Source organism: Amblyomma maculatum, chromosome 7 (genome assembly GCF_055883805.1).
Source record: "Amblyomma maculatum isolate TAMU_Amacu chromosome 7, ASM5588380v1, whole genome shotgun sequence".
Classification (NCBI taxonomy): domain Eukaryota; kingdom Metazoa; phylum Arthropoda; class Arachnida; order Ixodida; family Ixodidae; genus Amblyomma; species Amblyomma maculatum.
In genome coordinates, this window is record NC_139350.1 from 117,522,326 (window position 1) to 117,594,414 (window position 72,089).

A 72,089-nucleotide genomic window follows, 5' to 3' on the forward strand; every position below is an offset into this window, starting at 1 on the left:
GTCGCCGTTGTAAGTACCCGAATGCTCAAAGCTAGCCTTCAAATCTATCATCCATTAAAATGGCGTGTGGCGTCTTCTGCCAGGTAACGTAGAATGATGAATAGGTTGACGAAATATTTTACTGAGCCCGATAGCAAGGACTAAGTTGTAAGCCTCATTTCTGACGCCCATTGGAATGAGGCGTGGGAAATTTCTTGGTGAAGCCAATGGTATTGCAGGTGCTCGTGCGAATGCTGTTCCTTCGCGATGCAACGCAGACTATAATGAAACAAATTAAATTTAAATGCATTAAAGGCACAAGTTGCACATAAAAAGTCTTTTAAAATTCACTACAATGCATAGCAAAATGCCCTAAATCGTTATTTCTACAAATATGTTTGATTAGGTAAGGCAGTCGGGCGAACGATAAGACACGAATGGTGTGATGCGAGAGTAGAGACATGTTAATGAGAATCCATGACTCTGCCATTACTCATGACCCAGTAAGGCTGCAACATTTTTTTTTCATTCATCTCATTGCGTATCTCTTACTCAGGCAAATTTCAAGACACTAGGCCCATCCTGTAGAGTTCCCTCGCTGCAGTTCTCTGGCTGCAACTCCGCGACATCTTCAATTGCACGATTTCCTTCCTCAACTTATTTGCCGGCCAATGCAAAACTGAAGCGCCACGCTCGCGTGCGTCAAAGCAAATGCTGGTTGTAACAAGGATAAAGCTAAAATCGGTTATTCCTCTCTTCGTGTCTGTTCAAGAGGTCCACTACCAAGCTCATGTGAATCTTTCACAAGCTACCTTACATATAGAGCAGAGGCTACGGGATCTCCTGCCTCATATATAGAGTGGAACTTACAGGTATCTCCCCAGTCCTCCTAGCATGCTTCGACATGAATCTCTGGGGCAGCGACCGGGAAACGCGCGTACTTGACGATTGGCCGCAGCGAAACTAGCAGAGAGTATAAAATAGCAGACCACAGCACGCCCGCGGGCGTGCGCTCTGGGAAGATTCAGTCTTCCGGACCTCTGTCGCGGCCGCTCAATCTGGAAAGTGTCTTTTTTTTTCATAGAGCGCGCGATCAACTCATTGTTTCTCCTCATCTTGTACGGCCGCCGCTACCTTTCAACTCTACGACTTTGAAGCCCCATTGCACAAGAAAACCGCGATAATTTCTTTTTGCCACAGAATGTCGGTTAAATCAATATTGTTTACGCCTTTGTTTAAACTTTGATCTGGCTTAGTATTTTGCTCTGTGTTGTCTACATAACTCGCTCCCCTACCTACTATATCTGAACTACTTACATTGTTATCTTTATAGTCTTATTTCATCACAGTGTTGCGTTCGTTGTCGGCTTTCGCTCTTCTTATTTGCCGAGTTATTTTTTATCACTATCGTGTCATGGCGTTTTTTTTTTTTGTTCTAATATTATGCAGTGTAATCTGGACTACTAGCTGTAAATATACATTGTAAACAAAAAGTGACTTTCTTGAACCTATTCCTCAATCCGACATCTACAGCCGTACTTCACGGGTTGACCGGCCTAACTTTTAACTGTATTCTCAAACCTCATAGAGGGACGACGGGTAACCGTGGAGGGGATATCGTACCTCTGTTGACCATAATGCGGAGGTTTCTGACATAATTGGCGTCCCCGAACAGGACTGGTCAACCAAGTGTCGCTGAGAGAGAGAGGAGTAGGTGAACTTGTTTTTTAATATAGTGTCCTAGGACTGCATAGTGCTTCCCACCTATGATGGTAAAATAGGAGTTAGAACGACATAAAATTGGTAGGCCAGGAGCGAGCTCGTCGCAGAGAAGAACGCAATGAGGAAGGCGTGCGACAGAAAGAGGAGACAGAACTAGAGTCTAAACACTGGATGGCTTGAGATGGAGAAAGATAATGGACTAGAGACATAGAAGGCCCAACTCAGGATGGCGGAGATCGAGGGAGAAAATGAGTTACGGATGATGGAGCTGGAGGAAAGAAAATGAGTTACTGGTACTCCGACGAAACCTACTGAATAGTCCTGCAACTGACGCTGATAGCACCGGAGAGTCAAGGTCAGAAACGGGGGAGGGTTAAGTTGCTCGGCTAGAACGCATAAGCCCACACAAGCTGATGCCGGCTTTTACCGAGGGCAGGGATGACCTTGACGCTTACATTATGCGTTTCGAGCTCGTCGCTGAGAGTCAGTGTTGGCATCGCGACCAGAGGACGACAGCCCTTAGTCTGTGTTTAGGCGGTGAAGCGCTCAACATTTTAATCGCATGTCTGCGTTCGAGTGCTAGTGCTTGGACTACAAAAAGCTCTGGCAGGCACTCATCATTCGCTTCCATATGACAGAGAAAGAGTTCAGAGAAAAATTCTAAACAAGGAAACATGTTAGCAGGTCGTGATGCGCCTACAGAACTTCATAATACATGGATAGACCTGTCGGACACGAAGAAAGAGTACGCAGACCTCTTTCACCTGATTCTAAGGGAACAGTTTCTCTCTAACTGCGCCACTCCGCTAGAAATGTTTTCGAAAGAAAAGAAGATCCTTCGAAAACTGTAGCAAGGGCATAAAAATGTGAGGAGGCCCATGACTGGTCGAACTTCAAAAGCGAAGTATACCGAAAGACAAGGCAGAAAACGCAATTCTCCAAGACTACCGAGAGAAAGAGAACGCTGCTTCAATCATCAGACGCGAAAAGCAGCGATGAAAGAAATGTTTTATTTATTCTCGCACGGGACATTGCCCCGAAAATTACCAGGGAGCCACCTCCGACGGATCGTGACCACACAAGAAATGCCACAAATGCGGCAAGCCGGTTATCCAAGCTGGAAATGCTGGGAAAATGGGGCCTCAAAACAGAGAGCAAAATCGGGAGTCCGTTGCAGTATACATTGAGAACGGATACCTAGAACGTAAGGACGAAAGGAAGATTCCCGTCATCAACGCCGGTTTCACTAATAAGGAATATGAAGCCAGGGAATGCTTACCTGTCGTGGCCGGCATTTTTGAGGGCCGGACAGGTCAAGCCCTGAAAGACACAGGCTGCAACATGGCGGTGGTGGTAAAGAAGGACTTGGTGCAGGAGGAACATGTCACCGATACGAAGTCTCCAGTTTTTGTACTTGACCGCTAGGTCGTAATGCTCCCAGACCCTTGGGTCGACGTCGACATCCCGTACTTTAAGAGACGAGTTCGTGCAAAGTGCATGTAGAATCCCATATATGATGTGGTGCTGGGAAATATGGAAGGCGCTAGGCCAGCAGACGACCCCGATACAAACTGACACAAGACAAAAGAAAGCGAGACTACGAAGTCCACAGAAGTAAACGTTGGAGAGTACGCGCCTGCCACCGAGAGACCGCAACCATTCCGGATGCCACTGAAGCTTGCCCAGTAGTGACTAGAGCGCAGGCATGCAAAGATAATTAGCTAAAGAAGCTTAAAGTCCTGCAAGTCCTCCACAGTGTATGCCGCGAAGAGTTGGTTCAAGAGCCAGAGAATGACGCGAGCCTACGCTCGTGTTTCGATCGCGTGGGCGCGCCGCTAGCGAACAAGGAATAGGGTAGTCACCAGTATTTTATTGCTAACAGCGTCCTTCAGAGGAACTACTTCGCCGCGTCTGGAGGGAAGCACACTTAAGTTGCTGTGCCTCAAAAGTACAGATCAGCTATTCTCAAGCTGGCACACATGGGTTGATGCGAGGCCATCAAGGCGCGAAGCAAACTCTGCTGAATCTGCAGACAAAATTCTTTTGGCCGGTAATTCAGGCTGACGGTTTGTTGCCTCTTGAAATATATCCAAGTAAAAAAACTACAGAACGATGTCCTGTAGTTCTGTCGTAAATGTCAGATTTTCTTGTAGTTCGGTAGTAGTTTTATAGTGCTGTTGTTTATCTGTAGTAGTTTTGTGTTTGTAGTTCTGTGGTACTTTTCTGTTGTAACTACAGAAAGCTCTGATGTTACTACAGAAAATTCTATTGTTTCAACAGTTTTTCTGTCAAAAGCTGTGCGGAAATTGTTTTGTAACAAGAAAACTTTTTCTGTAGTTTTTTCCGACTAGGATATTCCAACGCACAAATCCGAAGGGTCACATCACACGAACGCCTTTCGTCCGCGTTCCCGTCATTGAGACCTTGTTTCAGATGGTGGTGATCGACATTGATGGCCCACTCAACCCGAAGGCCACTCAAGGCAGTCGGTACATCCTAACCATGGTGGAAAATCTCACTCAGCACCCTGATGCAATCGCGCTTCAAAGCATCGAGACCGAAAGGGTAGCCGAAGCTCTTGTCGAAATGTTTTCTCCTGTAGGAGTGCCCAGAGAGGTCCTCAGTGACAGAACACTAATTTTACGTCCGAGGTAATGTGAAGAGCTTAGCCGTTTGCTGTCAGTAAAACAGCTGCACACCTCTCCCTACCACCTGATTCCGAACGGCCTAGTCGAACAGTTTCACGGCACGCTTAAACAAATGCTTAAGCGGATGTGCCAGGAGTGGCCGACCGGTTGCGATCGCTAGCTAGCTCCACTCCTGTTCGCATAGAGGGAAGTACCCCAAGAAAGCCTCGGCATTTCCCCATTCCAACTCTTATATGGCCGAAATGTGCTTGGACCTCTGGCTGTAGGTAGACAGCTTTGGAGTAATGCATCATCCCTGACGAATTCTGAACTACGAACGAGTATGTTAGTTCTCAACGGGACAGACTAGAGAATAGTTGCAAACTTGTCCACGAAGAGCTGGAACTCGCAGGAGAGCGTTACATCTGCTACTACGGCACCACGAGCTGCAAACACGCACTCAAACCGGGACAGCAGGTTCTTATTCTTCTTCTCTCAGAACACAGTAAGCTGCTGTCACCCGTTAGTAATTACAATGATCATTAACGATGCGCCCTTAACGATGCGCACACTCCCAAACACCCTGAGAGTGAGTGGGGGTAGCTGTTCTGGTCGCAAAGGAGATGTCCTCGACTTGCGTGACAAGATCAGCCGGAATTCAACTATCTTGTAGTGACAGAAAGGGGTGGCCGTTTGATGCCCAGCTTTCGCCGGTTCAAGCCAGAGTAAGGGTCGAAGTCAGGAGTAACCAACAAAACACACTTTATACACAGCAAGAGATGATACAGAGGAACACAGAAACACTAAATGCACAGACGAGAGGTTCACAGAAAACTAACACTAAGCATGCAACTAAAAGTATTCAATAACACAGAGGCTTACAATACAAAACAATACACGAGAGAGTCACACAAACACCAAATTGTTCACCGGGCACTGTTGCAGTCCGACGCCTCGAGAGTCACGATGTGGCCGCCATACAAGACGAGCGCCGCTTCCTCGCAGGTCTGTGGGCTTGCCAGCAGCGGGTGATCCCTGTGAGTCCAGCGGTCGCACTTGCGAACGCGCCGCAACCACTGACTGACTGACTGACTACACAAGCGGTGCGGCCTCCATAAATAGGGCGCGCCGCGTCTTTCTGTTAAGGCGCGCTAAGGCTAGCGCGCACACACACTAAGCTTCGCTGGTTAGAGCGCTCCCTTTTCCTCCCGTCGAGCCGCGCGTCGTCATTGGCTAGGTCCCGTAGAATTTTCTGGAGACGTCTGGCATTTTCCGGACTGATGAATCACCGTCATCACTGGGTGAAGAGAAAGAGGATGACGGCGACGCATACAAAGTTACGCGCTCTCTCGCGTAGGGAAGGAGGCTTTTCTCGAACATTGTAGATCCTTCAATGCGCTGCCGCGCGGGCCTTGCGCCGCGCCGGCTTGATAGAAATGTGCGCCGATTTCGTGACTGCGGCTAATGCAATGGAAGGATCCTTGGCCAGTTATCAGACGCAGGGTCGATGTCGACTCTGATGTTGATTTGGGCAATGTCACAACAATATTCCATATCAACATGTGTCACGAAATCGGCGCACATTTTTATCAAGTCTGTGCGGCGCGAGGCCCGTGCAGCGTCGCATGGTTTCTCCCACAAAGTTCGAGAAAAAGCCTCCTCCCCCACGCGAGAGAGCGCGTAGCTTTGTACGCGTCGCCGTCGTCCTCTTTCTCATCACCCGGCGATGAAGCTGACTCATCAGTCTGGATTATGCCAGAAAACCCCAGAACATTCTATGGGAGCTAGCCAATGACGACTCGCGGCTCGACAGAAGGAGAAAGTAGCGCTCTAACCAGCGAAGCTAAGTGTGTGTGCGCGCTAGCCTTAGCGCGCCCTAACAGACTGACGCGGCGCGCCCTATGTATTGAGGCCGCGCCGCTTGGGTAGTCAGTCAGTTAGTCAGTCAGTGGTTGCGGCGTGTTCGCCAGTGCTTCGGCTGGACTTCCGGGGATCACCCGCTGCTGGCAAGCCCACGGACCTGCAAGGGAGCGGCGCTCGTCTTGTATGGCGGCCACATCGTGACTCTTGAGGCGTCGGACTGCAACAGCGCCCGGTGAACAATTTGGTGGTTGTTTATGTAACTCTCTCGTGTTTCATCTGAGTTGTAAAGCCTCTATGCTATTGAATCCCTCTGTAGTTGCATGCTTAGCGTTTGTATTCTGTGACCTTCTCGTCTGTGCATTTCAAGTGTTCTTGTATATTCCTTTGTATCGTCTCTTGCTGTGCATCAATTGTGTTTTGTTTGTTACTTATGACTCTGAACCTTACTCTGGCTTGAACCGGCGACAGCTGGGCACCAAACGGCCACCCCCTTGTGTCACTACAAGGTAGTTGAATTCCGGCTGAGCTTGCCACGCAGGTAGAGGGCATCTCCTTTGCGACCGAAACAGCTACCCCCACTCACTTTAAGGGTGTCTGGGAGTGTGCGCACCATTAAGGGCGCATCGTTAATAATACCTCCTAATTATTAACGGGTGACAACATGCTAAATAAATACCAGCAAAGGAAAGACGACACTTTCGTGGCAGCCATCGGTGCAGTAATTTTGGCAGAAGACACAGACGCTGGAGGAATAGTGCAATTCCTAAGCCCTCCCGGACACAGTCTATCGAGGATGTGCAGATATCCTAGAGTCTGGCCAGCGTGGAGCAGATTGTATGAGCCAGTTAGAATAGTTATTTAGCTTGCACTACTGCATTGTTTTTTGATTTTTGTAATGAAATCGTACATGATATGCCTGTATATTTGTGCTTGTTTCATTTTTACCTCATGAGCTCAGGACCTGACTGCAGAACTAGTGTTGTGGTGCTGTGAGAGCTCTGCTCAGAGGCGTATATGATGCGCGTCATGAATCGTAGTGAGTGGCTAACGATCTTCAGTGCATCGGACGAACCTAATCCACTGCACCCCTCTGCGGGGCGCAATATCGTCGTTTGCCAGATTCGGCGCTCACGGATGTGCAGGATATTCCGAGACAATATTCTTCAGTGAGCGGCAGTGTCCCAATATGCCTCACATATAGAGCAGAAGTTACGGGGTCTCTTGCCTCACATATAGAGCGGATCTTACAGGATCTCCCCGCTTCATCGTTCATGCTTTGACCTAAATCTCCGGGGCAGCGACGCACAAGCGCTACAAACGATGGGCCGCAGCGCAACTAGCCGATAGTATAAAAAGGCAGACCGCAGCACGCCCGCGGCAGTGCGCTCTGGGAAGATTCAGTCTTCTGGGCCTCTATCGCAGCCGCTCGCTCTGGAAAGCGTCTTTTGTTTTTCACAGAGCTCGCGATCAGCTCATCGTTTCTCCTTTTTCTTCTACGGCTGCCGCTATCGTTCAACTCAGCGACTTCGACGCTTCATCGAACGAGAAAGCCGGGAGAATTCCTTTTTGCCACAGACTGTCGGTGATATGAGTATTGTTTTTGCCTTTGTTTAAACCTTGATCCTGCTTAATATTTTACTCTGTGTTTTCTACGTAACTCTTTCCCCTACCTACTATATCTGGACTACTTACATTGTTATTTTTGTAGTTTCCTTTTATCGCAGTGTTTAGTTCATCGCCGGCTTTCCCTCTTGTAATTTACCGATTCGTTTTTTATCACTATCGTGTGAATACATTTTTTTTGTGTTTTATAATTATGCAGTGTAATTTGGACTACTAGCTAAATATCCCATTGTTTGTAAAAAAAAGTGACTTTCTTGAACTTACACCTCAATCACACACCGACACACGTACTTCACTGGCTGATCGGCCTAACTTTTTACGGTTTTCTCAAACCTCATAGAGGGATGACGGGTAACCGTAAAGGGGATACTGCGCCTTTGTTGACCTTTAAAGGAAGAGGTTTGTGACAGAATCGTTTAGCTGCCCCTGTAGCAGTATTCGAAATGCCGAAGATCTGAAGTCACATGGAGATCAAAACACACCGTGAAACGCGTCCAGGATTTTATTGGTTAAAGCTGCACCTAGGATGGTCCTCTGAGAAGGCACTCTCTTGAGAAGCTTATTGACGCTGTAAGATGGTGCTACTACAAGCCTTTTATTATAAAAAAGTTGTGGCTTGCAGTTGGCAAGCTTGAAGGTCAGGTGGCAGCGTAGATGAAACGCGCCTGAAACGTAAACAAGGCGGCTCGATTGAACGCCTCCACTGAACACGTTTCCTGGCTCAAGGATGTAGAGAGAATGTGACCTTTAAAAATGAATTCTTTTCGGTGCCCGCTTGTACCGGAAGCAACGCTGATTGCGTTCTGCTATTTCTGCGACTCTCCATAAGTACGAAATGAAGCATCGAGTTGCCGCACGGCTGCAAATGTGTGGTGTGCTTCGCCCCATGACAAACTTCGCTCCTAATTAATGAAACAACGCAAGGGACGTTGGCGCAGAAAAAAAGATGACACGTAGGTCTGTGTGCGCTGTTTCGAATGAAAACTGACATTGGCCATGCACTGTGATATTTTATATCACGGGACGACCGCTCACGACTTTTACCGGGGTTTACCCTGATATGTACTTTGCGGGCACCAGCGCGACCTTTCCCTGGCGACACGGCAAAGATAATCAAGAGCTCCTGAAAATATAGCATACTGATGTCCCCAATGGGCGTACCAATAATATTGTTCATAAGTTTATACATCCATCCATAGGAGATCACGATGCAGCTTGAGCTCTGAGACCTCTTTCTGTATTATTTATCTAATACCGGTTTTTATGAATAAACAAACTTTCTTCTTGTTCTTCTTCAAAGGAGTCGACTTTAATATATTATGAAGGCAGTTCATTTTAAAATGGAAATCATACACTGCACAGCAGTGTTACACCCTTCGTACACTGGTGATGGGCTGTCGAACGCCTTTGAATGGGAATGAATCTGCTTCGCAAGAGAGATTAAATTTTTTCCTTCTACAGAAGGAGTGACAATGACTACTAAATTTTTGCTTTCTCTATTTTATGCGAAGGTTGTACAGCTCGTTTGGCTCAAAGAGTGCTTCGAACGCCGCCATCTAGAACTGAGGAAACCGTACCGGAACAAACGCACAAGTTATTTTGCATAACGTTGTGACGCAGCCGTTCTTTTTGCAGCATTGAAGGTGACGAATATCAATTTGCTGCCCATTTTGAATCCATTTGATAGTCAAGTTGAAGGCTAGGTTTGAATATGGATTGGAATCCAAGTACCTCTAATTGTACGTCGTTCTTTTCAAGTGCAGGTGCTCACCGAGATGACCCCGCAGGGGGCACCTGTTAAAGCAGGTGTTTGTGTGTTTTGTGCGACACCACGGACCCCGAGCACCCACGCTTAGCCGTGCGTGGCATCGTCGTGTCTGGGGAAAAGGGGATCCTGGTGGTTGAGCTGATACCGAGTGTTTGGACCTTTAAGGCCCCTCGGCGGAGGCAACACACCACTTTGGCCCACGCTTCCCATAGACGGCACCTCCAGGCTTACCCACCTGGGGGAAATCGGCAGTCGCCCTTTCCTATCCTCCCCCCATCTTTCGCTTTCCTATCGTCTGTCCTAAAGCTCTCCTGTCCTCTACTCTCTTCTTAGTTTTTCCTTACTTCCCGGTGGCGAGGGTTAACCTTGTGTGGAGTAACCACCCTGTGTTGCACCATATTAGGTTATAGTTAAGATGTACAGCTGGCGTGGGCAGGGTGCTTGCTCAAGCTCCTGTCTCGTCCCCTTGTTGGACTCCATGGTGGGTGGCTGGCATCATAACCGAACAAAAATTGAATTACATGGCCTCTTTTATTTCTAAAACTGATCGCCCTCCCAGTAAGAGAGGGCGCACCGATGTGACAAACAAGTTCTTTACGAAACATGTCAACAGCTTTCCCCACTTCCATGTCGTGCACTCGGAACACCCAGAAAAAACTGCCCGTCAGATCTCGCCATTCCTAGTGACAAAGACGCTCACAGGTACCATAGGTCAGGGCTACAAAATTAAGAAACTACCAAATGGTGACCTCCTCCTAGAAGTGCTGTATAACCATCAGAGTGAAAAGCTAACAACCGTTACGTCGTTCGGGGACATCCCTGTCTCAATCAGCCCCCACAGGTCACTCAATACAGTTCGTGGAGTCATTCCAGATAATGATCTCAAATACGTGACTGAGGAGGAACTACTAGAAGGACTAAGAGACCAAAATGTAACCAATGTCTATCGAATCAAAATTAGGAGAGACAATAACGAGATTCAAACTAAACACATTGTGCTAACATTTGCACTGAGCACCCTTCCTGACTCAGTTGAAGTAGGCTACCAAAAACTCAAGCTCAGACCGTACATTCCCAACCCACGCCGCTGCTACAATTGCCAAAGATATGGCCACAGCTCCCAGAGCTGCCGAGGCCGCCTCACCTGCGCAAAATGTGCCTCCAACGAACATAGCACTGACAACTGTCACACCGAAGCAAACGTTTGCGTAAACTGTGAAGGCAATCATCCAGCCTACTCACGATCTTGCCCTACATGGAAAAAGGAAAAAGAGATTGTAACCTTGAAAGTCACGGAGAATATTACTTTCGGAGAGGCAAGAAAGCGGCTTTCGTTGGTGCAGAATCCAACTTACTCTGTGATGACGCAACAGGGCGCAGCGTCATCGCAGACCTCGGCATCTGCCCAGGTCACGTCTAGTGACCGTGGTGCAGGGCCATCCGCGCCCCCTGTGGAGGTAGCTAGTGCTACTCCACTATCCCCAAAACAGGTCACGCCGACCCCCAGGTCAGCAGGCCTAAAGGCCTTGCCCCAAGGGGCGAGGTCAAAAACAAGTGTATCCGTTCCTTCTGCACGAAGGTCCAGCATATCTGAAGATGTGATGGACACATCGCCCCCCTCGCCTCCGCAGCAGCGGCGGCAAAGCTCTCTCGAGCGTAAAAGAAGGGAAAAAGTCCCAATAATGGGTCCAAAAAACCCAACAACATAGATTTTCAACCCTATCCCCAACTAACCCGCCACCATGGCATTTCTAGTTCACTGGAACTGTCGCGGGCTCTTACACAACTACACTGATATAATTGACATTTTAAATTCATTTTCTCCAGTTGCGTTGTGTCTCCAGGAGACCAATCTCGGACCACAGAACAAAAACTTTCTTAAAAAATATCAAGTCTTCCGTTGTGACCGACAGAATTCAAGCAGGCTCTCCGGAGGCACTGCTATTGTGGTCCAAGGTGGCGTTGCGACACGAGGAATCAACCTTAAAACCTCAATTGAAGCTGTTGCAGTCACCGTGGTGCATTTTAAAACAATAACAATATGTTCTTTATACATCGAACCTCATTTCACTATCACACTTAATGATTTACAAGCAATTTTAATGCAACTACCGGAGCCATATATTTTAGTAGGGGATTTTAATGCTCACTCATCCTTTTGGGGAAGCGAAAAAACGGACGCCAGAGGTCGGATTTTAGAAGATTTTATTCTCAACAACAATGTTTGCCTCCTGAACACGGGCAAACACACTTACTGTTCTTCAAGCACTGGAAAAATGAGTTGCATTGATTTGTCCTTTTGTTCACCAAGTCTTTTCACTGATTTTAGATGGAATGTAATTGACAACCCTTATGGAAGCGATCATCTTCCCATCATTATCAGTCTAACATCGTCACCATTAATCACCTTTACTAAACCACGGCGTTGGAAACTGTATCTAGCCGACTGGGCACTCTTCCAAAAACATGCCGCTTTAGAAAAACTCTTTTCGGACTGCCTCGATGTCAACGAGCAAAATGAAGAGTTCACGGAATGTATCATTGCCGCTGCTCATTTAGCCATCCCCCAGACTTCGGGAATAGTACGAAGGAATGGAAAGATATGGTATACAAAGGAATGTAGAGAGACCAAAAAGAAGCAGAACAAAGCCTGGGGAATTTTTCGTCGATACCCAACACAGGAAAATCTAATTAAATATAAAAAGGCAAGGGCTAAGGCTCGAAATATTCGACGTGATGCTGAAAAAAGATCTTGGCAAGGTTATGTGTCTTCAATAAAAAGTTCCGTCACAGCAAAGAAAATGTGGGAGCAAGTCCGCAAATTCGATGGCAAATTCTCTCCTTTTGCAGTTCCTTTCCTTACACCCCCTGATGCACAAACAAGTATACTCGAGCAGGCTGACCTATTGGGAGAACACTTCTCTCATGTTTCTAGTTCCCTACATTACACAGACTCCTTCTTAAAGTATAAAAACACAGCAGAAAAACAGAGACTTCCTACAAATGGTTATACCAACGAGCCCTACAATAACTTAATTACAGTTCAGGAACTCCATAGAGTATTAACTAATGGCAAGAAAACTGCACCAGGCCCCGATGAGATACACTATGAAATACTAGCCCATCTGTCCGAACCTGCAGTAGAAGCACTCCTGAAATTTTTTAACAAAATCTGGGTGTCAGGCAAAATGCCTGATGCTTGGAAGAAGGCTGTCATTGTACCATTCCTGAAGCCTGGAAAACTGCCAAACTCTCCTACTAGTTACAGGCCAATAGCCCTAAGTAGCTGCCTTGCCAAATCATTCGAAAGCATAGTCAATACCAGGTTAATGTTCATTCTTGAAGCTCGTGAACTCCTTGACACCCACCAGTGCGGCTTCAGAAGAGCTTGTTCAACACTGGATCATCTAGTTCGGCTTGAAAACACAGTCCGAGAAGCCTTCATACATAAACAGCACTGTCTCGCAGTTTTCTTTGATATGGAAAAAGCGTACGACACCACCTGGCGATTTGGGATACTTCGCGATCTGGCAGATCTTGGAATCCGCGGCAGAATGTTGAACTTCTTAAAAGATTTTTTGTCCGACCGCTCGTTCCAAGTACGCCTCGGTTCTACACTCTCGAGGAACTTTACACAAGAGAACGGAGTACCGCAAGGATGCATATTAAGTACTACACTTTTCATTGTAAAAACGAATTCCATAGCCAAAGTAATCCCACAGTCTGTTATGTACTCACTTTATGTTGATGACCTCCAAATCGCATGCACATCATTCAGCCTATCGACGTGTGAACGACAGATACAACTAGCATTAAAGAAACTGAGTAATTGGGCAGATAAATATGGATTTAGGTTCTCGCCTCAGAAAACAGTTGCCGTTCTTTTCTCTCTGAGGAGAGGCCTGCAGCTCAATCCCACCCTGCACCTAAATGAAACCATACTCCCGATAAAGCAAGAACGCAAATTTTTAGGACTAACGTTTGACAAGAAGCTCACATTCCTCCCACACATAAGCAGCCTGAAAGTCAAAGCCTCTCGAGCTCTCAACATCCTTAAAGTACTCTCGAGGAGACACTGGGGCTCTGATAGGACATGTCTTCTCCATATCTATCGCTCAGTGGTACGCTCCTGTTTAGATTACGGGTGCGTGGTCTATGGGTCAGCGAGACTATCATACCTTAAACGGCTGGACCCAGTACATAACCTGGGTCTGCGTCTTTCAACTGGTGCATACAGGACATCGCCGGTGACAAGTCTGTATGTAGAAGCAAACGAACCGCCACTAAAATACAGGAGGACCATGCTTACACTTTCATATGTTCTGAAAATTCGCTCGTTACCGAAACATATTTGTTACTCCATACTTACAAACTGCCCCTCAAGAACACTGTACATCAATAAACCTCGATCCATCAGACCTCTCATACTCCGTTTTGAAGAGCAGTGCCGGGAACTCAACTTGCTGGATGCACTTCCTGATATTGCACGGAGACCTGACCCACTGCCACCTTGGTACAACTTCACTGCTGTGTGTGACTTCACATTAACTCAATTTCGCAAATCACAAACACCGCACGAACACATAATACAAGAGTTCTTGGCATTAAATCAGAATTACAGTGATCACAAGGCATTTTATACAGATGGTTCAAAGACAATATTTCATGTAGGCAGTGCAGTAATAGAAGACAAACAGGAAACAACAGTAAGGTTACCACAGTGTGCCTCAATATTTACTGCCGAATGCTACGCCTTATCCCTAGCAATAGATAAAATAGTCAACAAAAACATCAAAAACAGTATCATCTATACAGACTCTCTGAGCGTACTCGCATCACTACATCAAAAAAATGCTATAGAACCTTTAGTAGGGGACATAGTCCATTATGTAGTGATAGCAAAAACACAAGGACTTAATATCAAATTTTGCTGGGTGCCAAGCCACGTTGGAATCAGCGGTAATGAGAGGGCTGATGCATGTGCCGCGGCCGCCTCCAATGCTCAAGTACAGAAGGTGAAAATTCCACATAATGACGCCATAAAATTCATACAAAGAACACTGAGACAAAAATGGCAGGCTGCCTGGGATAACGAAGTTAATAACAAGCTACACCTAGTAAAGCCAGTTATAAAGAATGGAAAACATGCAGCCATCAAGAACGTTTTATTGAAGTAATCTTATGCCGCCTTCGTATCGGACACACCCACCTGACTCATAACTTCATCCTAGCAAAGAAAGACAAACCCATTTGCGAACACTGCGGAGAGGTGGTCACCATAAACCACATCCTAATATCCTGTATAAAACTCGATCAACTTAGAAAAAAGCATTTCCGACAGTTCTATGACAACTACATTCCCTTACATCCTAGCTTACTCTTAGGAGAAAATTCACTGATTAAAACGTCTTCTCTCATTGATTTCTTAAAAGATGCCAACATCCTAAACCTACTCTAGTGTATTAAAATAATCGCTCGCTTCCTTTCACCAAACAGATACGCAAACCCCGAGCTTGGCGCATGATGGCCTTAGCTGCCTATGTGCCACAAAACACAACACACAACATCACCGAGATGAGACAGATATTGCGCCCTCTTTTAATCAAAAACCAAACCATCTAATGACTTTCAGAACTTTTGCAAGCTGTATGCAAGACTCTCAATGGCAAAATTCGTGGGATTAAAAGGCGGCGCTGAAGGCGCTGTCGCATCTGCATTTAATGCTATCCTTAGGGAGTGCTCCTAACGTTTTCATAGTTATGTTTGCAATTTCATTAATTCAATCTTTCCAGCCTATGAATTTGTGTCATTGGTGCCAAGCTAGATAGCAGAGAACTAAGTTTCACTTTCACTGCGTGCTTCTTTTAAACATAAACACAGCTGTACTGTCACGAGGAAACCAGATTAGAACATTATCACGTCAATGGAGCGGCGAAAATCGCATTGCGCAGCTAGCGCAACGCCATTACGGCGCCGTTCTTGCAAACGTACTTGGTGCTTTTGTTATCGTCTTGTTCTTAACCACCGCGCGAGATTTATTTTCTACAGTTCAGGAAACATGCCCCGAGTGCTACCCTTTTTTACTCCCGACTGTGCCTTTCTGTTATGTGAGCCGATCTTCATCCGTTGTTGCTTACTCTCTTTTTCCCACGAATTCATCATTTATCGGCATTCTGTTTTTAAGCGTAGGCGCAGTAAGCCGGGAATAGTGCACTGCCTTCTGCCAAATAAAATGATACATTTTGGTTGCAATAACTAAATGGAGTGGCCTTAGTTAGGGGAACCAGTCGATGAAGCAATAGTTCGATTCCAAGTCATAAGAAGACAAGTTGAAAACACGACCGGAGTAATCTCTAAGTAGGGTGTAAATGTTGCCTCACACTGGTCTTATAAGGGCTCTTCATGTACCATAGGCAGCAAGGTCTTTCTTAATGCAGGGCAGGCCGAATGAAAGAAGTATAATTGAAGCAATAGCGTCTGTGCGGCGTCATATTCGGTAACCAAGGCGTCCCTCTTTGGATCAAAGAAGCTGTGTCGTTTTAGATAAAATAGGTCTTGTTTGCAAGGAAGGTGGCAGTGCGGGAATTTCGGCAATTTCCGTCCATTTGGAATCGCCGGCGGCGATTGTGGGCAGTGTGGCGCTAGCTATTTGTGAAAAGGTTAGCAGTGTAATTAACACGAGCACAAAACCTAAAAAAACCTTCGTCACCCGAATATAGACTTTGGAGGCTTCAGCGAGAAGACCCTGTGGAGTGTATCATGAAGGCGGTAGTGACTCGTGTTTCTAAAGTGGTTGAATCGACAGTTTTTGATGGATTGTTACTCTGGTCACATGGAGCTTCGGGTGGCACGCCTGGAATGCCCTCTTCAGCAGTGTTCAGCGAAACAGTGGAAACTAGTAGACGCTTTTTTGCTTCTTTATGACCTGAGTGATTCCTTCTGTCAGCATCAGTGTAGCCCAGAATCCAAACGACATGACTGTGCTGGCGAGGCTCTTCGAACCTGGATATTGCGATTGAGCTTGATCGCGATTATGGTGGTAGAAGTCGATTTATTTCCAGTCTGGCGGCAAGGTTGAGCATTTCTTAATGCACCTTAGAGTGCCTGAAGCTCACCGTTGGTCGGAATAACGATGCAGGGTGTAGTGAGTGTGAGAACCATTGAAAGAAGGGTACTCTGAGCGCGCTCAAGCTGTCGTTAGCACGCTGTTTTAGACATTCGTGTACATGAATGTCTATTCCGCCATCAGCTTTCGCTAAGTCTATTCGTTGCACTTTAAGGCGGCGTTGTATCGGGCGGTCGCGTGCCTGGCAACTAGATAAACCCGTATAGGGGTATTGCCATGAGATAGGGGACTGTGGGTCATGTTTCCGGCGAGCACATGGTCGTGCTCTTTTTCAAATTGGGAAGCGTTACCTGGTAGCCAGGCGGTTCTAATGAAGGAAAGTGTTTACGCGCGAAACACTTCGAGGACGCGTCGTTCTTGTTCTGATAAAAGGCCAGAGGCTTACGCCCGACATACCGCTTGTGCGTTCGTTATGACAGCGTGGATTCAACATCCATATTCTTCAGGTCGACTGAGATTCAGCTCATGGCAAGCACAATAGTTGCCTTTTGTGCTGTCCTGCTCGACACTTGTACATTCAACCTAACACTTGTTTCTTCCCGGAACGTCTCATGGTCTCTATGGTTATGGGTTCTAAGTTGTATGCGTAGCTTACGGCCTCCGTGTAAAAGGCAGGGATTTTCCCCGAATTACCCCTTGAGCTCAACTCAGCCTTGCTTCCGTCTCGCGTTAAACTCGGAGTGTACGTTTTAAGAGAGTACTTGTTGCTCGATACCCTAGTTAAGAAGCAAGGCTCCGCTGGCCCAGTGTTCAACACTGTACAGACGTGAGCACGGATTACTTTGAGTGCTTGGGTGATCCTCTTCGAAGCAAAATCAATGAAATTTTACTGCAGATATTTGGTTTCATTGCGAGTATTCACGCTGAAGTGAAGTTGCATAGAGATGAAAACGAGGAAGAATGCTACCCATACCTGAGCAACGAAATTTGCTATTTTTCACTCCTGCAGCAAGCAAGTAGATCTTAACTCTGTGTGAATCGGTATTGACAACTTCATACTAGAATACACACACTGTTTTAAATACCTTGGCGTAATGTTTGATAGACACGTACACTGGAAAGATCATTTATTAGCAGTGGGGGGAAGATAGCATCTGGGTGCTACAGACTTCTTCAGGCACCTGATTTTTTTTATATAAATACATTCCGTATTTTATATTTCTCCTTTATCCACAGCCATCTGTCATACTGCCTAGAGTCATGGGGATGGACATACGACCCTTATCTTGTGCCCATCCAAAAAATTACTGGAGCGATTATTAAAAATCATAACGCATTCCAAGTAGAACCATCAAAGTAAGCCATTATTCGACGACCTACGTATGTTAGCTTTTGATTCATTGCGTCTGCAAAAAACAGCAAATTGCGTGAGCATTACTGTAAGGTACAACCACCCCTTTCATATATCCGTCTTTCACACATCAACCCAAACCACCCTAAATACAACACTAGGAAACTTTACTACTCTCAACGTATATGGAGAATGACGGCTTTCTTTTATAAGCGCAAAAATATGGAATACTCTTCCACCCCAAGTGAAATATACTGAAAATTTTGCTTATACATCCAAACAATACTTTCAGCACTTTCACAATGTATGCTGATTTTTTTTTACCTGTTGTGTGTATTCGTTTCTGATAATGTAATTTAACATGCCTGTACGATACTGTGATTGTTGCTACTTATGCATGTTGACACATTTATTTCATGTATAGAAGTTTATATATCGCTCTCACCGCTGTTCTGAGTTTCTATTGCGTATGCGAAATGCCTGCACCTTTGTATTTTATTTTTTGGACCCATGACTAGCCTGTGGATAAGGGTCCAAACAGTGTAGGACATATTTTATTTCTCTTTTTGAATGATAAATAAACCATTTAAATTTCGGTTCCCTGCTATGACTTTATACGGATCACATCGCTGCAGAGTTCGAAATAAGTTCGTCAGGTATATACAATAAACATGTCGGTTGCTCGGCTAAAGTGTTGGCGACAAGAACAATTTTATGGAGTGAACTTGCCGAATTTGTGGGCGATTCCTTTGCCCGAGGGAGACACAAGAAACACGCACACATAGCGGCCCGTGAAACAAACATCTTTATCGCACAGATTAGGCAGGTCCGGCGATAAGGGGGTCGTGGTCGGGGAGCCAGCCGCAGGAGCACCCGCGCTCAAGACGATCCGGCAAGGAAGAGAGAGAGGCGACGTCTGGCGCTCCCCTTTATAGCCCCCGCACCGGGACCGGTTATGCCCATGAGCGGGGAGAGGAAAATGTTAAAGGGGCGGTGCATCGGTAGCCGCAGGAAAAGCGCTCTCTGCAAATGTGTGTGGCGCTGTCCCCTGATCCCCCCCCCCCCCCTTCATTTTACTCCCCGGGGTCCAGCAACATCCGGGGCATATCGTCGTCCACAGCAGCCAAAACCACCACAAGCATCTGAGGCAAACACTGCAGGAAAAGCTCACGTAAGCGCGGGCTCTCTGCGTGCGTCTTGAGTACGGCCTCCCAGGAGCTGTCGCATGCGGTGTAGAAGTTGTGACGTTCGACGATCGCCAAGTTCCTCTGCGTTGGGGAGTTGCTGCAGGCGGCTTTGCTCAGACACTGCTCTGCTCGTCAGCACCGTGGTCTTGAAATGGTCGTAGGGTGTTGTCGGGGGCGGAGCTCTCATCACGTCGTCGAATTCATCAGCTACCTCCGGTGAAAGTGCTGAGACGACGTGAAGGTACTTCACGCATTGCGTTGTTAGGTGTCGCAGATTAAAGAGGGCTTCGACTTGCGTAAACCACACGGCGGGGCTTCTTTGGCCAAAATGGCGGCAGACGTAGTTGAAAGTTTGGATGACACCGTCGGATGACACCGTCGAAGGAGTCTGAAATACCGGGGCGTCGTTGCTGGTCGTTGCAGCGTTGGCGTCGTTCTCCATCACGTTCGTACTACGTACAACGTCCGGGCCCCCAGGCTATAGGGGCGCGATATGCGTCTGCTATAGACAACGCGCTTGAAAAAAAGGAACGATACATGAGTGCGACCGCCGATCAGACGGGCAGCCTTTTAGACTGGTTTTTATTTTACGTGGCGGCGCTGCGCGTGCGCGCCGAGGAGGAGGGCGCTGCTTACATCCGCTGGCTGCGGAGAGGCACACAGCGGCGCGGAGAGGAGCCTTTACAGCACGGTTAGTCAAGGCGCAGTGGTGGCGTCTAGTCAGTTGAGCGCCGCTCAATTTCGCCGCTTGTGGTGGAGCGCGCACTGCAGTCGCGCAGGCAAACTTGAGGTAGGGTTCATTACATCTGGAAAAGTGCTAACTGCGGAAGTGAAAATATTTTGTCAGGATTACATATTCCTAAGAGAGATAAATTTATTTCAAATATAAATAAAAGAGATGATTTTGTTATGTCTGTTTTAGAGAATTATTACTTTGGAGTTTGGCAAACATGTGATATGTGTATGGATTCCACCTCATTCCGTTTGCGTGTTAACAAATGGGTGCGGGTGCATTTCATGCACAGACATCCAGCGGAACAGCAGCCTGAATATTTCATTTGTTGATAAATCTTCGATCGGAGGTGTTATGCAGCTGAAATGATTATAGCGTGGGGGTGTTCCTTGAAGAACTAAAAAAAAAGCGAATACAGAGGTCTTAGCTAGCAGTCAATGGAAGTACTCCCTTGGTTTTCAAAAGTTCATGAAGTATGAAGTATGAAGTTCATGACGTATGTGTACATTTCGAACATTCTGCTACATCATATGTGCCTGCAAGCCTCAGTTAAATTTTCCCCACACGTGCAACCTAAGAGAAATGTCTGGGCGACATCAGAGATCAAAGGATCCCCACCGGAACAAAGCCGGAAATCCTTAGTAAGTTACCATGTGAACTGGCGGCCACGGTTGTTGCGTGTAAGGTTCATCATTATTTAAATTAACAATATGTGCTGTTCGTCGGCAATAAGAGTGGGCGATTACTTCGAAAACCGATTCATGTACACATGCCCCGCTCATCTCGTTAAAGGGACACTGCAGCACGTTTTGCAGAAATCGAGATAAATGGCTTATAACAGTCTCTCAGGCCGCGAACTTGATCATCTAATTAAATTTAGGCAGAAACAAGCGCCAATTGTCTTTTTTAAGTTAAAATATGCGACCGGCACTGCCGGCAACTCGAGAGACGCCGCGGGCTGCGCCGCCGCCTACGATTGGTCGAGTTGTCGTGACGTAGTCGCGAGGTCCCGATACGCTGCCGATATGCATCCTGCGCTGCGCTGCATGTAGATCGCAGCCGTCACAACTCTCTGCGAAGCTATAAAAGCTGTTGCGGTACGCTAAATGACTATATGGGTCTCGTGGTATGTATACGCACCAGATACGGCCGCAAACGAGGCAGCATCGACGAAGCGAAAGCAAGCCATCAGCATCTACTGGCATCAAAATGTGGCTCTGGCATGTACAACGGCATTTTGCAAAGCTGCATATGTTTTTATTAGCCGAAATTAGATGCAATTGTGGGAGCGTTTACACGACGAAGCGCTTCTAACATTATCTTTCCGACTCGGAGGCAGATTCAGGCGTCTTATAACGCTCTGCCTAGTAATGAAGTGACGAAACTCGTTGAGGTGATTGCTTTTTGCCTGGCTTGCTGCGTGCGAACCGAGTACTAGGTGTATTCTTGATTGTGGTGTAGAGTGTTTTCGGTTTTCTCGAGACGTGGTGAGACCGATGATTTGGGACTGCATGTTCCAGCCACATATTTTGAAGTGAATTATGAAGACGGCGCTAAAGGGACGAGGACAAGGACAACACCAAAATAACAGGACAGGCGCCAACTTTCAACTGATGTTTATTCGCGCAAACCCTTTCATCTTATGAAGCACCCAAACCGTATCACAAAGGCCTATCACATAGTCATCCACGTGGAGCACTCAGATCACCGGCGGTATTGGTCACTGACAAGGTAAAACCTCACAGTATAATAAGCCACTAAACAAAAAATAAATAAATAGCAATTCATCACAGTAAAGCACGCCATCCAAAAATATATAAAAGCAACCTGTTCGAAAGAGTCGTAAGATTATCGGAGTGCACAAACACACAAAATAAACATATCAACCACAAATTGAAATCAACCACACAATGCAGATACGCTCGTGCCCAAGACAAACACGGCACGTGTTTGTAATCTTCCCTTCGACCGCAATAACGAAAACAGGTGGCAATGATTACCAGAAAGACCAACAGAAACGCAGAAAAAGGCTTGAACAGGTGACAAAGGAAACTAAAATGACCAACAGAAACTCGGAAAGAACGTGCGTATCTGCATTGTGTGGTTGATTTCAATTTGGGGTTGATATGTTTATTCTGTGTGTTTGTGCACTTCGATAATCTTAGGACTCTTTCGAACAGGTTACTTTTATATATTTTTGGATGGCGTGCTTTACTGTTATGAATTGATATTTATTTTTTTGTTTACTGGCTTATTATATTGTGAGGTTTTATCTTGTCTGTGACCAATACCGCCGGTGATCTGAGTGCTCCACGTGGATGACTATGTGATAGACCTTTGTGATACGGTTTGGGTGCTTCATAAGATGAAAGGGCTTGCGCGAATAAACATCAGTTGAAAGTTGGCGCCTGTCCTGTTATTTTGGTGTTCCTTCCTTGTCCTCGTCCCTTTCGCGCCTTCTTCATAATCCACTTCAACCATGAACCAACTAGCCCAAAGCAAAATACTTCTTGGACATATTTTGAAGCTAGCAAAAATCAGCGTCTCCCAACGTCTTCCAATGCGAAACCAGTACGTTTTTCGCGCTGGTTTCGCACTGGATCGGCTGGGGACGCTGGAGGTCTGTGATATTCACTGGAGCAGTGACGGAAGACACTTGTTGTACTGGTACGATGGGAGAAAATGGCTGGGATTAGCCTTTGGACGCTGGGTGTGGCTGGCATCCGCGATGAACTGGGAGAAGCACTGAATGTGTGCTGGGCCGCACTGGTTCCGGTTAGCCTCTCTGAGGGGCCATTATAGCAACTGCGTATTCGCAATCGACCATCGGGCCACACATGAAAAATATGGTGGAAGTAAGCGCTTCTTGCTGCGAAGTCGTTGCGCACCTTTATAGAAAGCAAAGCCAGTATCTTTTATTCTAGATTTTCCATGTTTCTGGCGTTTCGAATGAGACCACAATCGCTGCGCCTCTGATATTTCTTGACGAACTAACGATTTCGTTCAACCACAACCAATTGTGGAATTGAATATAGTAGGCTACCGTGCATATCAAACTTTACAGCTGATCTTGAGGGCACTCTAATACACTGATTACTGCTAAAATGTTCAATGCGGGCTCAATCGCAGGCTACAAACAGGGCCTACGTATTAGCGAGCGTAGCTTGCACCATGGCCCAGTGTAAACAGCAGAAAGAAAAAAATAATACAAGGAAGAGAGTAGTTTACCGAGCGATGGGCCCATGAGAGAAAAACAACAACATACAGCGCTTGTAATGCATAATATTGTCACGGCGTTGTTAACTGGGGCTAGATTTATAAAGCCGGTACACGTGAAAGTCCACATTCATAGTTTTTAATGCGTCCTGCGAAGGCGGAGCTGATTGACTTCAACCTCTTTCGCTCTAAGCGCCCCCTGGCATTCCTCCCTCCTTAAGCGTGACGCACACAGGCACATGTGCACACAAGCGGACAAAAGCAAACGAGATAAAAAAAGTTTGCTGATTCCGTATTTCAGTTACCGCGCAAAATAAAGCTTCATTCGCAAGACATAAACTGTCTCTGGACGAGGTAGCCGACGGCCTTTCTGCTCTGGGCTATCCGGGAGCACCTCGTAATCGACGTCGCTGAGGCGCCGCATGATTTTATATGGTCCGAAGTAGCGGCAAATCAGCTTTTCTGATAGGCCATGGCATCGAACATGAGTCCACACCCACACCTGGTCCCCGGTGTTGTAGAAAGCTTGTCTGTGGCGGAGGTTGTACCGGCGGGAATCATTGTCCTGTTGCTGGGCGATGCGGACGCGTGCTAGTTGGCGTGCTTGCTCAGCATCTTGGGCAAACTCCTCGGCGTCTGTAGAATGCTCGCTATCTGTTTCGCAAGGGAGCATTGCGTCCAGCATCGTCCGAACCTCCCTGCCATAAACGAGGTGAAATGGCGTGAATCATGTGGTTCTGCAGTCCGTATTGTACGCGAAAGTCACATATGGTAGGATGGCATCCCAAGTCTTATGCTGGACATCGACATACATCGCCGGCATGTCCGCCATGGTCTTATTAAGCCTTTCCGTCAGCCCGTTTTTCTGCGGATGGTAAGCTGTAGCTTTTCGATGCGCTATACCACTGAGATGAAAAACTTCAGCCATCATTTGCGAAGTAAACGCAGTCAATCTATCGTTAATAATACTGGTTGGAGCACCGTGCCGCAGTATGATCTGCGGGAAACTTCGGGAAATAAATGGGAAACTTCAGATGCTGTACCACTAGGTAGTGGTTTGGTCTCGATATAGCGAGTCAGATAATCTGTGGCGATGATTATCCAACGGTTGCCACCGGAGGACCGAGGTAAAGGACCGAGAAGGTCCATGCCGACTTGATAAAACTGCTCGTGGTGGTATTATGAGCGTGAGGAGGCCTGCAGGCTTTGAATGCGGAACCTTCCGACGCTGACATTTCCGACAGCTCTGGACATACCAATTAACAACAGTGGCAAGGTTGGGCTAGTAGGTAGAATGTCTGTCGTACTCTAACAAGTGTGCGAGAATAGCCCAAGTGGCCAGAAGTTGGTTCATCGTGGCACGTGGAAAGGATTTCCTCTCGCAGAGTTGTGGATACCACGAGGAGGTAGGTTCTCGACTCGGATCTAGAGTTGTGCTTATAGAGCACGCCACCTTTCAGGCAGAAACGTGATAGGCTCCGAGAAAACCACTTATGTATGGAGGCTGGTCGACCTTCTAAATAATCGATCTGGGCCGCTACTCTGGATCGGCACGTTGCTGATTAGACATATCGGAAGCATCAACAGCTCTGAGGAAGCTGTCAGCGTCATCCGTGTCTGGTGAAGCGAGCTCGACAGGCGCACGAGAAAGCGTGTCAGCGTCTTCATGCTTATGATCATACTTATAGACTATAGTGATGTCAAACTCCTGTAGGTGAAGGCTCCATCGCACCAGGCAGCCGCACGAATCACGCAGGTTTGCCAGCCAACACAAAGAATGGTGGTCAGTGACCACTTTAAATGAGCGACCATAAAGGTAGGGGCCAAATTTCGCAGGAACCCAAATAATAGCCAGGCATTCCTTTTCAGGCGTTGAATAGTTCATCTCGGCGCGCGATAAAGTACGGCTGGCATAGGCGATGACTCGTTCAACACCATCTCGACGGTGCACAAGAACGGCTCCAAGGCCGATGTTACTTTCACTCTGAGCGCCCCCTGGAAATAATTTGCCTGTTTCTCAAGCTTTTGAGGTGCTTCTTGCTCTGCGTATAAATTAGCCGAGTCCTCGGTCATTGCATCGCTTCCCGAAATGTTTACATACAAATAAGATTTAGTTACAAGCAAAATAGTGTCCTCGCTGCTGCGCTTGCAGGTATTGAAGCTTCGTCGCACTTTTTTTCTTGAAGGTTTGTGGTACAGCTCCGTGTTCAGCGAAAATTACGGCCACGGTAGCAGAGCACCAACGAAGAGCCGGCGCTGGCACATTTGCCAGCAATGCCAAACTCGGCATGCTAAAATGATTCCAGTGCACACAATAGTGCGCATAGGCATCCAGAACATTAGTTGCAAGTCTTGAGAGCAGGCAGCAAGCTCTAATTGTGAAGAAATTGTAATTGGTGAAGCAGCAGCAATTACCTGTACACTTCGAAACATGAAGTCCTAACCTTATGAATGCGGTCATGACATAAGATGCAAAAATGTTCCAAAGGTTCCCAGTACTCGGCGTGGCCGAGTGATTAACGTAGAAAGCTACGGAGCAAGAGGTACCGAGTTCTCGAAGCCCCCTACTACTGCAGTTTCCTTTTTCCCCTGGTTTTATTTTTTTTTAATTTTGTTAGCATTTATTAATGTAGTGTAGGTGCATCGTTACGTTTCAGCTTTTACTTTTTATCTGGGCGTTTCTTTCTCCGGGTGACCAGTGCCACCAGTTTGGCACGTGCCAGTATTCCACGTCTCAGTACGCCTAGTCTCCAGCGTCATACTGGGCCTATAATCAGGTATGGCACTGGGGCACTCGGACTCTGCGCACTGGTTTTTGCACTAGGGATGCGGCAGTGGAATATGCTATTTTAGTTTTTATATGTGCGTTGATCCACAGCAGTATGTTCGCAATATTGATTTGCATGCCTATGCTCGTGTAATAACTATACGGGAAGCTTGACGCAACAGATAGTCGAAGCTTGCAGCCGCTGGTGGAAACACTCCTTCCGAAAGGGAACTGTTGAAATTCGCTCGTGGTCAATAAAAAAAAAGTCGGGTACATGCCCGCTGGTCGTCTGCGATTTTTGTTCGCGCGGATAATCGTATTTTTGCTTAGGACATTATATTCTTTACAATAAGTGTTTATATATTGCTAGAAAATAGCTCTGCCAGGTTCATTGTAGCTGCTCTCAGAATACAACTTACTGAATTGAGCAAATATTGCAGTTTTCATTGCCCAGTAATATGGTCGGCGTGAACTCGTCCCTTTTCACAGAAGCGACCGACTGCGCTAGGAGTTTTGTCTTGCGGCAATTTGTGGAAATTAGCATCGTCGCGGCCTAAGGTGCTCGTGCACCTGAAGGCACGGCAGTACCGCATGTTGGGACGGGTGTTCAACTCAAGTGACGCGTTGAACTTCCACAACTTCGAAACACGAGCAACAACACAGGCTAAAACGCACTCAGGCTGCTGGGAGCGCCTACCCTATCCTCACGATGACGTCACGCACGCCGGCGGAGGTGAGGTTTCTCTCTTCACTCTCCTCCTCTCTTGCACCGTCGCGGGCCGCGGGAAGTTTGAACGATTCGCTTTCAATCGGCGATTGCTGTGATGTTTTCGCAATAATCACAAAAAAACTTCACAGACCTGACCAACAATGAGTCGACTTCAGTACAGTGGAAGGTGAGCAAGTTTGAAAACCACTGCAGTGTCCCATTAAGCTCAGCGTCATCCGGTTGGACGTGCGCCTATACAAGACGACATAAATGTCTTGAAAAGCAACTCAATGTACTATCCTGAAATGATTTTATGGTTCGGGATGCTGCGCATCTCCACAGTAGCAGCGGCAGCGGTTATGATTTCGACGGTATCGGTGACGGGAAGCATGAGTACTGTCTACGTATAACAAAGGTGGATATGTACCAGGCTGAGCGTCGAGCTCAAAATGCTGCACGTATGCGGAGGCCAGAACTACGAACGTGCGGCGGGTGGAACATAGGACGAATGTTTTCTGGATGCTGCCGAGAAGCACATTTCATGAAAAGTCGCTACGCTCATATCAACGTATTTCTCGCATCATAAAGCCCTCGCTGCAACTTTGTCAGAATCAAAGCAAAATGATCACTCCCCAAGTTTTGCATTGCCACTAAAAGTAATGACATGAATCACAAAAGCGTGAGGTAGGCTAACTAGGGGTCTGGTCAACCACACAAAGTCAAGTGTGATCGCGCTTAAATCTATCTTCATCACGCTTTCTCCTGCGTTTTCAACGACCTTCTGTACGTCAACTTTGCTACTGTGTATTTGTTTGGCGCCTATTTTCAAAGAAGAGCTGTCAGGGGACCATTGCAGGATGTTCTTTTTGGTTTTTACAGTGAAAGCTTCTAATACTCGATGCCTGCCAGGATGAAGCTTAACAAGTGTTTGACCTTAACCGCAGGTGCGGCGCACGTAGCTGGCGCCGCTAGCTTCTTCGATTCTTGTTCTCACATTTGCTTTTTCTGCTTTGCACAAAAGCAAAATTCCATACGTAGAGGCGCGCGCTCGCCCTAGGTCCACCGCTGGGATACCACGTGACTAGGAGAGTGTATAACAGTTGCTTCGCTTTGTGTTCGCAGGGTCGCTTACTCTAATATCACATAGACAAGCTGAAATATTATTACTCTAGGTCTTAATAGCCCAAGTAGGGAACACAAAAATATTGATACAGAAGAAAGCAGGAAACAAAACAGATGTTCTAAGGACAAAGCAAAAAGAAAATACATGCAGGAAACAAGCTCAATTCTCGACATTCGAAAACAAGCATCAGGAAATACTTAAAAACAGAGTCGTAGACGTATGCCGTAATTGACAGCAAAGAGGATTAGTACAAGGAAATATAATAAACAAAAGTACAAAGATCAATATTGGCAACTATATATATAAACAATGAACAGGAGTTATGTAAACCCAGAGCAGATACATTAGAAGAAGTTGAAAAGATAAATACATGCAAACAAAACTTATGCAATGATTATCAGCATGATAACAAACACATGGTCCCTTTGTGTTCTATCACAGTATGTTGTCTACAGTCATCTCTTTTCTCACAACGCCGCAGCTTCGTACAATGCAGTTATGGAGCATTTGTGTGCTTGCCATTCTTAGTAATAGGGGTTGAAAATTAACTAAACCAACACACCCTTAACACTTTGTCAATCATTCCAAGGTTCTTGTCACCAGTCCTCTTCACAAAGTTCAAAGGCTGCAAAGTTTCAAAAAATTTGAAAACTTTCATTCTTTGTATACCTAGCCCTTTTAGCATGGATATGCATGCTAGAGATTTTCCTTGATATTATGACCAAGGTTACTAGAACAAACTGAGTTTCACAGCTCCCCAAATCGCCCTGCGGAGGAGTGGGTCCCAAGTGGCGGGCGCGAGAACTAGCGGCGCTGCAGTTAACTCTTGCTCCGTGCTGGGAGCGTCGTCTGCTATACGTGGTGCGAAAGCATGGAGCGGCCAGCACACACGTAGCGTTTGCGTGCTGCCGTTGCACTGTACATGGCTGCAGTATAATTAGAACTACATTACGACAACTTTGGTTTCGAAGCGACGCATTACCATGAAGAATGCGTTTGTGTTATGCGAAATTCACTTGTTAATGCTGTGAAACAAGTGTGAGCGCCGTCGTCTTGCTCACAAGTACTGTTTCTTGCTTTACTTCCTGGCCTGCGTTTTGTCGCATGTTCTTTCAGGGCATAGATCCTGTCATGCAAACAAATTAGTCAAATTTTTAGTACATAGTGGCACTTTATACTTTGAAGGCAACACAGTGGATGTCACATACTGCTGCGCTGGGCAGATTGCCTCAATTACACGCAGAAATCTGCAAGCCTCAGCAGCTGTTTATGCAGTGCATGAAGTTGTTGCGATGGAGCACCAGAGCAAGATGACCAGCGTGGCAGGCTTCTCATTCTGAACAGCCCGTGCCGTGCCTACGCTCTGAGGACGCGCTGTCCATCTTTATTTTCCTCTAACACTGATCTCAGTGCCTCCGCTTTATAGCGTCGGCAGCGCTATAGGGCCCCCCGCCTAGACGGAACGGCGAAATGTACACGCCGACGGGGCAGAGGGGGGGGGGGGTACCACGGCGGCAAGCAGGTCTGCAGATAAGCCGGGAACACCTGAGGGGAGCTAATGGGGAGGTGTCTCGAGGTACGCGGGTTTCAGGCGATCTAGAGATACGACCTCTTCACGACCCTCCAGCAGATTTGTCGCTGACTTTGTCGTCCTGTTGAGGAGTAGTAGGGCCGTCGTATGAGGAGGCAAGAGGCGCCTTTCAAGCCTCTCACCTGAGAGACATATGCGTCGAGGAAGCAAGGTCTGGGTGCACAAAACTTGATGGGCAGTTGAGCGAGGCGGCGCTGGGCGAAGATGCTGAAGACAGTCTTGTAGGCGATGAAGGTATTGTAAGGGCTGGGACAAGGGAGCCGAAGGTACGAAAACGTCTCTGGGAAGCCGCAGGGATGTACTGAAGATGAGTTCGGCCGCCGAACAGCCAAGGTCACGACGCACGACGGCACGTAGGCGTAGATGCACCAGGTAGTCGACCGAGTGCTCGCGATACAGGCGCACCGTGAGGGCAGCTTTGAGCTGGCGATGGAGCTGCTCGACCATGCCGTTGGCACAGAGATGGTATAATGTGGTGCGGCAGTGTTTAGTGCCGAGTAACTGTGTGAGCCAAGTGAAGAGGGCACATTCGAACTGGCGGCCGCGATCCGTGGTAACAATGCCGGGTCAGCCGAAGTGGGAAACCCACACTGAAACGAAAGCTCTGGCAACTGTTTGCGCAGTAATGTCCGGAATTGGCACGGCTTCGGGCCAACGGGTGAAGCGGTCAACCATCGTCAGAATATACTCGTAGCCCTGAGAGGGGGGAAGCGGTCTAACCAGGTCAAGATGAATATGGTCAAAGCGCGATCTACGCGGCAGGAAAGACTCTTGTTATGGCGTGTCACTTTGGCGGACTGGCAAGCAGGGCACAAGCGGGCCCACTGGCGAACATCGGTGTTCATGTTCGGCCAGACGTACCGCTGGGTAAAGAGGCGCTGGGCGGCTCGAATGCTAGGATGGCAGGTGTCGTGGAGGGAATAGAAAATGGCATGAAGAAAGGCCTCCAGAATAAACGGTAGCGGTAGAGCCGATGATATGTCGCACCAGAGTGATCCTGGTACAAACGGATGAGGCACGAGCTGCAGACGGAGGGCTCGGGGGTGGGCACGCAGGGCTTGCAGCTAAGGGTCTTCAAGCTGCGCCCCGGCCAGAGATTGCCAGTCCACAGCAGGTGAAGACACGCCGATGGTGGTAATGCGTGAAAATGCGCCAGCTGCCTCGTTGTCGGCGCCTTAGATATGTCGAATATCGGTTGTGAACTCCGATATGTAGGCCAGATGACGAAGTTCACGGGCGACGTACTTCGAAGAGTTTCTATAAAACACATACACCAAAGGCTTATGGTCCGTGAGAACATAGAATGGCTGGCCCTCCAAGAAGTGGCGATAGTGCTGGATAGTGGAGTAGATGGCAAGCAGCTCACGGCCAAATATGCTGTAGTGAGTCTCGGTAGGCTGGAGCTTCCGAGAAAAGAAACCCAGTGGGTGCCACTCGGAGTCGATTTGCTGCTGGAGAACCGCACCAATGGCCACACTAGAAGCATCCAGCATGATGCGAGTGGGCGCGGAAGTCCTAGGATGGATGAGGACTACTGAATCGGCGAGGGCTTGTTTTTCAGCCGAGAAAGCGGCCTCAGCTTCGAGAGACCAGGAAATCGCGGAGGATGAGGACTTGGTGGTGCGGATAAGGTCAGTCAGGGGGTGAAGAAGCTCGGCGCAGTGCAAAAAAAAGCGCCGTGAAAAACTTCACTAGGCCTAGGAACTCTCGCAGCTTGCGTAAGGTAGTGGGTTATGGAAAGTCCTTAACAGCCTGGACGTGAGAAGGCAATGAACGAATTCCCTTCGCCGAGATGTGGTGGCCCAAGAACTCGAGCTCAGAAGAGCCGAAAACACATTTCTGGGCATTTACGACCAAGCCAAACTTGCAGGCGTTGAAAGAGTTCCCGGAGGTGACGCTCGTGATCCTGGGGAGAACGACTCGCGACGAGTATCTTGTCGATGTATGCAAATACCGCCGGGAGTCCACGTGTCACTTCAGCAATGAATCTGGAAAGTTTGAGCGGCGTTGCGCAGCCCAAATGGCATGCGCACGTACTCAAACTGTCCGAAGGGTGTACTGATGGCCGTCTTCGGAATATCTGTCGGCTCAACTGGGATTTGGTGGTACGCCTTGACAAGGTCCACTTTACTAGAGATCTTGCAGCCTTCCAGATGGCCAGTAAGTCTTGGATGTGTGAAAGGGGATAGCTGTCATGGACCGTGTGAGCGTTGAGATCCCGGTAGTCGCCGCACGGACGCCAGTCACCCGGTTCTTTCTTGGGCACCAGATGGAGTGGTGAAGCCCAAGCGCTGGATGAAGGGCGAATAATACCCAGCTGGAGCATGTGGTCGAATTCCCGTTTTGCTATAGCCAGACGCTCACTGAAGGCGCGGCGTGGACGAGCTGCGACAGGTGGACCACGCGTGACAATGTGGTGGGTTATACCGTGCTTGGGTGGCTGATGGAGATTACAAGGCCTCGTGACCTCGGGAAAGTCTGCGAGTACTTGGGCGTACGGGCATGACGGAATCAGAGTTCGGATGCCAGTGAAAGCGACAGCCGATATAACGCCACTGATGGAAAGGCGCGTCTTGATGTCGATAAGACGATGGCGATGCATGCTGACGTCCAGATCAAAATGCGTCAGGAAGTCGAATCCGAGGATGGGTTGATGTACATCAGCGACGATGAAGACCCATCGAAATGTGCCCCGGAGGCCAATGTGCAGAGTGAGGGATCGGAGACCATACGTTGTGATGGAGGTTGAGTTGGCCGCACGGAGAATAGGTCCATGTGACTTGGTAGCACGGCCGGCCGTGGAGGACGGCAGTACGCTGACATCGGCACCAGTGTCGACGAGGAAGGGCAGGCCAGAAATGCTGTCCATGACGACGAAAAGGCAGCCAGGTTGAAGAGCGAGGTCACACGCCGCCGTCAGTGATTTCGCTCCACGTTTGCCGACCAGTTGCACGATGGAGTGCACTGGCGGGCGCGATGCTGGAAAGTTCGGTGTTCGGGTGAGAGACATGAACTGCGAGGATTGAACGAGTACGGACCGCTCGGCGAAGACCAATGGCGACGAGGTGTTGAGAAGAAACCATGCTGGGCATGAGAGGACGTCCGAAGGGCATCGATAGAAGCGGCCAGCTGATCGATCCGGACCTCTAACCATGAAATGATCGAGGTCTCCGGTGGAGAAGAGAGGGCAGCGATGGAAGGAGAAGTCGCGTCGTGGACTCGATCAGCGAGCTGGGCGAGGCGGTCAAGGGTCAAGTCCCTCGCCGCAGCCAAGTTGAAACGGGAGGACTGCGGCTAGCGTTGAAGGAAGAGCTGCCTCAACAGTGCGCCATTCGAGTAGGCGTTGCATTCGCCCAAGAGCTGCCGCTTTCGAGTGAGTAGCTGCGAGGGGCGGCGGTCTCCAAGCTCTTCGTAGGTGAGCAGCTGCTGGAGGCGCGCACTCTCGGACGCCGTGGTGAAGTCCAGAAAGCCCTGCTTTAGTCGCTGGTACGGGGCATCGCCCAAGGGTCTAGCGATAATGTCCGCTACCTCTGCAGGTTGGAAAGTGAATGACGAAACCGAGATGTCTCCGAGGTGATGTGGTGGAATTGGAAGATGGCTTATGGCTCAAGTGTCCGCAGATGGAACCAGATCTGCGGACACTTGAGCCATAATACTGTAGGCGGAGCTGGAGAGCTGCGACGCCCCGTTGGCGCAAGGTAGCGTCAGGCCGAAGGTCGCCTGAGGGTGGTAGGTTGTTGAGGTCTGTCATTTCTTAGGCCGGAGTCACCACTGTTGCGATGAAGCACCAGAGCAAGATGACCAGCATGGCAGGCTTTCTCATTCTGAACAGCCCGTGCCGTGCCTGCTCTCCGAGCACGCGCTGGTCATCTTTATTTTCCTCGAACACTGATCTCAGCGCCTCCGGTTTATAGCGTCGGCGGGCGCTATAAAGCCTGGCTAGTCGAGTCAAACGATATATTGAACACAAATTACGAATAAACGGCCTCCGTCGTCGCCTAATTAGAAGCGCTTTTCTTAATGTCTCACTTTCGAGGTATGACGAGGAACATAGCTCCGGATATTGACACTCTCATACCCCCGTATATAGCAATGTAAAAAAATTATTCCTTTGTCGTCTAAAACAACGTTAGATGTGAAGGGTTATTCAATAAGTTCACTTAAAGAGGAGTCAGTGAGAATGGGCGTGTGCACTGCAAAAGGAAGCGACTAAAGAAGCGCATGAGTGTATTAAAAAAACTTATATTGCGAGTAATCAAGTCGCGCCCTTGCCAGATTCCCCTTCCGCTTTACACACGTACATACATAGAAAAGAAAAACAACATAATTTTATTGCTTGTTGGGAAGTTAATGTAATTTCAAACTAGCACTGGACTGCTCTTTTAAAGCACGTACAATTTTAAAGGTATCTACAGCGCCGGAAAGGGCATTAGAAGTGAATTGCATGAACCTAAGTCATTTATTAGCGCAACAATAAAAAACAAAAAATGCAATATTGTCAACAACACTAATTACCCAAGCAGAATCCGAGAGTCATCCCTTCAATCAAATAAAGCGTTTATTTATTATCTGTTTTCTTTTTCTTGTCAGCTGCCACAGCTCGCTGCGTTTTCTACGCCGCATGCCCAGTTATTTTGAAGATTTCATTTTTGTGATCATTTTGCTTGTCGAATTTCTCCGCAGTTCCTATGGTGTCTCCTCTCTTCGCATTAGCTCTGAGTTGGAAGCCCCGTGCACAATTTCGCTTCATTGACAAGCTTCAGAAGAGCTGTAAAATAACGCTAAATTCACATGATAAGAGAACTTTATGCGAAACATATCACTGCTGCGACAATTAACCGATCAATGACAAAAGTCGTTTCAACGAGCGAAATTCCTCGGCATCATGGCTCGTCTTGGGTTTGTGGGGTTTAACGTCCCAAAGCGACTCAGGCTATGAGAGACGCCGTAGTGGAGGACTCCGGAAATATCAACCACCTGGGGTTTTTTACCGTGCACTGACATCGCACAGCACACGGGCGCCTTGCTTTTCGCCTCCATCGAAAAGCGGCCGCCGAAGCCGGGATTCGATCCTGCACCCTTTGGAACAGTAGTCGAGCGCCGTAACCACTGCGCCGTCTATCATCTCGTCTATCATCATCGTCGCGAAAATACTCAAATTTCCTTCGAAGTGCTGTTACAGCGACGAGCTCAAAATGATCCAAATCAAAATTCGTTTGTGCAGCTCAGCTGTCCGATTTGCGCTATGTACACTGATAGGCTCTTGAAATCTTGCATTTTCTCTACTGGCATTGCTGTCGAAACACACGGGGCAGCGCGATTAGGGTGCTTTGTCTTCGGTATACAATGCCTTTTGCGTTTTCGAACAATGTGCCAGCAAGAAAATAAAGAGCCTTGCTACACAAACTATCACAAGAGTACTTGAATATAGTTCCTTTGATAAATGCAGAAATTGTTCACTTCGAAGTAAGTTATTTCTTATATGCAGAGCTTGTGCACACATTTTAATCTCGAGGAAGTCTATCAGTGACAAGAACAAATGGCGGACTTCCAATTCGTTTCAATAGGCGTTGCCCTCAGAGCAAAGCATGCAGGCCAGCATAAAGAGGTCTGATGTTAAACAAAACATATACCAGAAAGCTTCTTAAGAGAGGACGCGATAGCGCCTTTAATGCGCTATCTTCATTCCACCAATTTTAGGCGTCTAGAGGCTGGCACGTAGTTGGCAAAGCGTACATCTATTTGTTTTTCATTTTAGGGTAAAGACGCAGCATCTTCTCGGCGCACACCCTACGTTTACAGTGAACGGCATATAATTGGAGGCACACATGTCGGCGGCTTGAATCCCTGTCACAAATTGGGCTGAAACTGGGAAAGAAGGTGGATGCTAAATAAGCGAAAAAATGCACGACAGCACGCTGAACGCTGCACAATGAACGGCTACGTCATAATTTAATACGAAATGACTTGCGCTCTGCGATATCGCGTAATAAAAAGAAATGAAACCAAAGAGGAGAATGTTACTAGAAACGCTGGTTCTGGCGAGCAAGTCGACAACGCTGTCGCACTTGTTTCACGGCATTAAATTTCGCATCACACAAACACGTTCACTGAGGTAATGCATGCCTTCGAAGCTAAAACTGTCATAATGTAGTCATAACTGCACTGCAGCTGTGTAGAGGGCAACGGCAGCACGTAACAACTATGTGTATGCCGGCCGCTCCATGCTTCCGCGCCGCGTGTAGCAGACGACGCGCCTGGCAAGGAGCAAGAGTCAACTGCAGCGCCGTTAGTTCACGCGACCGCCACCGGGGACCCCTCTCCGGGCGGAGCTGTGAAACTGAGTTTGTGCTAGTAACGTTGATTATGACCTCAGCATTAAGCAGCTGCATTCATTGCATTCATTGATTACGAAAAAGCATTTGACTCAGTTGAAACCTCGGCGGTGATGCAGGCATTGCGAAATCAGGGGGTAGACGAGCCGTACGTGAAAGTGCTGGAAGATATATATAGTGGCTGCACAGCAACCATAGTTCTGCATAAAGAAAGTAACAAAATTCCCATAAAGAAAGGTGTTAGGCAAGGAGACACAATCTCCCCAGTACTATTCACAGCTTGTTTAGAGGAAGTATTCAGAGACTTGGAATGGGAGCAGTTAGGGATAAGGGTAGATGGAGAATACCTCAGTAATCTGCGATTTGCTGATGACATTGCCTTGCTAAGCAACTCGGGGGATGAACTGCAAATAATGATTGATGACCTAGACAGAAAAAGTAGAAAGGTAGGCTTGAAAATCAATATGCAGAAGACTAAGGTAATGTTCAACAGCTTCGGGAAGGAACAGCAGTTTACATTAGGTAGCGAAATACTGGAAGTAGTAGGCGAATATGTCTACTTAGGACAGGTAGTAACCGCAGATCCGGACCATGGAAAGGAAATAACAAGAAGAATAAGATTGGGATGGTGCGCATTTGGCAAGCACTCGCAGATTATGACTAGCAGCTTACCGGTATCGCTCAAGAGGAAAGTATACAACAGTTGCATCTTGCCTGTACTCACCTATGGGGCTGAAACGTGGAGGCTAACCAAGAGAGTTCTACTTAAGTTGAGGACAACCCAGAGGGCTATGGAACGAAAAATGGTAGGGGTAACAATAAGAGATAGAAAGCGTGCAGAGTGGGTCAGAGAAATAACTCAAGTTACCGACATTCTAGTGGAAATTAAGAAGAAGAAATGGACATGGGCAGGACATGTAGGGCGAAGAGAGGATAACCGATGGTCGCTGAGGGTAACAAACTGGATTCCAAGGGAAGGAAAGCGTAGCAGGGGGCGGCAGAAAGTTAGGTGGGCGGATGAGATTAAGAAGTTCGCAGGGGTCAAGTGGATGCAGCTAGCACAGAACCGGGTTAAGTGGAGAAATATGGGAGAGGCCTTCGCCCTGCAGTGGGTATAATCAGGCTGATGGTGATGATTAAGCAGCTGGGCACGAATCCTAGTCAGTAATGGCATGAGAAGTGCTGCACCTCGTACTGCAAAAACCTCACTGCATGTGAATGCGGGTCAACGAGAAAAACATCACCTTCCTTCACCTTGTCTAGGAGACCACTGCACGGAGTTACCACCTCGTCAGGTGTCTTGTCTCCTCATGCTTTCGATACAATTCTTATTTCTCCTGAAGGTGATATCACCACCAGTAGTTCTACAAGCATTACGGTGCTTGTAATAAGAATATGTCTGGCTCCTTGCTCTAATAATAATGGACATTGCATGAACATCTCAGTACAATCAATAACGCCAGTAATACCACCAAAGAAGGGCTCCTGAAATGTTTCTGTCGATTAACTCGATGTGCCTGTCAGAAAGTCCACAATATTACTTTTTCATATTTTCTGCAAGAACATGAAGCCAATCACAAAAAAGGAGCTCACAGTGCCATTTGAGATGCCAAATTGGCATACCAATTAGTCTTCAGTAAAAAGAGCCAAACGAAGTCTCATGAGGACCGAGATCTGTTGGGTTGCGGAATCGAGCCATGTGTTAGACGCTGGTCTCCAAGCTGAGAGTACAAATTGCGGGAAAGCAGTGAACATGGCTGCGTATACAAATTGTGTATAAAACGTAGCTGTTCTTGCCGACTGAAAGACCATTTCTTTAGTAACAGTAGCATGATTTGTGTGCTTGCTTTTATGCACAGCAACTTATAACTTGGCTGCTGAACACTCTTGCTGCAGAGAGGCCAAACGCTATTTAAGCCTGCAATTTTCTTCAATCATATTAGATATATCTTGCATGTGAGATCTGTTTACGTTTCCATGTGGCAGTCTCTGCCATGGAAACAGTTGCCGTATGGGCAGTATCATTCTCATCTTGTCCTGTGTCAAATGTGTTAAGCGCACTTTGTCCAGGATTACATGCAGCAGGTTTGCATGCTTCCCTCAATCTACGCTTTCTTGTAGCACGTTAATCTTGAATCTTCTGGGCCACATTTCCCGAGGCACGATAAGCAAAAATAGAGGAGACATTGTCAGGATGTGTGGGATAAGATGATGGTTAAATAAAGAAAGAAAAAAAAATTGAAAAGTAGAAGCCACATGTGCACTTCAAAAAAAAAAAACATTAGATGAAAATTACTAATGTTGCTCAGGACTTCTTCAGAAAAAGGAAGAAACACTTGGCATTCTTTGGTGTGATTATATACTCTCTATAGAGAACTTGTAGCTTAGAAGCCTAACAAAAATATTGAAAGAAGTGGGTTCGAAGTATTGCACTCCTCGCTCACGTTGTAGGCGATTGAATAATTTTTTTTTTCATCAGCTGAGAACAGGAAAACAAAAAGTGAAATGAATGATACTCCAGTGTTTTAGGATTTCGTCCCTATTGAAATGTGGTTGCTGTGAATGGGATCGAACACACGGGATGAAGGTTAGCAACAGCCTGCCTGAGCTGTCGCGCCAGATATGCGCGTAAAAGGTAAACGCCAACCGGGCATTACAAGCAGATTGGGCCACATCGTAGCAAGAACGGCCGCTCATAAACTAAGCGCTCGACTACAAAGTTGGAATACTTGCGTTCAATCCCGGCCGTGGCGCCTGAGTTTTGAATGACTTGATCACCGAGACGCAATAAGAGAAAGAAAAATTCGACTGACATAGCACAAAAGATTTGGGAAACTTTCATGGTCAGCCCTATACCAAAAAACATGAGCCCCCAGCACAATACAAGGACGAGAAAGGCTAGGACAAGAGCTCTAGACCGAACCCTGGCAAAGAAATCAAGCGTCCTCTACGTAGATGCTTCCACTTACACAGACAGAAAAACGTCGTAGCCGTCGGTAACAATCAGGGAAAAGAAATATCCAGCATGTCAATTAGGACCGAGGATACAGACACGGCAGAGGAGGTGGCAATAGCTTTAGCTATCACGGATGCAAACAAAAACAACAAGAGCTATACAATAGTAACAGACTCACAGGCCGCATGCAGACGCTTCCTAAGGGGAACGATAAGCAGGCAGGCCGGCACCCTCCTCAGGGAGGCGACAAAACTCAAAATCAAGCAGAATGTGGTATGGACACCTGGGCACGGAGGGGGGAAAGGAAACCTTATAGTTGATGTGATAGTTCGAGGTTACACAAACTGAGCGAGCGAGGACAAAGGGGAAGCCAACACTACTCCGAACAGCTACGGAGAGCACACCATGTTTTGAAATTTAGGGCTCCGTAAATACCCACTTCCCCTCAAGACACTCACAAGACATCAAGCAACTACCTGGAGATTGCTACAAACAAACTCATACCCAAGTCGCTACATATGCAGTAAGATTTGGCCGACGCAATACATCCCAGAATGCGTGTGGTGTGGAAAGGTGGCCACCCTCTACGACTTCACATGGGGCTGTCGAGCGTGCCCGATAGAGTCCAAAACTGCAAACCCGTCAGTCAAGCAGTGGGAGGGTCTTCTGACTAGCTCCGACCCGCAAATCAGCTAGCTGGTTGAGCGAGCCGAAGGGGCAGCAAGAACCAATGGGATCCTGTAGCTAAGAACACGTACCACCTGCAGCTCAAGACCCTAACCCCTACACCTATTCCCATTTTGCGGAATAAAGTTTTTATACCACTACTTTGATTGACGCAATACGAATCTAAACGCGACTGTGTGCTGTACAATTTACTACATGCTCAAAACGGTCAGGTGATCAAATTAGTCAGGAGCCCTCAGCAACGCCGTCCATCATAACCAGAGTTAATTCGAGACTTTAGGGGGCTCCAAATCACAACAGTGTCGATACTGCACTGAAAGCGTCACAAACTAAATAATTGCTCTGAAAAGGGTGAAACGATGCCTTGTACGTACAGCTACCCGCAAAAGGAGCGTTTCCTCGTATCACGGTGCTATTTTGCTGCAAGAGATGCATCCGTTCATTAGAAGAATGCGGTCGCGTCATCCAGTCAACAACCAATTATCAAAGAGCACATAAGACCTGCGGGAATTTACTAAGGCACAAGCGGGAACTTTATTTTTGTTCTCATCTTGAACGAAATTAGTAGAACAAACATGGGAGCTTTTCGTAGGTAGCCGTTTGTCCCGCCGCACAGCTACGATCCAAGCGCTTCTTTGTTCAGCGTCTCTGGGAAATCTGAAATGGCACACCTGCGACAGAAGGTTGGTTCCAGGTTCCATGCTGCAAACTAACACACAACACCGTGGTCCTCGTCGTGATGGGGCCACAGTTTCTTTGGCGCCTGAAAACATGCTGCAATAAGGTGATCGAGCCGTAATTTAGCATCGCTTCAAAACCGCTGATAAGCTGAAGCTCACCTCGCCTCGGTGAGTTTCCTGCACTTCGGGAGAAGACCGGAAGTTTTGTGCATGCTCATTATGTTTAGGGTAATTTGGCTCCTCCTGGAGGCCAGGTGCCCATGAAAAGGCGTATAGTATTGATGAAATGCATCTGGAATTACTGTACTGATAATTTCAAGGACGCCGCTCAATGAATGCACAGCCTGGAAAAGCGAATTTAGGCAACTTTCAAAGGCGCATTTTACGCCCTGGCTGAAAGGATAAATTGAATATAGGAGCGTCCCCTCTGAAACGGGGTGGTAGCAGTTGCTATTATGCTCGGTTTTCCCCCCTATATCTTAATTATTGTCTTGGATCGGTTAACTATACTATCATTCTATTTACTGAATTTTTGTTTCTACATTACTAACATTATGTTACTTTTTCTACATTTAAGCCACCAACCATCGAATCGTTTTTTGCTAGCTTCCTCCGCAGGTTCATTCAGCCGTCCATTGGTATCTCTAAACACCAGGGCCTCAGGAAGAGTGAGTGCGCCTGCATCGACTTCCGGATGGATACCATCACATTCGAGTATAAGAAGGTTAATTGTTTGCGTGGATTTACCACATGCTGCGCATGCGTCGTCTTCATGGTTAAATTTCTTTTTGTAGCTGCATGCTCTAAGGCACCCTGACCTACCTTCAAAAAGTAGGGCACTGCCTCTTGAGTTACCAAAGAAAGCTTCGTCCCTGATCTGCCTTTTCCAGTTTCTGTATAGTTCCACATTCTGTTTCTTTTCCATAGAATTTATCCAATTTTTACCTTCTGTATTTTTCCCCTCTTGCTTAACGCTCTTTATTTCTTCGTTCTTGTGACTAGTATATTTACTGCTTAGTTTCCTAGTTTTTCCCTTCATTATGAGTCAATGCTTATTTAGGTATAGGTATTTAAATACTTTAGCTGCCCACCTGTTACTGTCCCAATTCCTCAGGCGTTCCTCATATAATATTTGCTTTGAGCTTCCGGTACTTCGAACGATGCCCAGCCCATATCTCCCTGTTCTGCCAGATGAGTGGTTTTTCGGTGGTCACCCAGTGCTAATCGTCCTACGGCTCTCTGATTAATTTCTAATGTCGACTGTACCTTTGCTTTTAGGTAGAAAACCGCACTTCCGAATGTAAGCCCGGGAGCCATATTTCCTTTTCAAATACCCCTCAACGCGTGATACATATTGTATCCCCACAATGCCCTATGCTTCATTATCCCAGCATTTCTTCTCCCTTTGGCCCTAAGTGGTTCCTCATGCTTAACGTATGCCAATCCTTCGTTCACCCATACCCCTAGATATTAATATTCTTCTACTCTATTACTTCATGACCTTGTATTTTAATATCCTGATCAGTTGAGCCATTGAAAATCATTAAACCCAATTTAGCTGCGCTAAAACTGATACATAGAGCGCGTCTTCATCTCTGCAATACTTAACTAGAGTTTGCAAGTCTTTTTGGCTATCTGCTAACAGCCCAATATCATCTGCATACATTAAACTGGGGAGGCGCTGCTCTACGCCATTTCCGCCTAATCTATATGACAGGTTAAAGCCTAGGTTACTTTCATGTATCTTCTGTTGACTATTTATGTAATAAAGGTTGAACAGCAGCTGTGATAGACGACAACCTTGTCCTAATCCTTTGCATACCTTGACAGCTTCCATACTTCATGTTCGTTCCCACACAATTTGTACTTTGTTATCCCGGTTTACTTCCTGTAGGAAATCTGTTATCTCATGACCGATACCTTCTTCGTTTATAATGTTCCACAGGAGTTCCCTGTTTACGTTTTCGTACGGCCCGTTTATGTCCAGGAAGACCAAAACAAAATTCTATTTTCCACTCTAGATATTTCGATGCATTGAGTAAGCACGAACAGGCTATCATCTAAGCGCCTACCATTTCTAAGGCCGTTCTTAAGTTCTCCGAGTATCACACGGCCAAACACACGAGTAAACAAAAAATTGCAGAAATAAATACTTCAGCTCGAATATGGCCAGTAAAATATTATTTAGGTCCTTCCAGTTACTGGTGCTACTTGACCGCACGTGTTTCAACACTTTCTGCAATGAAACGTGGTCGTAAGGTTCAAGAGTTACCTGCTCGGAAGGTATTTGGCGTTCGTGTTTACCTTTTAAGGATATATGCAATCTTCAGTGTCTCGAAGAACGCAGCCACTGTTTTCATGCTGCCTCAGGCATCCGGCATTGATCGTTGTCGTCGCTGCTGCCTGTCTATCTGCCTTGAGCAACAATGTTGGGAAATGGCAAGGGAGGTTAGAGCAGGCTCAAGCACCAAGCGCACCGGCTCGCGCGTCTCGGCGATGGCTCCGGTAGGCATGCAGCTGCGACTGTTCACCTTCTTTACTAGTGAGTAATGCAAAACTTTTTAAAGAACGTGAAGTTTTCGAAGGGCGCCTTTTCTGGTTTGCCGGTAGGTGTGCAAATCGTTTCATACATTGTACCACCAATTCTCAAACCTCCAAAAGAAAAACAAGGACCAATTGTATTCAAAAGCATCGTGAAAAAGTATGATATTCTGACAATTCAAAGAATTCAGCGGCGATAGGTACACACACGTCAAGCATCCGTTTTGATTCTTTCTTGCCAAGCACAAAACGTTTTTCGAAGAATAAATTTACAAAGACGAAATTTTTTTCGGTCAAAAGAGAGCAAGAAATAACCGATAGATGCCCCCCAATGGACGACGTTGAGAGGAAAGCATGTACAAATTTTCAGAAAGATGCGGTTAACACGATTAAGCCGTGCACTTCCCTTGTCATTTGCCACACCATGTGTGGTCATGGTAGCAGACATAAGGTAATTATCCATCGACGCCGTGCAAGTCCGCCGAAGACAGTGGCCACGAGGCCATCCTTTGAGAGTGAAAGCAATCGTTTTTTTTTATCTCAACCCGATAACTTGAAGTAAATGTAAAATTTTACTCGCAGTGCAGTCGTAAACAAGAAAAATGGCCGATTGAATAGTTAATCAAATACGAAGTAGGTGCGTAGGACAGCTTATTCTCATTAAATATTTCATGCATTACCACACACATCTGCGATTTCTCTCTCCAGTATCTTCCCTCAGCTCACGCAAGAGGTGGCCAGCAGTCACAAAGACAAACAGCGCCGATGGTTGCGCTTCCAAAACACACAACACACAAACCTAAGGCCCAAACATTCCGATCGCTGCTCTTGCTCGGTTGCGCGTGAGTGGTGGTTTCAAAGGGATGTATGTCCAGGCGTCTTTCCGAGAAGACACCGACAGCAGCTCCTTCTGCCCCGCATTTTTAAAAATGGAAGGCGATGAAAACCCCAGCTGAGCCACCTGTAGTGCATTTCGAGAGATTTGACACGATGCTCCTGTCGAGGCTGGGGCCGCAACCGGCAGTCACCTCTCGCTCCGAGGTAATAGCGCAGCGCAGTCACATCACACACGTACCTTGACTGCACAACGGATTGCTCTGACTGATGTTTGAGTATAGCTTATACGTTCATACCAGAAGTTGGCATAATTCAGCTGCATGGGCGCATATAAAGGAGTAAGCGGAAGTTATCAGCGCTGCTCTCAAATACAGACCAGGGAAATGAGCTCTTTTGCCTCAGTGAGAAATTTTTGTCTATATGAGAGCAGTGCGGTAGAGATAGAGGACTAAAGTTTTTACTTCGCAGAGCAATCTAGCAGAAAGCAGTGCTCTTCTGCACTGGTATGTTAACTTGCTAGTTCAGCTCCGCTCGGAATACAAGAGTTAGTCTCGCATGCTAATTGCGAAATCGAAGCTAAACCAGGTGCTCCGTCAGGAAATGAGAGCTACCTTCACCGTTTAATAAGGCCCAAGGGCCTCACAGGATTCGGCATGCCCGTCAAGACAAGAGGTGGTCTCGCAGCTGGAAGTTGTTCCTTCAATGGGTTTAGCAGTCGAGATAGCACCCATGATTTCCACAGGAGGCGACAGGCAAAGCCTCTTGTGAGCGGCTGTGACTTGGCTCACAGGACGCGGCGCTGCTTTGCCATGGTGCAAGCCTTTCCATCGCCAACGAAATGTGTCCAAGACCATGAGTGCTGGATGTTGTAGAAGTTGGGCGCGGATGATTCACGCGGCTCTGGCTTCGCACGTCTGGGCGTTGGCTGCCTACGGCTGTTTCGGCCGCTTCCTTTCCATGAAGCAGCTGGTCTGTGAGAACAAGATAATTTCAGAAATTGATTACTTAATTTTTACGCACTTCATTACTTGCTTAAAATGCTCACTCACTACATTCCTTACTTACTTATGTCTACTTACACTTCAAACAGGTAGTAAATGCAAAATACTTTGTCGACATCCATGTGCCAGTCGAAACCTCATGTGACAAATAAACTAATACACAGCTTTGGCCCTTAGAAGTAAAGCAGAACAATTTAAAGCACAATCTTTTATTGCTATGTCTGGCTAGTGTCCTCTTGGATGACGGCGTTTACGAAACTAGACATCATACCCATGAAATTTAGTCAGCGCGGTGACTCTCTGCAACTGTATAAATAGCAGTCATGTCCCGTTGCACAGGCGGCGATAAATTATAATAATGAGCTATTAAAGCTTCAGTTGCGAGTAATGAGATTGCATTAAAATTGGTAAATGAAATACTACTGATCATATGCATCACAGATGCCAGCAATCTTTTTTGCCGGCCGAAGCACTGCCTATGGATGGCAGAGCCACTTTAGGCATTTCAAATGACGATAGTCAAAAGAGTAAACCTCACTGTAATTTGCTGAAAGAGCAAACGGTGCGCAGCTTGCGTTCAACTGTGTATAATGCTGGGGCATAGTGAATAAATGGATTACATTATAAACGCCGTATAGCTTGTCAGCAGCAAAGATAGGAACAGCGATGGGCTGCTATCCACTCAGACCTGGCCTGGCTTCTTCGAAATAAAAACCAAAATTTATTCGCTCTCGGAAACTTGAATACTACCTCGTACATGTTGCCTCAATGGGTCAAGGTCTACCAGTATATTTTAAACTCGTCACCGTCAGTAACTATACCACTTTGATTTACTACTCACTGTAATTTACTCAGCTCTTTATTCCTTGACCTAAGGTTTAGCGACCATTTTTTAGGTAGAAGGAAGGGGCAAAAATTGGTTTCACGGCTGCAGTTCTCTAACTCGGAGACAATATATGTGTTTACTACAAAAGCACTGAAACGACGTTCGTTCACTTATAGTCGACTAAACTCAAGAATCCTCGGGCAGCCTTCAAAGAAGGACCTCCACCCAAGGGGGTCACTAGTCATGACGTCCCACTCAACCGACTTGCACGCCTAACCACCTGCGATGCACACTGAGCGGTGTAAATTTATTAACTGCGACTTCAGGGCAATAGGCGGATGCGGTTGAGGAGGTCGTCCAAGTGAGCGGCATTCACCGGTTCTTTCTAGAGTTGTATTCCGATATTGACTGCTAGGTGCCGTGTCCGCAACTGACACGGCACCGCTTCGTTGGCCGCGAGCGAGGGGCGAAAGAGAGACTCCTCCAAGACATTGCAATGTGCGTACTCTACTGTTCTTGTCTACCGGCCTTTGTCTGCGCAGAACAATGTGTACTCGGGTTCGCCCGCTCCGGGTTGTACCTGAGAGCGCAGCTGAAACCTGAGGATCTTGATAGATGGTGCGGGGCGCTGCGGAAAAACAAGCAGAGATTTACGTAAGAACTGACACGCACAAATGAGACACCAGAAATAGACGCCCATCTACTCCACCTGTGGGAAGCGAGAAGGGGACTGTTAAGAAGATGGAAAAAACAGAGGCACAATCGAAAGCTTAGGATGAAAATCGTGGAGATCACAAAGAAGGCGGCGGAGTACGCTGAACTGACGAGAGCCAACTGGGGCAAATTCTGCGACTCTCAGCAGGGGACGCTCAGCACTTCCAAGACATGGCGAATCCTAAAAGCCATCATGGACCCCACCAAGACCAAGCGAGAGGGCAGAAGTCGCTGGAGCGGTTGCTACACACATTCCCAGGCACGAAGGAATATGTGATCAAGGCCGTCCACGACAAATCCTACGGAGTAGAGCTAGAGGATCCATATTCATACGCAGAACATTACAAAGGAGACCCAAATCCGAAAATGTACTAGCCGATCACGGAAGAAGTCCGGACGGCCATAGCAAGTGCCACTCGAAACACAGCGGCTGGTGGCGACAAGATCACCAATGGCATAATTCGGAACATGAGCAACAGCAATATCAAGGCACTGGCGCATTTCATGAACAAGCATTGGGAAGCAGGAACGGTGCCGGCGCAATGGAAACACTCGGTGGTCATCATGATCCAGAAACCCGGGAAAAAATTAGCAATAGAGAATTTGCGGCCCATTTCTTTAACTTCGTGCCTGGGAAAGATTTTCGAGAGGGTTGTCAATAATAGACTGCACAATTACTTAGAGGGTAGCGCTCAGATGCCAGACACCATGTTTGACTTCAGAGAAAAGCTATCAGCCCAGGACGTTTTCCTGCAGATCAAAGAAGAGGTCTTGACAGGTATCCCATGCTCGGTAGAACATGTAGTTTTGGCAGTGGACATTAAAGGTGCATTTGATAATGTTAGTCACAAGGCGATTTTAGATGGTCTGGCAGACACTAATTGTGGAACCAGAGTCTACGAGTACGTTAGGAGCTTTCTGAGTAACCGGACGGCCGAAATCAAGATTGGTAATATAGAAACAGGGACCTTCTCCCCGCCCAACAAAGGGACACCTCAAGGAGCAGTCATTTCGCCCACGCTGTTCAACGTGGCAATGATTGGCCTGGCCAGGCGCCTCGAGAAGGTGGAGGGCATACAGCACGCTATGTATGCTGATGACGTCACCATCTGGACGACCACATGATCACTCGGGGAGAAGGACGCGAAATTGCAAGAAGCAGCATCTGTCATCGAAGAATATCTAAAGCAGGGGGGCTTGGAGTGCTCATCAAGAAAATCAGAACTGATCAGATTCTGGCAAGGGAAGGGCAACCGCTCTGCTCCCACAGATCAAAGCCACAAGCTCGAGATCCGGCTGCAAGGGGAGACAGTACCCAAAAAGACAACCGTGAGGATCCTGGGGATGTGGCTCCAATGGAATCAAAGGTGTCAACACGCACTTAATCTGCTCAAGACCTCGACCCAGCAGGTCGCCCGAATGATAGCACGGGTGACCAGCAAAAAGATGGGGATGAAGAAGCCGGACACACTCAAACTTGTCCGGAGCCTCATTAGCAGTGTAGCGTATGCTCTACCCTACTTCAATATGACCAAAGGAGAGGAAGACAGATCGGACGCCATCATCAAAATGGCGATCAAGACCGCACTCAAGCTCCCCAAGAACACACCGAACCACAAGCTGCAGATCTGGATCTGCACAATACAATACAAGAATTAGCAGAAGCCCAAATCAAGTCACAGCTAAACAGACTTCTACAAACGAGGACGGGAAGACGGGTGTTGGAAAGACTGGGATATAGCACACACCTACAGGCTTATAACAAGACAAGAGAGGTATCGCAGGAAGTCAGAAATTGGTATCGAGTTCGGCCCATACCAAGAAACATGGACCCCCGCCTACACCAGGGAAGGAGGCAGGCAAGGGCCGATTATTATGAAAAAACAGTCGGCCAACAAGACACGTCAAGGCTCAGCGACGCAGCCTTAAACGAAACCAACGCAAAGAGGCCGATAGCCACGGTCACAGACTGCGAAGGCCGGGAAGTAGTTAGCGCCTCGATCCGAACCTGTACAGTCACGGAGGCAGAGGAAGTGGCTATCGCACTGGCCATTAGGCAAGGAAGAGAAACAGGAGAGAGTCTGACGATACTGTCGGACTCTCAATCCGCGTGCAGAAATTTTCAACGGGGTAAATTATCTAAGGTAGCTCACCAAATCCTTACTTCCACAAGTGAGTCAACAAAACAATACACTCAAACACTAGTGTGGATTCCGGGGCATGCAGGGATCAGAGGGAATTTGTACGCAGACAGGGTAGCCCGAGGACATGCAACCTACCGTGCACCCAACAGTCTCGCGACAGAGGACCTGATTCCGCTTCACCCTGACTACACCACAATACTACAACACTACAGAGGCTTGCGGAAAGTATGTCCGGAGCAGCATAAAAAGCCCAGAAACGAGGAGGCCATAGATCTGAGGCGGCTACAGACGGGCACCTTCATTAATTTACACATATTACACATGATGCATCCCACGACATTCAGAGACGAGTGTCCGTGGTGCGGGAAGACCCCTACCCTGTACCACATAACATGGGAATGCAGCTTACATCAACTACAAAAAATTGAAAACCCAAATGAAAGACAGTGGGAGGCTTTGCTGGCCAGCTCTGACCCGGAGGCTCAGCTCTACCTGGTCACAAGAGCTCGCAAACTGGCGAAAGCCGGTGCCCTAGACTGGGGGCGCCAACCGCTCGTCAGCCTCGGTTGAAAAGGCGAAGAAAAAGATCCCCGAGCAGTTAATAAAGTTCACTCACTCACTCACTCAAACCTGTCGATCGTGATCCAACGGGCGTATCTTGCGGTGGTTGCCCATTCTCTCTCAAAGAAGCCCTTTGGCCACCACGAGAGAGATAACAGCACGCCTTTGCGTGCTTGCGGCGCGCATTTCTTGTCACTTCTTGCGCGCAGGGGAGCCTGATACTTGCGCGTTCCCGCGACGCGGTGACTGAGTGTTTGTGTACCGCTAGAAGACGGCGTTGAATAAATGTCTCCTTTGTGAACTTGGAGGTTTGGGTCCTTGCAGCGAAGCGCTCTCCTCTCTGCGGAGGTTGAAGGCGTGCTGCAGTGTTTCAGTGTATGCGCGGTGAAAGCTGATCGCGGCCTTTGCTCTTGCGACGCTCGAATCCGCGGTGGTTGGTGGCCTATGCCCAAGTAGAAACCACAAAACGCGCTAGGGAAGGGTGATGTGTCTATGCAGCGAAGCTGCAAACCACAAACAATATTTACTTTTGTCACAAATTCTCAGTTGGTGACTTTTTAATTAGAGCAGCTCGAAAATCTTTTCCGTTTTTCCTTCGTTTACAACTCTTTTTTCATTTGTCATTGCTTGGACGCTATCAATGGCATCTTACATTTTAAAATATACTATATACTTACCAAAGCGACGCGCTTACCGTGTGTGCCTACCCGACTTACCTCTTACTTTTTTGATGCAGAGTTTATCAAGACCATATACTAGATGCCCACTTTCAGTCCTTCTTCAGGCACTTCTCGTTTTTCGTGTGGTCTTATATCAGCGCTTCGCCTCCTATTTAAAACAAGTACGAAAGTTTGAAAAAGTTGGCAGTCATCATCACATTATGTCATGGTTTCAAAGAAAAAGCTAAGTTTGAGCTGTATGAAATCAGAAAGCAATGCCACATGGCAGCAAGTGAGCAATGAGCACGTAAATGAAAGGCACAGATTTGCATCTAAGCCGCGACTTACACCATTCATTCTTGTGTCGGATAAAAATGACTACCACATTTGCTCCTAGAATTGACCCGCCTCGGTGTCTTATTAATATGGAGTTTGGCTAGGGACGCTAAACTTGTGGGATCGAGTCTCTAAAGTGTCGGCAGCAGCTAGATGGTGGCGAAATGCAATGGAGGCCGTAGGTCGTGCGATGTCAGAGAACATAAGGAAGACTTTTTTCAGTCTCAGAATCAGTCTTGATCAACATTGTCAATGCGGCTGGCGCAACGAACTTCTGTCGTTTCTATATACACAAATATTTATCTAGCGGCCTTCGTAGCTCTGGTTGTCTTCCTTAACAGCTGACACCAGTAGCACAAACTCTGTACTTTTCGGCGTGAGAGGCGAAACACACAGCGCGGCACACTTCTTTAGCCGATTGTGGTGCTACCGATGCTGTCGGCGTGCTCATAATGTCAGTCGGCGGTGATCAAATAGGTGCTACATTTTCAGTGTCACTTTGAAGGGGTTGTAAGCAGTGTCATTAAATGTGCGTAGATTAAGTAACAGCCCGGCCGCACAAAACCTAACGATAAGCATGTATGACCGTGAAAAATTTGTGACAGTGACAATTATGCCGAACGTATCGCGTTAAAATAGATATTCATAACATATTTCTTGCATATATTATAGAGGGTAATATTTCAGCATTTGAACTTACATACTCTGCGGAGTGCGGGCTGGAGATTATGGCTCGTATATTATTGCCCCCCCCCCCCCCACGCCATGGTACTTTCTCTATCTAATATGACCACTTCGGTTTAAATTCACGGATGCGGCGCCTTGGTTAATGCTGGCGTCGATAATTATCGCAAGGATTTATCACCAACAATACCACTTGCCGTGGCGTGCCCCATTCATTGGGGTCGCGTCTCCTGTGTGAGTCATTCAGTGTTGGAGCTAGTATTGCGGCGTGTTCGCAAGTGCTATTACTCGACTCCCGGGGTTTACCCGCTGTTGGCAAGCCCACATATCTGCGAGGGAGCGGCGCTCGTCTTACATGGCGGCCACATCGTGACTTTCCAGGCGTCGGTCTGCGACAGTGCACGATGAACAATTTTATGTTTGTTTATTTGAATCTCTCGGGTATTGTTCTGTGTTTATTGTGACTCTTGCTGATTGAGATCCTCTTTAGTCGCATGTTTAGCGTTGCTTTTCTGTGAATCTCTGGTCTGTGCATTTTAAGTGTTACTGTGTAATACTCTGTATCGTCTCTTGCTGTGCATAAAGTTGTTTTGTTTGTTACTTCTGACTCCGACCCTTACTGTGGCTTGAACCGGCGAAAACTGGGCACCAAACAGCCACCCCTTTCTGTCACTACAAGGTAGCTGACTTCCGGCTGAGCTTGCCACGCAAGTCGAGGGCATTTCTTTTATGACCCGAAAAGCTAACCCCATTCACTCTAAGAGTGTTTGGAAGTGTGCGCACCATTATGGACCCATCGTTAATAAACTCCTAATTATTAACGGGTGACAGCAAAATAGTACGCCTAACATGGGATAACCGGTTGATTTTTCATCTTGTACCACTAGGCTTCTTTTCATCGATTGATAGGCTTGCTGGCAAGTGTAACCCTGTCGAAAAAACTACAGAAAGAGTTCTTCAGTTAAGGCAGAAAAAATATATGGACTTGTGTGACTTTCGGCCACGAATTTGCAGTGACCAGAGAATTCTCTTTAGTCACTGCCTATCCGCGTATACCCGAAATGCGGTTCACAACGGTCACCAGATCACCCGCCGAGCCCTCTCCTACTCCGCATAACGATCAGAGCTTCAGAAGCAAGCAAAAATAAATGCCCGCGCCAAACATGCGACTCCTTCCCCCCCCCCCCCCCCTTTCGAACAGGTTTACATTTCGGAAGAAATGATGCGGTCACCCTCATCCCACGCGGCCCCATTGCGATGTTCTCTGCAGACATCGCTTGGAGGCAGTTTTGAAGGCGACCATGTGTTTCCACTCATTAGTGAAAAATGCGTTCAAATGTCGCTTTAGCGAGTACCGTAATCATCGGCCAGTTAAAAAAAAAACACGTTGACAATCTTAAGTGGGATACAGTGTACGCTTCCGTATACATAGCTGCCTCCTCAGCGCGACTGTCAAGCAGGCAAAATAAAAGAGCGGTGTGCTGCTCGTAGAGTGCACTTTCAGTCTGTTCGCCTTCTTATATCCCACCAAAAAGTGCCCCAAACATAGCTAGTGCAGTAAGCACGTACTGCGGGCACTACAGGTGTACAAAAGCTGGTCATTCGAGGAGTGGCAAATTTATTTCCCAGGGACCTGCAAATCCAGATCTTGGAGGTCCCGGCAAACACATGGTTCAGTATTGGTGCTCGGCTTGCCGCTGGCACTGGCTCCTCCCGCTGCATCAACTCGTGGTCAACACGGGCACATTTTGCATCTCATGCCAAGATGTATTACTGCAACCCAGAGTTCCGGTGTTTTCTGAATAATAGTAGATTGATGCGCGGACTTAGAAGGCACGCGAGTAAACAATTTAAAACTAATTTCAGTTTCTACGAAGCAGAACTAGGGACTACGCATGCAGGTGACTATTTCCAGAGCGAATATTAAACTTGTTCCCATAGGCATTGTTAGAAGATGCCTAGATTTGCCTATGCCGTCTTAAGGCGAGCATCAAGGTTTCTAGATAGGTCAACCGGAACCTGTTGGTCCGCACGCGCTCCCGCTGCCAGAGGAGCTCGGTGGGGATCAGTTTGTCCGCCGCTGGTGATCTCCCTTTAATTTCTTCCTCCTGTAGAGCTGAACGCACTGGTGTTAATGTTTTCTTTTCTATCATTACTGCTGCTTATACCGATATAAGAGCAACTGACGAAAAAGGTTAACGCTGCTTCATTTGCTCCCAAGTACGGAAGCATAGTCCGTCCCCTACAGCCATGTGTAAGATACTATATGCTATGAACACCACAGACTAGTTTAACATACTTTTCAACTAGCGTTAAATCATGCATGCATAAAAGAAGCTACTCAAGCGTTGAGCGAGCTGGAGGATGCACTGACCACACCAAAGGGCAGCAAAACACATTTACATATCACAAGTGGGCGTATGTTCAAGAAATTATTCTCGTGTCTCGGACAACAATAACAAAAACAAAAAAAAATGCATCGATGAAGGAGTACGACCCTTTTCCAGTGAAAAGGTGTTTAATAAGAAGAAACAAGTTGGAAAGGTGTTTACCTTGGCTTATGACCGCTGGCACAAGTGGTTCATGCGCAAGCATGGCGTTTCGTGTCCTGGGCTTGGGCCCGATGTTTTTCTTTTTTTCATTATGCATGACTGACATATATATATAAGGTAAGATGGAGTCCCAAGTCAGACTCCGCCCTCACCACTAATGTATCGCAGGGAGAGAAAGTTCCGCAGTTCGAAAAATAAATGAATAGGTCAATGAGACAAGAGTTTTGGTTGGAAGTTATTAAATAAAAGGGGGAGGTGCTACTAAAGCAACCCACAGCCGAGGAAGCGGGCCCGGGGAGACCCCACGTATCTTCCCTGGGAAATAGCGGAAGGGATGGGTTGTAGGGTAATGGGAAAAAGGAATTAGGATAGGGTTATGGGAAGTTGGAGGGGAATGTGGGCAGCGTAGGATTTGACTGTCAGACAATTCGAGTCGAGCTCCCATATGGGCCTCCGTAGAGGGCGAGCACTCGCTCTTAGCCGAATATGCGGTCCTCGGCCCTTGGATCATTCCACCACCGCAATGCGTTTGCCGGGTCTCCGGCTTCTGAGACAGGTTCCCCACATGAAGCCGCTTTTGAGGTTCCCCGTCCCCCCAGCTACTGACCGTAGAATGTCAACCCATTCCGTCCGGAGCTCGTGGGGACACGCTCTGATCATCACACATCGTGAGTTAAAACATGCATCTGAACGCTACCTGTATGATTTACCTGGGTGGGTGATTGCACACTGCAGCGTTCCTCTCCAAAAATGCGTATAAGCTGAGCGGACTTGTCATTTTAAAGCGACAGCATTTCTTCCCTCACAAGTGGTGTCGTCTAAGCAGGTCACAGCGAGCTGTGGACAGGGTGTGCGGACAGAGTTTGTCCACATTCTGCTCTCAATCATTAACCACCCCAGGACTTCAGCCCCCAATCTTTTGCATCCTATAGCCGAGCGCATTAACAACTCCACGTCGACTTTTGCTTATTACTATTCAAAGTGGGCGTCTTCAGAACGTGTCCCTAATTCCCTTGACCGGTTTGGTGTAGTTTAACGGGCTTAAAGTCCCAAAGCAACGGAGGCTATAAGGGACGCCGTAGTCGAGGGTTCCGGAAAATTTGACCGCCTGACGCTCCTTACGTGCACTGACATCGTTGACATTCTTAACGTACTCTGACATTCGACTCCCCATCCTTGGGCGCAGTAGTCGAGCGCCCTAACGCTTCACCACCGCGGCGGGTTTCTAAAAACAGGACCATCAAGACAGTTCAATTAATTTAGGCTGTTTTCACTAGTGGCTGCTAACCGAGAAGTGTTGTTGCTTAAGATTTTATGCCGTCACCAGCAAGACGTACGTTATTTCGGCTAAACCTAAGAAGGTTCAAAATATCCGCATCAATTCCTGCGTTCTAAGCTCATAACAAAATTTTACTTTGACAAATAGCACAAATGATACAGTCGTATCCTTATTAGGTATTTAATTGGTATAGTTTCGCATGCCAATTGGTCAGCAATGGTAATTCTGTCATCTCTGCGGAAGCGCCTAAAGCTCCTTTTATTGGGCCATCAGGAATGACTGTAGCACGGTTGCCTAAAACTCCTCTCTCCGAAGATTTCATGTAATTGGCCACTTTGCACAAGCTCTCATTTGTTAAGATTATTACTCATTATTGTGAGGTCCTCTTCTTTTGTTTCGAAGCCAGCTAACAGAACATGATATAGATGAGCACTACTGGCGAAGAACGGAAAAAATAATATGCGCGAGATGAAATGAACACTATACGTTAGAAGTCATTCTTTCAGGCACTATATACACACCAATTTTCTTTTTTCACTTTAGAAGTTACAGCACATTATGTTGTTTTAATTTCAATACACCGGATGTTCTACCACCATCGGCGCTTGCTTCAAAGAAGCTGGCGACAAAAAAGAGAAAGAGCCGCTTCCTCGCAGCCCCTTATGCTTGGAACGGGCTTGATGTGACCGCCCACATGCTCCTAAATTCGACGTCAAAGCGCCAGCACCCCGCCAAGCCAATGTGAGTACCCTATCAGAGGAAATTCACCTGACTGTGCTGAGATTGACGTTTAAGTGTTTAAAGATGACGTCGACTTCTGAAGAATCCAGCGGGGTTGCGACGCGAAGCAATCCGTCGCAGAGACGGGCAAAGGCTGTCACCAATAACGCTACGACGAAGCGCGGTGCTAAATCGAAAACAACCCGAAAACCTCGCAAGAAGCCAATCAAACGGACTGCATCCGCAGAAACTGTCGCATCGGAGGCACCTACACTGAAAAGTATTATTAAGAAGCCCAGCGCCGGAAATAGGCGTTCCCGTTCGAGGAGCAGTGCACAAACGAAGAGAGTTCACTTTAGTCTCCCACCGAGCTCAACGAGTTCCTCATCAAGTTTCAGTCCGTTCAGCAGCGTTGACGAGCCGAAACCGCGAAGGAAAAAATCTCGGCTGTCGAGGTCTTCACGCAGAAGCAGGTACCAGAAGCGAGCACACTGGTCTCGATCGTCAAGCGAGTCCTCCAGCAGTAGCGACGCCGAGATGCGCAGACATCGCCGACAGAGACGAAGGTCCACAAAGGTCTTTAGTGACAACAAGCGCAGGGCCTATGCGGGTCCACAGAGTACCTCATCCAGCGACAGCGGCGTACGAGAAACTAAAAAGAACCGGCGGTCCAAGAGCACATCGTCAAGCGGCGCCAGCAGCAGAAAGGGCAAGGAGCAGACCAATGGCGGACGTCGTCGACACAGAAGCCGGTCCTCGAGCAGCACAAGCTACACAAGGCGCTCTGCTAAAAGACGTCGTCATTAGAGCTGTTTTTTATTGATCAGATAATGGGGCGAGAAGGTGCTCTGGAAAGTTATCCGGCATTACAAAAGAAAAAGTGGAAATGTGGAAGCAATCATCCATGATAAAGTCGAACAAAATTTGATGGACTTCTTCAAACTGCAGGGCAACGAAACAATGCGCGTGCCAGACTGTTTTGGTGAAGTAGTTTCCTCTGCTAATTAAAATTATTTCATTCGCTTGGCATCTTATAACTATGTTTCGTCAGCAAATAAGCTACAGGAAAGATAATTTTATGATTTTAAAGGGGGTAGGAAACGGCTAGAAAGGTAACTGATAGACGTTTTCAATGTGTAGAAATAATGCTTCCGAGCATTCGTCGAAAGTGAAACTGTTCGAAAAAAAAATACAGTTATTTAATAATAATTTTTAAAAACAGCGTTTTTTGAAATTCGCTGCTGCACCGTATCCGCGTGGCGGCGAGATTTGAAACTATTCTGCAGTGATTACCTACCTGAGAAGTGCCGAGAGTGACAGGCCACGACAGGCTACCATTGGCTGCAGCCGCGACAGCCACTACGCCACGGACACACTTCCGGTAGCTGCGAAAGTCGTCTGCTCGAGTGCTGCATGCATGCACTGCATGCGTGAACCCGAGCTTGGCGCTTCGGTTCGCGATGTTAACCGAAAAGGTGGTGGCGTCCGACTGAAAGCGCGCTTCGGTGCAGGAGTGCGAAAAGAGCACCAGGTGGTTCGATTCAACACCGTACCGATAAAATAGGCAGCATCAACCTTCACGTACCAACCGACGGCGTATCGACCATTTGTGCGGCGTGTTGATAATTCATTGGAACCTGCGTCAAAAAGGTCTGCCCTCAGCTTCATCGCGACAGTACACAAATTCGCACCCCTGAAGTGCAGCACCGGATGCCGCCAGGTTACAGCAGAGATGCCGTCCACGGGAACTGCGGCAAACGGCACTCCGGTCGTGCGCTGCTCCCTGCTCGTCGCTAGGCCTTGTTTCTTTTGCATCGAAGCCACTAGGCACCGAGTTTTGGAATAGCCCGCTTCGCTGCGTCTCTAGCTTAGCCGCTCGCGTGCTCCTGTGCGCGATTCTTGCGTATAGCTGCGGAAATCGGGGACAATCTGCGCTGCCGAACTGCATGTACCGAGCTGATTTGCTATGTTTTGCGCCGTCGATTCTGGCTGAGCCTATGCGTGCACACGAGATAAAACACGTGTGCATGTTACGCATTGGCACTTCCTAAACGATGTGCGAAAGGACTTAAAAAAAGACCACTACACTATCCTTCTTGTTAATCTTAATGCTTAAGATTCGCGGACGAATAATTCGTGCTCAGCTGTCATCCGATATCCAAACTCTGTAGCGATCATCAGTCCGTGCTCTCGTCGGTGACGCACATTCCATTCGGTATGCACAAGAGATCTCGCCGACCATAATGAAAGCGCTCCTGGCTAAAAACGACGACGACATGCTTGCACGCGGGCAACTCGCACGCTCGATTGTCTGCAGCATCCATGCAGAGTCGATGCTACCGCTTCAACTCCGCGAGGGGTCACCGGCCGCCTTTGTCAAACAGCAGAAGACGGTTGACAGCAGAGACTGACCCCGGCAGCGCGAGAGAAGAACGCGGTCTTGTAAAAAGCCGTGCTCGGCCGGAGTGCACGCTAATTTGCGCTGAATGGGACAGGTATATAAAGGAAAGTGCTCCTCCGCCGCGGCCTTCGGTATGTGTGGACAGCAGCCTGCCCACCTGCAGGTATGCGCTCGCGAACGACCCGAGTCGTTCAGGCTGCTGTCGCACATAATTCCCAGAGGTCATGAAACTGAAGGGACCGGCAGCCGAGGAAGACAGCAGATAAGGTTGAAAGCTATGCAAACGCAGACGGGACGGGAAAGGCAGAGACCATGAATGCGTGGGCGACGCTCGGGAAAACCGGCGCGGAAACGAAAGTTTGAGAACCGAACGTCACCTGATGACGCTTCGTGGGCGGATAAGCGGGGCGGAGTTCCGGAGCTGTTTTCTTCGTTTTTTTTTTCTTGTGTCTCCAAGTGTTTACTTCAGGGCAGAGAGAAGGAGTGCCATTTTTAATCGCCGACATCGCCGGTGTTAATGAAGCTCGCTGAAACATTCTTGTGGTGAATTGATTTATGAGGGAGTGCCTATCTCTCGACCGATTTGCTTTACCCCATGTTAGGCATTGCATGACCCCTTTAAGTATAAAGGTTTGCATTCTACACAATGACACTCAATGACATTCTACACAATGACTACACAATGAAGGTGCAGTCGAAATGACGGCAAAACTATTTTTACAGCTGTAGTTTGGTTGTAGGCGCCTTTGCATTTCTGTTGTTCAAATTTTTTCTTCTTTGCTGTCAAAAAAGTGTCGATAAATTCAACATACAATACACTTGAAGGTCATCGGTATATTATATAAATTCCTGAACAGAAATTATACCTTAATGGAACCAATACACGACATATTACAGGAAGTAAAATTCTACCTTTCAAGGCGAAAACCTTAAATCGCTCATGCTCGCGGTCACGATCGTGTCCGTTCGTCCGTCCGTAACGCTTTAGTTTGATGAAGTAATCAGTGGCATGGTATGTCGTACCATGAAATAAATGATGACATCACAAGTGGTGTAATATGTCGTGCCTTGAAATAAATAATGACGCCATGAATGTAGTATATCATACCTTGAAATTAATGATGTCGTCATCAGTGGTGTAGCATGTCGTGTCTTGAAATCAATGATGAAGTCTTCCGTTGTGTAATATGGCGTACCTTTAAATAAATGATGTCGTCATAAGTTGTGTAGTATGTCGTATTTTGAAATTGATGACATCATCAGTGGTGTGTATCGTACCTTGAAATAACTGATGGCGCCATCAGTGGCGTAGTGTATTGGGCCTTGAAACGAGTGTGAATATGACATCAACACATCGTGACGTCATCGACCATGACGGCATGACCGGATGTGACATCATCGCATTCGAGTATGTCTAATAACTGAAGTGACGTCATAATGACGTCACATCCAGCCATGACGTCTCTACTAGTAATGACGTCACCAGGCGATTCACACTTGTACGAAGCTCACTCCGCCGGGTGTTCGATCTAGGCGTTCATGCGGCGCCTTTCATTTGGCGCTTCATCTAACGCCGCGCCACACAGCATATTGAAACGGACGCAGTACAGCCGGCATCAGCGGCGTTTCGAATTGGTTTACAAGAAAGAAAGGCGCAGTATCTGCCACAATTCTCTTCGGACACCTTAACAGAGCCGTAAGGAAAAGGAGGAAGGTAGGAGTGAAAAAAACGACATAGAGGTGCAGTAGTAGAAGGCTTCGGGCCACCGCGCAAAAGATGCTTTTCGCCTCATTGCACTTTAGTGGTCCAAAGTGCCTCCTACCATTTTTTGTTTGTTCTAGATGAAGTCATGGTTTCTGCTGTAGTTATGAGTAGCATGTAAGCATGAAATGGGTTGACGCCGCCGTAGTAAAATGGGTAACGCCGCTGAGGATCTGACACCGAGTACTCTTGACTGCCGCCCAGGCGAGGCGGTGCAGTGGTTCGACTTCTGTGCCCAAGAATGCGAGATCGAATTCCAGCCACGGCGGCCGCGTTTCGATGGAGGCGAAATGCACGGCGCCCATGTGCTGTGCGATGCCAGTGCAAGTTAAAGAATCCAAGGTGGTCGAAATTTCTGGAGCCTTCCACTACGGCGCCTCTCATCGCCTGTGTTTCTTTGGGGCGTTAAACACAACAAACCGAAGCACCTTGTCCTGCCGTCGAGCAGTGACATGTCGTGCCAATGAATGACGCCGCGGTGCATGTGGTGCATAGTTTCGGCTGGTGTGCGCATGCCATAATGACGGCAACTCGTATTTTAGGGATCCACGTAACTTTGTTTAGGTTCTCCTTCACGTTCTCCCTCCGTTCTGGCGCCGCAGCCATCAGTAGCGCCCCGAGAACGGGAGCTAGAAGAATGCCATGTTTATTAGCTTATACAATTTTAAAAATATTTCGAGTGATTTGCTGTGGCCTGATAAAAGTCGATATACGTGACCTCGACTTATCAACAGTTTGCAGCCGGTTGTGAGCTTGAGATGGAACTTTCTCCCCGTCTGGTGACTCCGAACTCAAGACTGTTCGTCAATAGCGCTTAATTAAGAACATCAAATAAATAATTAAATCAAATGTACTTTCACCAGTACAGGAGAGCCGTTTAATGCCAAAACTAAGAAGTGAGTGGTTGAGCTTTGACCACATTCTGCTGATATAGAGAGATCAGTTCCACAGGAGCTTCCCTGCAGTCTACCGCTGAGCCGTCAACCGTACCGTTCCCGATATCGGCCATGTCAGCTAGCAGTATATACCCTGCAAGAACATCTTAAGCCTTAAGGTGATGGTGAATGGCAAGACTCCGAACCCCTATTCCACTATTTAAAGCTGTAATGGGCACTATGGCTATAAGTTTTAAGATTGAAAACTCTGCCGTCTAAGAGCGAGTTTTGGAGCGGTGGTCCCTCCAGATGAATGGAAAATACAGTCTTTTAAAACAATGGTTTATTCAGGATCAATAAAAACAAAAGGAACAATGCAACGACACAACATCGGATGCCAGTGCGAAGCGAAGCATGCGGTAAAATCTCGCGACAATGCAATGCTAAGATTACGGTACAGCAAGGCTTCCACGCTGCAGGGCAAAACATAGTTCAGCGTGAATAGGGCCATGAAACATTGTTCAAAGCTCTGTGCGGTACAAGTGACTTTGCTTACCGCGTGGCAGCAATTCGCGCAAAATGGCTGACCTATCTCGGGACGCACCGCTTCAATTTTTATCTTGGGAACCTCAACTCCGCCGCATGTGTACTGCATCATGGCTCTTACGGCATGACCAGTTAGCTCATGCCGCCACAGCCAGGCTCCCACCAGAATACCCCAGTCCTTGGATTTCGGCGCACTTATCAAGGCTCACTACTGCTTCGAGCTCATGTCAGGCGCCGCCATACCGATTGCAGATGCGCAGCTGCGCTGCCTCAGCGCGCAAAATGAAGGAAGGAAAAAAGCGTGCCTAGTTTGAAGGCAGTTGGGGCGTAGGAGCCTCAAAAGGTGGCAGGTAGAAACAATACACAGGGACTTAGGGTCTAGGTAAATTTTCCGCCAATTTGCTCCCTGTTTGAAGGAAAACCGACATTTAAGCTAGTTGGTACAGCACCTTCGAAAAAAAAAAGAACAACGCAATCAGGATAATGAACAAGAAAGACTAAATACCGCAGACGGCTTGGTGTCCATTCTTTATCAGCGGTTGTCTTGTATGCTGTATTAATTAATATTAAGCCTGGTAAAAAGCAATAGCTTCATCTGCAATGGCTACGCTTAGGTTTCGCTTTTAAGAGACACATTGTTTAGGTACTGACTAGACTAATGATCATTCCAATGAAGATACTCCGCTGATCTGTGTAGTAGTGTGTAGTTTCCACTTCGTCGATGCCGTGATTTGACTCGGTGCAAGCTCGTTGGAGGACTAAGTCTAAGCTGGTTCCCCACTAGGTAGTGGTACTAGGTTGAAGCTGATTCAACTCTAGTTGAGGTCTTTCTTCGGTGCCTATTAGGAACTCTGGGCTCCTCTTAGGGTCTTTGTTTAAATTACCCGTTATGACACAGGGTCACATGGTCAAATAGCTTTGCCACATATGTGAGGAGTTCGGCATCGGTGACTAAGCGTGTCTTTCTAGCTGCATCGCACTTCCATCTCTTTTCGAGCCGTTCTGCATGTTGTTGCTCAGTTTCTTCAGCACATCGTTTCTGGTTTGTGTCGTTCCACCTTCTGAGTCTGGCTTCCTTCAATGAGGCAGAAGTCGACTCGGTATCTACATCGGCCGTTGTAGAGTCGCAGTTCGAACCTAAGCGGCCCCGTCTAGCTGCGTCGTCCCTCCGACGCTTCTCAAGGCACTTGACACATTGTTCTCCGGTCTCTTCTGCACGTCGCCGCCGCATGGTTTCATTCCAACGGCAGTCTCTGGCTTCCTTCAGCCGAGCCGACTCGTCCACCTCTAGGGGGTGTTGTTGCGACTGTAGGGAAACTGCACGGGCCTGCTGATGGCTCTGTAGCTGAGCCACCTCCGCTGCCTCGTGCAGACAGGAGAAAATAGAAAAGAAGGAAAGAAAAGGAGAGAGAGAGGGAAAGACGCGCGTCGCAACGGCCGTCATCCGGCACCAAAACGGTTGGGGGTGCAATGACGGCACCGCCAAATGGCTCTTTTAAACAACCGCCTCGCCTCCTCGCCGCTCTATTGGGCATGCGCAGCTGGCGAAGCACTGGTGCCGACACGTCCGCCGCAGCCACGTTAACCGCGCGAAGTGCTTGGCAAGGCGAGTGGTGTTTCGTGAGGTCACGCGCATGCGCAGCTGGCGGAATGCCGGCACCGACACGGCCGCCGCAGCTATGCTAACCGCACGAAGTGCCAGGCAAGGCGAGGCCCCACCAAGCTGCGGCGGTTGCCATGACAACGGCTATGCTCTCCGGCACCGACATGGCTGACACGCAGCCACGCTGACGGCTCAAAACCTGACGTAGTGAAGTTATCGCTCCAAACACACTTAGTACAGCGCTTACGTGCGAGAAACTCTAGCAATTTGCTGGACGGTACTCAGTGTGTCGCATCGGCGCTTTTAGTTGACCGCACGAAAACACGAACATAAACTGCAATGGTGACATCTAGAGTCGAAATAAGAAAACACATTGAGGCTTTCGTTTTTTTTTTGTAAATCAAATTCAGCCAAGTCGCTCAGGGATAGTAGCCAGTTCAAGGCAATCCATACATGGACAGCCATGTCAACAAAACGATGCGCCCTGCTAAGGTTAGGAACGGTGTAGTCCTCCTACAGAATTTGACTTCACCCGATTGGGGACAGTTTTTCAACTCAGCAAAAAGGGACTGCTTTTCCAGTGACGTTACTTGCGGGGACATTTTTTTCTGAGACATTTCCTCCTGAGACCTTACTTCCGAGGAGGTTGCTACCGAAACCCTCGACTTAGGCTAAGTCCCAAATCGACTTAGGCTATGAGGGACGCTCCTAAATATACTTGTCGCAATGGTATTTCATTAGATGTGTTGGAGTTTAACGCCCTAAAGCGAATCAGGCATGAAGAACGCCGCAGTGGAGAGCTCTGGAAATTTCGACTGCTTGGAGTTCTTTAACGCGGACTGACATCCCACGGTACAAATGCGCCTTCATTTAGAATCCGTCCAAAAGCGGCCGCAGTGCCCGCAATTCAACCCGCGTCAACTGGTATTTGTTGCCTTTGTAAATTTTGCATTGTATAAAATATCATGTTCTCGATTCTATAACAGCCGTGTATGCCAAATTCGAGGCTGTTTGAAAGACCGTAATGAGTAGATAACTTAACGCACCGTTTAAAAAACAGCGTGATGCCACACACATACGGAGGCTCGGGATGCTTATAACCAGGACGAGCTGGAAAATGCTGTTTTGAAGTTAGCCGTAACTTGTATTCAATAAAACCTGCCCCGCCATATTTCTCTCCAGGAAAATGGGAACGATAGGACTATTAACAATATTTGTGAGCCAAACTGCCAAACTAGAAGGCCAAATTTTGGCGTGCAATTGAAAGCGAACAAAAACTCATTGACGACCGGCTGTCTTGAGTTTTCGTGCTTGGTTCGAGCCACTAATTTTCGTGTTCAAACTAGGCGCAAATATATCCTTTATATAAAAATGCGCTTCGTTAAATTGTGTAAACGATACGCACAAGGCATGATATGTAAACCAATAGCCCACGTACTACCCATGCCCCTAAGTGCAAACATGTCTGTTCAGTTGTGTGGTAAACTGTATTATATATATAAATTCCATAAGGTGACACCATTTTAAAATTTGTGACATCACAAACTGGCAATATAAAAAAGACAACTGCGCTGAAACACTGGCACACAGCCAACCGAGCAGTAGAAACGAGCAGGAATTGTAGAAAAGGATGCAGTAGCGCCATCTCGCGTGTTCTGTATGAGTCGGCTTGCCTCAGGCTTCCCTTTCCCGTCACTAGAAGGTATTTCTAGTTCACTTTATCTCTGACCGGCCACCGGCAACATCAATTATTAACATCTCAGAGGTCAACTTTTCTAGGTTCCCTTGAATAGTAACCTCCAGGGTAGCTCCAGGGTAGGGGGCTGCCTGAAGCGACACCCCCCAAAATCACAGACGGTTGACTTTGTCCACCAGCGCAGTGCCGTACGAACACGGCTAAATCTCTACTATGTCGATCTACATTAAACGATTTCCGGCGTAATTTTGAGGTAGCCCAGTAAAATTCTGCGGTTGGGCCAAACTAGTTATGAGCGCGGGTGAATTACATTTGAGAATTTCAATTTTGGAAATGCGGAAACATCATATTAGAGGGCTGGACATAAGATTTTGTGGTTGGCCAGTACATCAGTGAACCCGCCTCTGTCTAGTGTCGATTCAAGGCAACGACATGCAATGCACAGCACCTGAAGGGCTCAAGGTGGCATGAGTAAATAAGTTTTTCTGCAAACTCCTAAAATTTCGGTTTCATAAAATGCAAGTATCTGTGCTTTTGATATGATATTAACGATAACGGTAAGCAGAAGCGGTTTTTTATGCTTTTGAGAAATTGCTACGTAGAAAAAGATTGTTATTTATAAAGTGTCAATAAAACGTGTTGAAATTGTACAAATTAAATATCTTCGTATGGTTATCATTCACCGTCTTCGAGACATAAAAGCGAGCCAAAAAGTGGAGATTTTGATCTACAATGCTGCAGACCATACATGACAGCTTCCTCGACTCGATGCTCGGTTTTTTCAAGCAGTGATCAAAAAAATATTTGCTCGTGAAACGCCGGTGTATGATTGTGGAAACACATTATTTTATATCGGTGCCCCATTTAATCATCATCATCATCATCATCGTCAGCCTGACTATACTCACAGCAGGGCGAAGGCCTCTCCCATATTTCTCCACTTAACCGAGTTCTGTGCTAGCTACATCCACTTCACCCCTGCGAACTTCTTAACATCATCCGCCCACCTAACGTTCTGCCGCCCCCTGCTATGCTTTCCTTCCATTGGAATCTAGTTCGTTACCCTAAGCGACCATCGGTTATCCTCTCTTCGCACTACATTCCTATTGAAAAAAACCTATTTGCGGTTTTAATAGGTCCTGTATGAAATAATATGGGAGTATGTAGGAGCCGAAATGGGGCATAAAGGACCCATAAAGACGCATTCAGGACTAGTAGGAGGACGCGCAGAATATGCATATAGGTCCTGTTACTCCTTTTCAGACTCCTTTAACTCCTGTATATCACATATGGGATATATAAAGGAGTTATGGGAGTTGTGAATAGGTCCTGTGTACCATGATACAGGAGTTGGATGGGCTCCTTAATGAGGATTTGTCTATGCAAGTTTGAAAAGGCAAAGTTTGATATACGCATGCGGTGCCCCCGCTAAATTGAATCAAGGATTAAAAACAAGAAAGCCTTTTTCAAATTTGAATGAAATGAACATGAAAGTTTATTTTGCATTTCGATTTCTGCATGGGCTGCTGTGAGCGCATGCGGTAATTACAATCAACAATCGCTGCACGTCTTCCGACTTTATGGCGCACGTTCATACCTGTAACTGATGACGAGTCTGCAATACGGAAGTGCAGGGAATAAATTCGCCTTTCCACATGAACATAAGTATGCTCAAGCATAACTCAAAACACACGTCGCCGCCCACCGAACCATTCCTTGATAGCTGCATATCAACAGCGATGCTTATTTAAGCGTTTGCATATTCAAAAGGAGTGATGGGAAGTAAAATGCTGCCGCCGCTGCTCCGCTGGCAGCATGTGAAGTTAAAAGGTCATATATATGACAAGCGGATTCGCACGAGATATCTCTGCAGTAGAAAGAAAAATGCGCTCTAACACGGCGAAAAAATAGCCAGTACGTAACATATTCGCATATTCTTAGGTAGGTGTACGTGTAAAAGATTGATACGTTTGAATGATAAATGATATTGCCTATGTGTATTGATAGAAAAGAAAAAGGTTCAGCGTGTTTACAGGGCAATCGTCGAAGGACGACCGCACTTAAAAAAACGATGCAAAGTGCAAAACAGAAAATCGCAATAGAAAATGACGAATATAAGCATACAAACCATGTCTTCGTGGTGCAGTGGTCAAATGTCAAAGTCGGCAATAAACAAAAAAAAACTTCGTGGTGTAGTGGTTAGCGTGCTGGGCTGGTATGCAGTGTAATCCGTGAGATCATGGTTCAATTCCTGGTGCGTCAAGGTTTCCTTTTTTTCATTTTTTGTTTATTTACGTGCATTTTTTTTATTTACCTGAACGTCTTTTTAGCCTGCATCCCCATTTTCCCCACAACGAGGGGCGCTGACCACATTCTACAACGCACATAGCCTGCGACTCCTACTACTCCTTTTACTCCTACCCCTCCCACAACTCCCATGTCCAATAACCCGATATGAATAGATCCTATATATAGGTTTTTCAATAGGGATGTCCTGCCCATGCCCATTTCTTCTTAATTTCCACTAGAATGTCGGTAACTTGAGTTATTTCTCTGACCCACTATGCACGCTTCCTATCTCTTAATGTTACCCCTACCATTTTTCGTTCCATAGCCCTCTGAGTTGTCCTCAATTTAAGTAGAATCCTCTTGGTTAGCCTCCACGTTTCAGCCCCATTGGTGAGTACAGGTAAGATGCAACTGTTGTATACCTTCCTCTTGAGCGATACTGGTAAGCTGCTAGTCATAATCTGCGTATGCTTCCCAAATGCACTCCATCCCAGTCTTATTACCGTTTAATAACGAAAGAATAAAATATCAGACATATTTTCCCACAATGTAAAAGCAATCCTTGACTTGTTTTACTTTAGAAAAGACTGTGGCTTGATACTGCGATAATTACTCTTGTAAATAAATTAAATCTAGTGACTCTTTCTTACCACAAGGCTGGTGCTGAAGGTTTAGTGCGGTAAAAGAAAAACTCAGCAGTCGAAAAACTGAAATATCACATCGTTTTGGCCGCGCCGTTGTGGCGCAGTATTTACGGCGCTCGACTACGGTGCCCAAGGATGCGGGATGGAATCCCGGCTTCGGCGGCGGCTTTTCGATGGAGGGGAAAATCAAAGAGGCCGTGTGCTGGGTTTTGTCAGTGCACGTTTAAAAAACCCAAGGTGGTCAGAATTTCCGGAGTCCCGGCTTCTCTCATAGCTCGAGTCGCTTCGGGACGTTAAACCCCCAGACTAAATCAAAACAAAGATCAATTTGTTCACTACAGTAAGTATACGTGTTTCCTTACCCTTTCCAGCGCCTCCTCACCTATCGTTAACTGGTGCTCATTTCTAATGCTGGTGGAGATTACCTTAATCTTCTTAAAGTTAGCGTTGCGCTTTCTTTTTCTAGGGTATCAATCGTCTTTTGTCATTCGTCCCTGTACTTACTAAGCGGCGTCATCAGCAAATCATTGATCCCCGAGGAACAATTCATAAACCTTTATCCCTGTTTCCATTCGAGGTTTCTGAGTACTTCGTCTGCGCAAGTGGTGAATAGCTCTGGACAGATCGTGTCTTCATTTCAAATACCCTTTCTATAGGAGTATTACTTTCCTTAAGGGCTGTAGTTACCATACACCTATTAGATACCTTCCTTTATATTAATATACGGCTAATCAAAACCCTGATTGCGCAATGCTATTGAGATTTCGAGAGAGGGAAATGCTTTACCGCGATCTATGAAAGGTATGTATACAGGTTTGTTTTATAGAGACAATTTTTCTACTGCCTGCCTCAATGACAGTGTGAATATGATCTATCGTCGAATTAGCGTCTGCGAAAGCCTGCCTTTTTTTGGTTGATTGATTTCAGAGGCTTTTCGGATTTCATTACGATTGCCTTAATAAGTACCTCGTGCATTACGAACATTACAGATGATCTGTCTTTTATGTAACTCTTCAAGCCCTCGACGTCCTCTTTGTTACGCAATTAAGCTAATATTATCGTTTTTCTAAGATTCCGGTGCTCTCGACGTCATGAGGCATACAGCGTATACAGGGTAACCAGTTTTTTTAGAACGCTGTCTCCACCATCCTTTAACTAATCTGGAGTTGCCTAATTCTTATCAGCCCTATTGCGTTTATTCATTGCTTCTAAGCTTTTTTCTTGCTTCTAAGCCCACTGCTTCACTGCTTCTAAGCCCACTGACTAGAACCCAGCAAGTTTCTGCCTACCTCGGTATGTAAATCAATCGTCCTTCAGTACCGTACACTTTGGTTTTATTTTCGATTTTTCATCTTCACAAAAGCTTTCCACTACGTGGTCATCGTTTCTTCCATAAGCGCGTAGGTCTCTACACATTTCTCTTTAAAAATCTTATTAGGCCTAATTACGATATTTGCCCACACCTCGTCAACACCATAGAATTTATCTATGTGGTCAGTTTTAAGCATAAAATTGAGGAAGCCAAATCGACAGGAACCTGAGAGCACAGTACATGCCCGCTCTTTAGTAACGTCTGCAGCCCATTAATCTTTCCAAACTAGGCCCAGTGATATCGCCCTTAACATCTGCTACTTCCTAGAATGGCGCTGGTCGACTGGAGTCAGATGCGATTCTTGAAAAGAGCGGCAGATGCTCCTCAAAAAAGGCCATTCAGCAATCCTGACCTTCATCTTCCACTTCCTGCGTTGTCCCGCTAGCACGGCCACGAGTATTAGTTACCTGATTCCATCGACGTTATTGCCTCCATGAACTTCACCTATAGCCTCTCTAAGCAAGGTTACGGCATAAACGTTGCCAGGTTCAGCTTCTACTTTCGGCCTCTCGACAGACAGAATTTGAGCAGCCTCCGCTGGATTACAGCTCTGACACCCGCTTTGGTCAGTAGCTTCAACGCTGCTGGCGACATAGGGTCGACGTTCATTTGGTATTTTCCTATAGAAGGTGGTGTCCAATTGCTACAACAGGGTGATAAATTAATTTTCTTATAAGACAGCGTATTCTTGGCGGCAGTCACTGGGCTGAGGCCGCAGCCAACACCAGGTTATAGAATTCCATCGACACGATTTTTCTTTATCCTGTGGAGAAGTGCGCGGCACCCTAATTTGCGCCATAGTCCTCTTGTATGCGGGAGAGGTGTTCTACATCTACGCCACAACTGCATGCTTCATTTTAAAACAGCGCTAGAACGCGGACAGATAGAAAAAGACAAACACGCATTACATTGAACTGAGAATGGAATGTTTATACGTGAATCATATCTACTTATACATAGCGGTTGATAAAATTTCGACAACTATGCAGTTGCATCTCATGAACTAAAATGTCACCCTCTCCCTTCAAAAAATTCTATTTTCTTCGCTTGAAGTATTAGGGAAATGTTGCTTACGCTTGCTTCTTTACAATCTGCTATGTTTACTGCCTCAATAATTTCTCTTGCAATTTGTTCCCGTTTTCGGCCTATTACTTCCGTCCTTTACATGCATGGTCGAGCTTTTATCAGCAGCTGTGTATAAAAAGATATGCTTCATGAATAAGAATTCAGCTGTCAGTTTAGCGCATTGTGTGTTTGTCTCTTGCTATCAGTCAGTGTTTTAGCGCTCTTTTAAAATATTGTTCAACCAACTTGTGCAAGCCACTTTTCAGGTTTTACTTCCTCTAAAACAAACAGCAGGTCAAATTCTCCACCTGCGATATATTGCTCCAGTAGTTGCTCTAGCGCATCTTCATAGAATACAAATTGTGGTTGCGGCAAGAAACGTACACGCCTGGTTACGAAGTTTAGGTTTGGTAGAATATAGTTGCTGCGACGTTTATTCAAGATTGAACAGTAAATTCGCACGACGCGACGGTCCCGTTGCACAGTTATAGCAAAACTGCACGAGAACTTGCCTGCGCTCACTTGCGGTGGAAGATTTTGAACTTTTGAAACAGTCGATTAGTTTTAAACTTTACCAGTGCACGTTTGGTCGCGCCGAGTCGTAAAGGCACGAGAAGAGAGCACAGCGGGTGCTGCCAGTTTCGTGGCGGCGGTAGCATACAGATGTACTGCACGTGCCCCATAGTCCCAGCGAGGAACAGGAGAAATGAGGCACCAGTTGCCCGCTATTTGACACTGAATTCATTTCTCTAGATAGTTAAAAGGTTTTGATTCAGCGGGATTATGGTTTAGGACGGCTTGTTCATTTGTCTGTTTTGAAAGATAAGGTGACAGGTGAACAGATTAATGACTCAGCCAAAAACTGGAAACTGACCCTTCAATGTATTTCACATTGGATTGTTAAAAATGAAAATCAAGTAAACTGTTGGTTTACAGAAAATATTTCTCGAGCGCTCTAAATTGCTGCTTTGATTTTACTGAAGCGATGCAGTACGCAGCAAGAAGGGTTTTTGCTAATTCGCGGGCGAAGGTTGAAAACGTTCTGTTTGCGCCCCCTCTCAGCTTCCGACTTGTCTCATCTCGCTGGTGCATGAATTTACTTCGTGATAATTTGCATGAAGGCCACAGCAGCTTCGAGTTTGAGGTGAGCGTTAGTAGCGTCGGTGCTAGAGCATCTTCCTTCATAAAAGAAAAGTTTTCCATTTTATGGCCTGACTACGAGAGCTATAAAATAAAAGAAACAAACGTGTGGTAGCATATCATATTACCATCGCCTTTAAACTGCAACAGCTGTTCCATACTTTCCTGATCAGACACTAACCTTTTCATCTCTGCGCAATAGTTCGGAATCGAGTTAAATGTAAATATAAAGCATAAGAACTTTTTCATAGTTTCTTAACAATTTTTCGCGTTTTTGTTTGCATTAGTTTTTACGCGACCTGCTTACTGATTTGGCACCAATACCACTTAACGCGGTGTTTGCGCAGCTGGTTATGCGTCTGCAAAGCCGATATTCTCATAAAATTCAAGTCCTCGATTGGCGCGCGAACCGAAGTAAACAAGACTAACAGTAAGCCTATATCTTCACAGCCGAAAGTTCTATAGTCTCCCGGATAATTTAGTGGATGATATTTCATATATACGGAGAACGCTTGTCTCCTAAGCGCAAAGTAATTTGAACGCACAGTACATCATTGCCGTAAAAGGTTTTGTTTTCGCACATCATAAATTTTCGTCCCAGAAAGACCTTGTACAAGGATACCATATGAAAAGAAATAAAGCGTACACTTCATATTCGAGATCGTTGGATTGAGTACACCATTGAGTGCAACGGGTATTTCGAGCATATAAGGAAATGACTGACCCAGGTAGCACAGAATGTGGGGCCCCAGTAGGTCCGATGTGGGTCTGGGGCAACAACCATAAAACCTGCGTTGGTCCCCGATGGGGCATATGTGGGCAAGCCTCCTTTGGGCTTGCCCCTGTTCCTTCTGCATGGGTCCCGCAGGAGCGTTGCTCGGGCTAATGCAGAGCACATTCCTGCATCCAGACCACAAGGATCCTTTGCGGATATTTAAGGGCACTCCAACCTAAATGTGGGCTCTTTTTGGGAAAGCCCTCATAGATCCGACATGAGGCCGCCCTCATAAAATCTATGTGGGACCTACATCGGCCGTAGTGGGGCAAAAAAAAAAACGGACATGCCCACATGCTGCCCCAATCGGCCCCTTGTAGGTTACTTGAGGGCAGGTGAAATATGAATAAAAGCTTAATTTGGGCAAGCCCTCGTGAAGCCCAAATGAGGCAGCCTTAGCTAAACCGCTGTAGGTCCCACATAGGCTACAATGGGGCTGGAAGGTGGGCGTACCCGCATGGTGCCAAAATTGGTCCCGTATGGGAAATTTGAAGGCACGTGCAACCGCAGGTGGGCTCTAGGTTCAAAAACAACACCCAACCCAATTGGGGCTGCCCGCACAAAACTGCTTTATATCCCACATGGGCCGTAATGGGGCTGGAAGGCGGGTCGGCCCGCATGATACCAAAATCGGTCCCTTCTGAGGAATTTGAAGGCACGTGCAACATCAAGTGGGCTTTAGGTTCAAAAACAACACCCAGCCCAATTGGGGCTGCCCACACAAAACCGCTGTAGGTCCCACATCGGCCGCAATGGGGCTAGAAGGCATGCGTGCAACTGTGTAATGATTCTTTCCAACCTTTACTTGTATTAGATGTTGCCCTAAATTACTATTATAGATTATTTGTATAACAGCTGTTGCCATGTTTAGTCGGTTAGAAATATCACGGGGCTTTAGTTCTCGCGCTCATGCAAATTGCGCTAAAAATACTAAAACATACTGATTGCTAACTGTTGCTCGTAATGTGGTTGCTGTGGATAGCCTGCAACATGGCACAATGTTACTGTTCAGAACACTCATCTCCATAGCATGAACAAGATGTACACGAAGTCATTTAGGCTAGATTAATGTTATGAATTATTG

General features: G+C 46.9%; 1 protein-coding gene across 1 annotated transcript; it reads left to right on the forward strand.

Moving 5' to 3' along the window:
• Window positions 1–9,863: 9,863 nt before the first annotated feature.
• On the forward strand, window positions 9,864–31,831 carry LOC146184527 (uncharacterized). The gene is made up of 2 exons (XM_084608575.1): window positions 9,864–11,161; window positions 31,678–31,831. The coding sequence occupies exons 1-2, from the start codon at window positions 10,104–10,106 to the stop codon at window positions 31,829–31,831; spliced, it is 1,212 nt and encodes a 403-aa protein (XP_084464701.1). The 5' UTR covers window positions 9,864–10,103.
• The last annotated feature ends 40,258 nt before the right edge of the window (window positions 31,832–72,089 follow it).

Coding starts and splice junctions, on each gene's coding strand:
- LOC146184527 (XM_084608575.1), top strand. CDS start 10,104: ATGGCCTCTTTTATTTCTAAAACTGATCGCCCTCCCAGTAAGAGAGGG. Junction 11,162..31,677: donor TCCGTTCCTTCTGCACGAAG/GTCCAGCATATC, acceptor GTTTTGCTATAG/CCAGACGCTCACTGAAGGCG.